Source organism: Rhinolophus ferrumequinum, chromosome 2, assembly GCF_004115265.2.
Source record: "Rhinolophus ferrumequinum isolate MPI-CBG mRhiFer1 chromosome 2, mRhiFer1_v1.p, whole genome shotgun sequence".
Classification (NCBI taxonomy): domain Eukaryota; kingdom Metazoa; phylum Chordata; class Mammalia; order Chiroptera; family Rhinolophidae; genus Rhinolophus; species Rhinolophus ferrumequinum.
Window position 1 is genome coordinate 3,224,829 of NC_046285.1, and position 72,089 is coordinate 3,296,917.

The 72,089-nt window shown below is 38.0% G+C and overlaps 1 protein-coding gene across 1 annotated transcript; it reads left to right on the forward strand.

The window, feature by feature from the left end:
- The first annotated feature begins 1,342 nt into the window (after nucleotides 1–1,342).
- DIPK2A (divergent protein kinase domain 2A) lies at nucleotides 1,343–23,299 on the forward strand. The gene is made up of 3 exons (XM_033130814.1): nucleotides 1,343–2,479; nucleotides 16,866–17,169; nucleotides 20,462–23,299. The coding sequence occupies exons 1-3, from the start codon at nucleotides 1,823–1,825 to the stop codon at nucleotides 20,791–20,793; spliced, it is 1,293 nt and encodes a 430-aa protein (XP_032986705.1). The 5' UTR covers nucleotides 1,343–1,822; the 3' UTR covers nucleotides 20,794–23,299.
- Nucleotides 23,300–72,089: the final 48,790 nt, after the last annotated feature.

Below are 72,089 nucleotides of genomic sequence, written 5' to 3' on the forward strand. Positions count from 1 at the left end.
AGAACAATACAGAAAAGTGAATTTGATAAGCCAGTATAGATGTTTCTCATGAAGCGCCCTGTAGAGCTGGTCTATACACGCCCATTAGTAGGGTCTTCTAGTAATCATTGTTCAGTCTTTAAAACGAACTCAGTTAAGACCCATGTACGTAATACCGTATCAGGAAGCACCTATCCCTCAGACTCATAAAATGATTCTAACTTATTTTATTCTAGCGCTAAAACTATTCTAGCGATAAAAAGCATTATAATGATATATTCACAGCTATTGCTCGAGTTTGGGTCCCCTGAAACTTACAGCAAAACAAGGTGCAGGAATTTAACGTTTCCGAGTTACTTCTGCAGTCGTGGCGTGAATCTGAGCCAACATGCCTGTGTGGAGCACCAGGCAGCCCTGAGGCCCCATGGCTACCGTCACAGCAACGCGTCGTGCCCAGCCCCGCAGGCCCGAACCCGCGGGGGTGGAGTGGGGGCGCCCGCCAGCTCCTCCGGGGCCCTCAGGGGCAGCCAAGTAGAAAGAAACGGCTTCGGGGCCAGTCTGGGAAAGCAGGCGGGGAGCAAAGCAAACCTGCCAGCTGCTCAGCCCGCTTCTTCGCAGCGATTAGGCGACACCAGGCCGCGTCGGTGCCGTTCCTCCTGCTTTCCCTAGAGCACGGTGTCTTGAGGACTTGGATTTTTCCGTGCTCACTCAGGAAAATTTAAGATGCCTGCACAGATATGACACGCTAAAGATGAAGTCCCCACCCAGTCCCTCACAACTCAGGCCTCTCCCACGTTTCCTCGGCAGCCCCGCCCTCCACCGAGAGGTGCGCGGGCCCCAGGGGACGCGATCTCTAGCCAGGCACCCCACGCCACGCCCCGCCTCGCCCCGCCTCCAGGCGCGCGCCCCCACCCGTATAAGGCGCGGAGGAGGGGGCACTATGCCCCGCCCACTCTGCCCCCGCCCCACGCGCGCCAACCGGGGAAAAGGGGTTGCAACAGCCTTCCGGAATTCATTTCTTCTCCGCCCCCCTCAGAGGGCCGTTTCCACAATGGTAAAAGACAGGCCCCAGTAATCCTCACTCATAAAAGATTAACTATACTAAAAGTCATTTCACCACAACTGGCGAGTCTATCCCTCCTCCAACAACTCAAGCTCCGCCCTCACGGAGACTGCACACCACCCCCTTCGCGAGCCCGCGCTTACGCTTTCCGGGCGGCGCGCGACGCGCTCTCTCCGCCCCGCTAGCCCCGCCCCCTGGCCCCCTGGCCCTCTCTCGGGAGAGCCAGCGCGTACGAATTCGGTCGTGCAGCGTCAGAGACGCGCGGGCACCTCATTCTTCCCACCTTCCTACACTGTTGCTACTTTTCGGTGTGAGACATTCCAGCTTTCTTCCCCTTCCGTGAGTCCCTCCTTCTCTCTCCTCAGAGACCCCGCTCGCCTTACGGGTTGCCACCGCCGCATCTCTCGCGCCCCGAGCGTGCAGGACGCGTGCGCGCGCGTGCGCGCGGCCGTCGGGTCCCCGCGCTCCCTCCCCCTCCCGCTCCTCTATAACTTGGCTGGCTCGGAGGAGGCGCCGCCGGAGTCGGAGGGCGGGGAGCTCGGTGGAGGGAGCTCGAGAGTTGTGGAGGCTAGTGACTGGGAGAAGTCGCTGTCGGCTCTGGTCGGCTCCTTCCCGCTCCCGGTCTCTCTCACACCCCTGCTCCGCCTCCCGCCCCGGCCCGCGCCCTCGCTCCTTCTCTCGTCCGGGGCCTCTGCGGGTCGCTCTCCGGGTTTCGGCGCGGCGGGGGCGCCCCGGGGGTGCCCTCGCCCTCCGGGTGCGGGCAGACGGGCGGCGGGCGGGATGTGGCGCCTGGTGCCCCCGAAGCTGGGCCGCCTGTCCCGCTCGCTGAAGCTGGCGGCTCTGGGCAGCCTGTTGGTGCTGATGGTGCTGCACTCGCCGTCGCTGCTCGCCTCCTGGCAGCGCAACGAGCTGACCGACCGGCGCTTCCTGCAGCTCAATAAGTGCCCGGCGTGCTTCGGCACGAGCTGGTGCCGCCGCTTCCTCAACGGGCAGGTGGTGTTCGAGGCGTGGGGCCGCTTGCGCCTGCTGGACTTCCTCAACGTGAAGAACGTCTACTTCGCGCAGTACGGCGAGCCCCGCGAGGGCGGCCGCCGCCGAGTGGTGCTCAAGCGCCTCGGCTCGCAGCGCGAGCTGGCGCAGCTCGACCAGAGCATCTGCAAGCGGGCCACCGGCCGGCCCCGCTGCGACCTGCTCCAGGCCATGCCCCGCACCGAGTTCGCGCGCCTCAACGGCGACGTGCGGCTGCTCACGCCCGAGGCGGTGGAGGGCTGGTCCGACCTGGTGCACTGCCCGTCGCAGCGCCTGCTGGACCGCCTAGTGCGCCGCTACGCCGAGACCAAGGACTCGGGTAGCTTCCTGCTCCGCAACCTCAAGGACTCGGAGCGCATGCAGCTGCTGCTGACCCTGGCCTTCAACCCGGAGCCGCTAGTGCTACAGGTAGGAGCCCGGGCGGGGGGCGTCCTGCCGGGAGGGGCCGCGCGGGGCACGCGAGTAGGGAGAAGCGGCTCCGCCGGTTCGTTTACCCACTTTGGACCCGGCGGGGCTGAGCCAGGCTGCGGGCGTGGGAAGCGGGCAGCGCTGGGCGACCCCTGGGCGCCGTGCCGGATTGCGGAGGACGACCTGGCTGGTGGAGCTTCTGCTCTTGTCACCTAGACGCGGGCGCATTCCGGACTTGACTGCGGATCCTTCAACGCCAGAGGGAGCGCGTCTCGTACGCTCCCCAAAATGTCTCTCCGGCGAGTTTTCTTCGGCTCTCCTCCCTGCCTTTCTGTGTGTGTCCTCCGGGTTGCACTTTCACGGCGCAGACTGTTTACGAGCCCTTGGACCTTTCTCAGTTGTTTTCAAGTGCTCCTTTACCGCGTTTGCTCTCCCCTTCAGTACCTTGCGTGGCTGGCCTAACGTCGGCCCCAAAGTCTGTTTTATTCCTTAGCTCATTACCTGGCAGATAATTGGGGCAGTTAATTTGGGGACACGCTGGGAAAGGTACGGGCAAATAATGGGAACAGTGGTCAAGGGTGGGGTTAATTCATGAGCCTTGCTTTCGGTGGGATTAGGAAAAGGAAAACTTCAGGCTTCGTTGGATTTGGGGCTGGGAGGGTTTAAGGCCAAGACAGACATTTTCATCCTGATTCTGTGACCTGCCCCATTCATCTGGTATTTGGCTGCAGGAAGAAGATGAAATGTTAGGCCAGGACTAGAAACTGAAAGGAGAGTCTCACCTTTCTTCTAGTTGAGTTATTGGCTCTCTCTTGACTTTATTTCGAAAACAAACGTGCCTTTTAGGGGAGTAGGTTGAAAGCTTTTTACTGGCGACGCAAAAACAAGACCTAAAAAACAAAAACAAAAACAAAAAAACCCAAAACTGTTTACCTTTGGAGTTAATTACTGAATTTCTACACATTTGCACCCGGCCTTAGTGCAAGTGTCCTTGGATACTGGTTACAACTGTGGGGTTGTGATCCCTCCTGATAATCAAAGAGAACGTTACCTTGCTCCTTTTCCATACTAGTTTTCTTGTAGTATTTCAAACACAAGGTTAAAAAAACACCGAAAAAACCCCGACTTAACAATTAATCACAAGTAATTCTGCGCTGCTAATGATTTCACTGATGGGTAGAGGGTTTGTACAGACAGGATTGTTATTTTTTAACTCTAAAGTGCATATGTTGGAATGCGCAATATTCATTTATGTTGCTTTCTTTTCTCAAGTTCCATTCACCAACTTAGGTAAGAGAAAAAACCTGCTTTGTTTGATTACTTCAGCCAAATATTTTTCCTCAAACAAAACTTTAGTGTGGGTCTTGGTAAATTTTAAGATGTCACAGGATATATATAATGGGTCAAATTTAAAGTATAGATTGAATATTTAATACTGCTCTCTTTAACAGTGCATAGTATATAAAACTAACTAAACGTTCGTTGATGCGATTACTTTATTTGCTAGTTTTAAAATTAGCCAGCTTCTGAAGCTTAAGGCCATATTTATGATATATCCATTTGATTTGACACTGTTTTTCATTTAAGCTGCCTTTTCTCTTTGAGAAATAGATGTTTATGTTAGCAAGGTTGGTCCCTGGAGAAAGCTTTAGCATTGTAGTTTGCTGAATAGTCTGTCAAATTCTCTGGGACCCAAAAATTTAGTAAGTAGCTATTGTAGTAGTAATACACGTTTCTGCACTTATAATATTGGCTGTCCAAAGGTTTTTATCAGGTAACCTGATAATAAAACTAACTAATAATAAAACTAACACTTTAAGAACATTGTGTGTTATGTATCCAGTTCTTTATAAACATACCATGGCATTTGAATATAAGAAACTTTGGCATTTGATTTACAGTAAGGTAAATCTGCTTTGTTTGTAAGCGTTTCTGTTTTTCGAAGTTTGAGGTTATCTTGGCATATTCAGATTACTTTATAGTTGAGATAGTCAGGTGTGCTTGTGTCTTGTTTTCTGATTAACTCTTCCCTGAAACTTTTTCTTTCTGTTTTCATCTTTAGTGATAAACAGCTTTTTTTTTTTTTTTAATAAAAAGTCAGTTATATTCTTGTAGTTTAAATTTAGTGACACAGTTGCTCTGAGTGGGTGGTTAGATGGGTTATAGGTAGGAAAAGAGTTTGTTTTTAGTATGTGAGGAAATATATATGTGAGAACATTGTTGACTGGCATATATAAATTACATTTTTTAATTTAGGCAACCCAGTTCTATAGCTAATTACTGTGTGAAATATAAATTTGGGGTCTTTAGTACCAGTCATTTATATTGGTATGTTTATTTTTTTATCTGATGAATAAGCAAATATAATAAGAAGACTTACTTATAAGTAAAGGATCTTCATAGAGCTGCTACTTTCTTTATAGAACCGCTTCATCTTTGGTAAAAACTAGTGAGTTAAGTATGAACAGTATAATTGAGGTTTGATGATGTATAGTATAAAACCACTAAAATGAGAGGAATCTTAAAATTCTGTGATCAAGTACAAAGATTGTTGCACATTAATTCAAATCATTATGTTCATCACTTTTTGTTAGCTTGATAAACGTATGCAATTTTAGTGTTTATACTGCTTTCTATAAAACTGTGAATAGCTGTTTATGTTAGTTTTGGGTTATTAATTGCTAATGATAGAAAAAACTCAAATTTGCTTATTTGTGTATATTTTTTGGTTCATGTATTTTTAAAAATATTTTTAAGGGTACAAGTGTGTGTGTTACGGTTTAAAGAAGAACTCACATTTTCCCCCCAGGAGAGGGAGCTACTTATTGAATTTTTGGACATTTGGTGACAAACTAGATTTTTTTTCCTATCTTATATTGTCCAGAAATTAACTACTTTTGGAAAAAAAGTCTTTTGAGCTGACATTATCAAACTGTTCTTAACAAAAGTTCTGGTGTAATAAACATGTTTCCAAAATAAACGTTTAAAACTCTCCTTTGGCAAGGTACTAATGAAAGAATGGAAAAATAATGTAGGAATTTAACCCATTAAACTTGCCTCATGTGATTTTAAGAAACAGTAACAAATTGAAGTTTCTATTATGCCTGAAAGGAGGCATGATAAGTATTAAATGTCTGTTTGTAAGGTATGTTATACACATGCCTTAGCTATGTAATGTAAGGCTATATAGGTTTGCAATATAGAATTCCCATTTGAAATGGTATAAAAGCACAGCTCTTTTCACATTCTTGAATAGTTTTACTGGCTTACAGAAACTTACCTATCTCTAAGGAAAGTTGTTCTGTAATAGAATTACCTTCTAAAAATTTTTATAAACATCAGTCAGTAAGATAATGCTAGTACCTTTATCATCTACTCTGATTCCTTCTTTTCATCCTCTCATTTTCACTTTACCAAGGAGTATATTTTAATTACAAGTATGCCATAGTTCTTTAAAAAAAACTGGGGAGAGGGACTTGATTTTATATTGTGTAATAGCATTCTTGGAATATTCAAAAGTTGACATATTGAAGTATTTGGCAGGATGATAAGATGTTTTCTGTTATTGTATTGGTAAATTTTCTACCAGTATTTGTACTTAGCTATTGAATTTATAGAAGCTGTGTGTGAGAGAGAAAAATACTGTCTGGATTCCCTGAAGTCCAAACTATTCTCTCTGACTTTATCACGTAGAAGTAGTGAAGAAAGCTCTTGGTTATTTCGAGGGGAGGAGGTGGGAATTTGTTTTTACTGTTATATTTGTAGAACTTTGTTTGCTTGTTTTCTGAATTATGGTTTTAGAGGATTTTTTAAAAAATTTACAGTGTGTAACATTATTTAAGCTATACATTTTAAGCTTTCATTTTAATTCATTTAATTTCATTTTAATGTAAATGACATAAATCATTCAAAACACTTTATAGTGCCTTATGCATAGTAAGCACTCAATAAATGTTAGACATTAATTAAAGTAAAAGCAACTTTAACCATATAGTGCATTTGATCAGCTGTGTTGAAGCTTATTTGGATATGGAGTCCCTTAAAGATACTTATGATTCCTGCGATCAACCATACCTTTACTTACATTGATTTATTACACTTCTACATTACAGGATGAATTTTGACACAAAAACTTTGAGTGATTGTTGTTGTTTTGTCCTTAAAAATCATTTCTGTAGAATGTATTTTTAAGGTGTACTGCCCAAGATACAGTTTTTGAAGTAAAAAACACACTATTGCTATTTGCTAATTGTCTTACTTTGGACAGCTGATGACCTTTTTTATGGGACTCACCTATAAAATGAGACTGTTGAATTAGATCTTTTACTTTTCAACCCCAACATCTTGTGACTCTCACATTCTTGACTTGAGAAATTATTATTTTTCTACTTCTCTTCTGAGCTTGATTTTAACTGGTGGGGTTAAACTCTCCTAAAAGGGGATTGGGGATTTGGAGACTTGGTCCCTCCTGCTAGGGGTATAGGGTGGGGGCCAGAATAGATAGATAGCTCTGTTTCACGCTTGTCTTTCTAGCTCCAAATTTTTATACATATGAAATCAGATTAAAACAAAACAAAAACCAAAGACTGCCTTTAAAGGAAAAAAAAAATATTTAGGTGAAGTTATCTTCTTGTGAGGCTATAGCATCTAGAAAGGATGTTCCAGACTTTCTCAGGAGATTCTTTTCAAATAGCAGCTTAGGGAGGCACGTACTTCTCTGACCCTGGCTGCTGCTGTAGTGATTGCATTCGCAGATTTAGCTTCAGAGATGATTCTGACTAGGTAGTTCTGAGTAGAGCACTTTTTATCTAATAAATTCGTAAGCTTAAGTCTAAAAGGTTTTCCCCCCCCTGTTTTTTTGGTTTTTCATCAGCGGTTTCATTAACACCTTGGACACTTGAACATCTCTTCTTGAAAAAGCAAACAAAAACAAAATAATTATGTGTACCTCAGATCCAAAAAAGGAGACTTATGTTTTGGAAAGACCATAGAAATAGACAGGAATCCTTAGGAAAGCACCACTTCCAAGTCAGTGGAGCACAATCATTTGATGCCCTAGCCTATTTTCTGTTTTAATCGTGTTTTTTGACCATTATTGATCCTGAGGCTTTTTCTGTACTTTTGTCTAATCTTTGAACTCTGTTTCTTCATATTTTCAGTGTATGGGTCTTAAGTATGTTAGTGAGGAATTAGAAAGTTTACTTTTTAAGGATCTGCTTTCTGGATATAGGTGTTTAGCTTTTCAGGAGATCTCCAGCCTGGTTTTCTATTTTTCTAGCTTATGGTCTCTGGCTTACTTCCTATATTGCTATCATTGCTGCTGATGCATCACAGAATGCTGACATTTTTTATTTCTTTACTTTTCAATTGTGTGTATTCAACTAATAGGACCTTCACATAGATGTTTTGCATTTTTCCTATAAGTACAGTGAACTTTAGTAAATGATTGTAACATATCTTAAGACTGTAAATTACTAGTGTAAGATGAAAATAGTTACTCATCCTGGCCATGGACCCTGAAAGGCTTTAAATTATGTAATCAGATCTTTTATCCAACTTGTATGTCTTTTTTAAAAATAGATTCTTGAAAGGAAGTTATCTGTGAAATAGCTGGAAGCTCTTTGGACTTACAGTTCTGGACTTAGAGTTAGAGAACTATTTGTTTGTTTGGTAAATAGTCTATGGTTTGGATGGAAAGGATCTTTCTAAGCAGCGAGTAGCTTACTGTGTAAGAGGAGGTGGGTATATAAATGACTAATCACAGTCAATATAGCATAATAAGCCCTACAAGAAAAGATATGTACACTCGATCAGATGACTTATTTAGGGAGAGATATCTATGTGTATCTTCATAGGTGTAGATACCAGGGCAGATTTCACAGAGGAATTGAGTTCTGAAGGATAAATGGAATTTTACCCATTGGTGGGGTGGAGGGTGGGAGTAGTGATGGGGGCAATATTAAGATAGCATTTTCTAGTACCCTAAAATTATTGGTGGCATTGAGCAAGTCACTTAATGTGTTTTAATCAGTAAAATGGGAATGTTAATATTTATCCAACAGGATTATTTTATAAAGAAGACAGGATTATTTAGATAACACACATGAAATATCTTTAATTGCAGAGTTTTTAACAATATATTACGTTGTAAATCATCTTATTCCATTTTTAGATATCTATAGTAGTTGGAAAGTTCTTTAGTATATTATGTTGACATCTGTCTTAGAAATACATAAATTTTACTCTTCCTATGGAAAATGTTCCCGTCACCCCCTTTTATATATGCATACATCATAAATACCTATGTGGCTGCTGCTTCAGGTTATAGTTTTTGTTTTGTTTTGTTTTGGAATAGTAATTAAAAGGGGGCTTAGGGATTTATCCAATATGAAGTACAATGAATAGAATGAATAGTGTAGAAAACAGGGTTTAGATAAGGATTCAGTAATACAAAGCAAATAGTTTAATTGTTCTCTGTAAATCACTACTACAGTTTAGTCTATTTCATGCATTGATGAATAATTTAAAAAATAGAGGTTAAGTCTGAATTATTTATAGGTATTCTTAAACTCTGAATCTTAAAAGATTTCTTATCTGAGGTAGGTATGATTCTTCAGGGTCTTCATAGTTTACCTTCCTAGTGCTCATTTGGAGTTTTAACTGTGGAGTAAAGAGACCTGATAAGACTTGTGTGGCCGTGCTCCACAGTGCTAGGAACTGATCTATATATCCTTGGGATACAGTAAAGATCATAGGACAAGGCACAGTTTGTGTAGGCTTTGCTTTCTGGGGCATTAGGTGTGGACAGCAAACAAATAAAGAAGGTAATTTCAGATTTTACATCTTATAAAAAAATCAAAGCAGATTCCTGTGATGGAGAATTGGGTTGGGGATAGAATACTTTAAATTGAGCGGTCAGGAAGAGTGACATTTTAGCTGAAGTGTGAATGATGAGAAAAAGTCAATGGTGCAGAGTGTCTTTAAGCAAGAGATAGGGAAAAAAAGAAAAAATTTAAAAAAAGCCCCACAGCAGGATCAAGCATGGGAGCAGAGAAGTGTGGTAAAATACAAGATTATAGGGGAGGTGTAAGCAAGGACCATGTCCTGCATAGCCATGCTGAATGCATTTAGGATTTTATTTTCACAGCAATGGGAAACAATAGAAGTATTTTTCACAGGGCCGGGTTTGTGGAGAAAGGGTTTTAAGTGGTGTGAGAGGACGCAGGAAGGCTTTTGCACTAGTTTGTGGGAGAGAGCTTGGCGGTTTGGATTAAGCTGGTTGCAAAGGAGGTTATGAAAAGTGGACAGACCCAGTATATTTTGGAGAAAGAGCTGACAAGACTTTCTTCAAGGGTTAAGGTATGAGGGAAAGAGAAAAAGAAAAGGATAATCTCCTGGGTTTTTGGTCTGAGCAACTACTGAGTGATTGATTATTCCTTATGATGAGGAAGCCCAGAGAAGGAATGCCTTCGGATAGGGGAACCAAGAGTTTTGTTTTGGCTATGTTAAATTTAAGGCAAAAATAGGAATACAACTCTAAAACCAGGCACCAGGTATTTAATGGAGAGAGATACTGTGATACTAGTGGATATTTTGCTGTTCTTCTGAAGGACTGTATTGATTCAATTTGTTTTAAAGGAACCAGGGAAGTTAGTACTGTTCTACTTGGCAGACTGTTTAAAGAATTCAGGTATCGACCAAAGAAAATAAAGTAGCATTCTTAGGTTATTGAGTCCAAAAGAAACTTGCATCTTTGTTTCTTTGAATTTTTGCTTTACTGGGAGTATGGTGTTTGTAGGTGTATATTTCAGTTAAGAAATATGGATCACAGTCGCTGGTAGTGAGAGTAGGTATGAAAGGGTCAGTTGAGACTAGCGAATTTATGCGTATTTGAAATTTGTGGCCAAGAGATTTTTTTCTTTTTGGTTGGGGAGAGCATTTCTTAAGCTATTTATTTTAACTGATTTATTTCTATTAAACTACTAGGTAGTGTTTTTTGTTGATGTGTTTTAACATTAGTTTCCAATTTTAGATACAGCTGTTGAACCTGATATTCAGTGAAGTGACATAGCCTTACTATTTTCAAAACGTTGCTTAATATTGTTGGAATCTAGGTGGGTGGAAAATGGCATTCAGAAAATCATTTAATGAAATAAATGGAACATATCCTATAACTTGAAAATTTTGAGATTATTAAGATTCTACAGTATTTGCAATGGATTTTGGCCAGTATTTTGTAGTGTAAGTTATAAGAAACTAAGGTCTTAGAGAAATTTTAGCAAAAATTAGGTAACCGTTAAATTCTCCCAGTAATTTTACTGTGTTCCCCCTTCCAGACAGTTCACAAAACTGTGAACACATTAGTCTGTCACCAGTACAGTTGACTAATCTCTATGAACAGCTGTTACAACATGCATTACCACAATGGGATTTTGTTCAAATTTGGGCTTTTAAAAAATAATTTTGAAACTTAAATTGAACGTTTAAGCATTTTCTAAGCTTTTGATAACATATACTTTCTAAAAGTGTTCTCAAGTTTAAATTTGTGTGTGTAAAAATGCCAGTTCTGTAGAAAACCTATAAGCAGATTTTAGTTTGTATATTTTCATTATAGATGCTTTTCAAGTCAGTTTCTTTTTACTAAGAATTTCCTCCTCTAAAGAAAAAAAGTCTTGTAACACATTTCTTTAGGCAAACTACAGAGTTACGTTCCTTTTAATGAAATGTCGTAAGGTAATAAATGACTGTAAAATATTTTATATTTCTTTTATGAAAGGAATTAGGTATGAAAGGATCTTTTAAATTTAGTATACAAACCCTACTTTTGGACATATAAAGAGGGAAAAAAGAGAATAGAAGCACTTTAGAATTGGCCTTATTTTAATCTATCAGTTATATGCTATTCAATGCTTGTAAGTAAGTGAGGAAATAAATGAATAAACCCAAAAGGTACTGTTTTATGTTGTATTACTCATAAATTCCACATCTCCTTTTTTCGTGACTGTTCTGACATAATAGAATAAAATGACCTTAGTAACCTGGGAGAGCAATGTATGTTGATGAAAGTGTATTGTGACATTGTAAAATATGTTTTCTAGAATACCATTATGTACCATAGGATGTTGGTTAATTCCAGGATGTAAGATATTTCTGAAAGGTAAGGCTTTGACACATAAATATATATATATATATATATATATACACATATACACACACACACACATACATACACACACACAAATACACACACACCGTGTTTTCCCGAAAATAAGACCTAGCTGGACAATCAGCCCTAATACGTCTTTTGGAGCAAAAATTAATATAAGACCGGGTCTTATATATATATATACACGTATATATATATATATTTTTTAACAGTATGTGGACCACGTCGAGGAGTTTTTGTGTTTCATTCATAAGTCCCAACATAATCTGAACCCTGCTTCCCTTTCCAGACTGTATTACCTCAAGCCAATTCCTCCTCATTCATTTCGCTGCAGCTGCTTTGGCCTTGTTTTTATTTTTTTTCCAGTTCTGAGAAGACAGTTTTCGACCCTGACATGCACCTGGAAAATACTTACTGCCCCATCCCCTGTCTAATATTATTCTCATCCTTTAGGTCTCAGCATAAATAACATCTCCTTAGAGAGGCTGCCCTCTGTCACACAATCAAAAATAGGTCTCTACTCTTTCTCCATATACTTTTCTGTAATTTCTGACAAATTCCGTAATTTATGATTTATGTGTTTAATGATCATCCTCCCAATTCAGGCTAAAAAAGCTTCCAGAGAATAGGGGCTATGTTTTCTTTACAACTGTTGACTTAGCATTTCATGGTGGAGATAGGCTAGATCTAGGATTTTTTAATTCAAAATATTAATTTATTCCACAGCAGCTCTCACTGCTTTTTACTCCAGCTGCTTATAATAGTCAGTGAAATGTGGGTTAATTTACAATCCCTTATCTGCAATTCCAAATTTAAAAACCTTTAGAGAATAGGTTTTGTCAAATTAAAAAAAAAAGTGAAAACACATGAAGTAATTTATGTGCTTTATCCCACTTAGGATGAATAAGCTTACATTATTTTTGCAGCATAATATGTTTTTTGATGAAGTGTTTCCCCAGGCTACTGGAGGTGTTACGTAGTATGAGTTTGAAATATATGCTTTGTTACCTTTCCAAAATCTGAATAACTGAAACAGACAGATATGGGGTTGAGGGGCCTTACTTCCCTTCTTCTACTTGTGTGAGTTTAGTTAGACAAATCATGCAGAGTGTGCTGATAAGATTGAACTGCGTTTACAACTCAGGTACCCTCCAACTCTAGAGTTCTTAGGTTCCACATCCCCTTCATTGACCACATAAGCTATCGTGATACTTTATCGCGATTTTTGATCAATAGATAGGTGATAGATTACTTCAGCATTTAGAATTTATTTTGTGTTGCTTATATATTATCAATGAAAAGCAAATTATAGTGTTCTGTGCATATACATGTTACCAAGTTTTTAATTTTTTTGTATTTTTAGTACTTGTGAATGCCCTATACATTTCTCGTGGCACTGAGTGTTTTTAAAGTCTGGTAACTAATTTGTATATTCCATGGTAAATTACAAACTACTAGAGAACAGTGAAGATGTATTTCTAATTTTGTGGTTCTTGGCTGTATTTGGAAGGAGTTTATTATTTGTAGATGCTTTTCATATCAGTAGGTGATATGAAAATAAGCACATCTCTTGATGAATATGTAGACTTTTTATTCAGCAGATTTAAGTAGGAAGTATGAGAATGTTTTGGTAAGCAATTCTTTATAAAGTAGTATTAAATCTACAAAGCACATTTCATACTTTTTTTTCCTTTTGATTCTTGGATTGCCCCGATGAATATGTTGGTATAAATGTTTTCCAGTTTTACAGAGGAAGAGGCTAAAGTTCGAAGTAAGAAGTTTTGATTTTGCCAGGGTCACACAGCTGGTGAGATACAGAGGTGAAGGTGGACCTTTAAAGCTAGCCTTGGGATTTTTATTTAAGTCCATTATTCTACTTATATACGATATTGCCCTTTAAATATAGAATTTTAATATACACCATAAAGAATATAAAATATCTAAATTTTCTAATCTTGATTATGTACATTTTATGTCACCTTCTTTTTATTTTCTCTCAAAATAGAAGATGACCATAGTGATTTTGTTCATTTGTTTCTGAAACCTTGGCTTTAAGCTACTATTAATGCGTGTAATATTGTTATTACTTGAGTTTTATGATATCCAAGAAATAGCTTGTGTTTTTCTGTTAAAAAGGAAAAGATACATAGACATGATTTCATATTCAGAATACTTTTTATAAATTAACAGGGAAGGCATTTAATATGTCTTTAAATCATAGCAGTTAACCATGTTTGACTTAATGCTTAAATTTCCATTTTTAATTTTTACATTGGTAGTAATATTTAGTGGAGGTTTTCTTTAAAAAATACAGTAATTTTATAATTATTTTGTGGTGTTGTACAGTCTTAAACTGATGTTTAGTTTTAAAAACTTAACATATTATAGTTTATGACATACATTCAAGCCTGATGAAAAGCCCTGAACAATTAACTGCAGTGGCTTAATCCAATTAGAATTGAAACCATTCAGTTTAAAGACTGAAAAGTATTTATATATACTGAAAAGTATTTGTATATATTTTTTAATTGTAAATAATTCATTAAAATACGCACATTTTACTGTAGATTATTTTAAACTATGTTCCCCGTTGTCTTAGGCAATTTGAAAATCTGATTTTAAGATTTGGGTTAAAATTTAAAAAGTCAACCTCAGCAGTAAACTTTTTATACTAGCTACTGTGTTTTATGCACTGTGGGAGTTTGGTAATCGGTAAGTATGAAGTTGTATTTTTTATTGTTTGATACACTTAAGAAATCCAAGCTAAAACACCTTAAAGTTTTGTCTCTCAAACTCTGCTTGACCATGATCATTTTGGTTCTGAGCCAGAATTGTTTTAAATACAAGTTATAAATGTTGGCTTCCTTTGAGCATTTTCTTTGTACTGCAATGTATTCAATAGAATTCTGTTCTCTTTAATGAAATCTGACTATGTTGATGATACAATGAAAAATTCTTGTCATGTGAGCAAGTGGTGTGAATTCATTTATTAAAGTTCTTCCAAAGATTAGTAGCAAACTATATGAAAGAATTGTAGTGTTCTTCTTAAAATGAGGCATAGCAGGATTTCAGTTAATATTGTCAGAAATCACTATATGAATATAAAGTTGCTCAATGTGACATTTGTTCACATATTTTATCTTCTATGAGGGACTTGGGTAATGAAGTGTATATTTGACTGTCGTTTGCCAGTTGGAAAGGCTCCAAAAACAAGGAGGCAGTTGTACATGTGCAGACATTGGCAGGGTTCCCTTTTCTCCTGTTGTCAAAGACCATTTTATTTTCACAAAGATTTGTTTGTATCTGTTCTACAATATGGCATGTGAATAATATACCAAAAGTGTATGGAGGACTGTTTTGTTTTAATTTTTGCATGATAAAACTATATAATCACACATTTACTTAGTTTTAGTGATTTCACTTTTTATGTCAGGGACATTATACATGAGTATTTCTGGGAAACAGTTAAATCTTTTGTAATCATTTTGTCTAACTAAATTTTCAAGGTCGTAGAGGTATTTTAAGTAGGGAGGAAAAGTTGAAAATGACATGTGGTTAGTAGACAGTTTTTACACTTCTCATTGGACATGAGCAGTCTGTCACTTTTCCCAAGGCCCAAAAGAAAGAAAAAAATTTCAGGTATAAGATTAAAAAGATGCTTTCTCCTAATTCCTAAAGAATCAGTAAATATTGTCTCTGAACTAAAATTGAATCAATTCACTTACTATATTTAAAGATTCATACTATCGTATTTAAATTCCTAGTATATATAATTAGTGTTACCACAAAACTGCAGGTATTAAAATTTAAATGAAAAGGTTATATAATATAAACAAGTACAGTTATTGTGCATTAGAGTTGAAAGGAAGAACAGATGAAAATAGGTAATTATTTGGATGAAATTTAGTTCTAAAAATATTTTTTGTTTTAAAGTTGATAAAATTTTAATATAAGACTTTTGAGTTTTGTCAATTTTATAAAAGCTCGGTAAAATTAATATTATTTAATTTCTTAAGGGGTCCCAGAAGAAGAGCTTTATCTCCAACCCTTTTAATGTATGTGAATTGTTCAATTTTTAGCAATAGAAATAGGCTACATTTAAATTCTATAATGTTTAGCTTTGTTTCCCCTGCACTGTTTGTGTAAACATCATCTCATAATTTTTTTTCCAATTTAAGGAAGGTGCTAGGCTAAAGGAATGGCTCTTAAAACACACCTCTTCTGGCCAGTGATCTTCAAGAAGTTGTTTAAAATATCACTTCCCATCCTTTTGCACCCCAATGGTTGTGTTGTAGGTTGGCATATTAGCACTGGAAAGTACTTTAGATAAAGCTTATCGTTGTACTTTAGTTGAAAATGATTTTTTTTTCTGGTCATGGAAGACTTGTTTTAGGATGTTAATCCTCCCAATGGTTGTAAAATCTTTTAGAAAACTTTGCTAAGATTAGAATACATTTAAAGTTGGGCTAAAGGTGAACAGAAAATGTGGTGGTGGAAGAGAAACAAGACTAACTTGGAACCAAAGGGACTTGGAGAGGAAGTTGCATTGATAGAAGGTCAGATTGCTCTTTCCCAACTTTGGGGTGTAGATAAAAGACGCTTCCCAGGAATCTTTCCAAATCCCACGCCTGACTGCTTCTGGACTAGGTAAGGCATCTATTAAATGCTCTCTTGGGACCTCTACCATTTTTAGTAATTAACACTTACTGTATTTATAATTATTTGTTTGGTATCTGTCTTCTCATCTAAAGATTTTATTTTAGAGACTCTGTTTAGCTCACTTTTATTGCCAGCATAGTGCAATCAGTGCCTGGTGCCTGGTAAATATGTGCTGACTTACTGGCCTGCAGTGCTGTCTGTTCAAAAAGAATTGGTTGATTGTACTTAAGATGCAAATCAAGATAAAGGAAAGCGTAAATACTTTTAGATTTGATAATAAAGAAAATTTGTTGCATTTTGTTGATCAGTTTCGTTCTGAGATTTTGATAAGCAAGGCTTATTCTATTTTAGCTTTCTAATGTAATCTATTAAAATTTATTTTTCAGATCCATAGTAATGGTATGGGTTAGAAAAGAAATCAGTTTTTCTTTATTAAACTACTGAACATAACAAGACAATCCAAGCTCATGCCCAGTAGCAATCTCTACAGAAAGGATCTGGGGATAGACCTAGGCTGTCTTCACCAGAATCTCTTATAATACTAAGATAATTCTTTTGTAGAGTTTTCCATCTGATGAAGGTTGGCCATTTGCAAAATACCTTGGAGCTTGTGGAAGAATGGTGGCTGTAAATTATGTTGGAGAAGAACTGTGGAGTTACTTTAATGCACCATGGGAAAAACGAGTTGACCTCGCTTGGCAGTTAATGGAAATAGCAGAGCAGCTTACAAACAATGACTTTGAATTTGCACTCTACCTCCTGGATGTCAGCTTTGACAATTTTGCAGTTGGTCCTAGAGATGGGAAGGTAATCATTGTGGATGCTGAAAATGTTTTGGTTGCTGACAAAAGGTTAATTAGACAAAGTAAGTATGTAGCTTTCAGATTTGTTTTTGTACACATTCTTTTCTATGTCAAAATAATGTTTTTATATGAAGCAAACATTCAGTTTTCTCCTTAGATGGCAGCCTTGCATCTTTCTTTGTTTTATTTGACCAGTATCAGTAAACAAATATTGATTGATTATACTTGCAGTTTTAGTCATAATTTCTCCATGTTTAGTAAAATAGCCTTTGAGTTCAGTCTGATACAGATATACTTTGAGTGTGTATGCATGCATGTCTTTTTCATACCGTCTGTTGTATTCTGTAGTTTAGGAGTCTAACGTAGAATTAAGTTTTTATATTCTAGTTACAGGCTGCCAGAGAGACGATGCTGCTGTCATGAAGGAAGGCCTTATTTTCCTGGGGGGTCTCTTACAGTGATGTTCTATGGGGTCCCTACAGTGAATTATTTTTTCTTTTAACCATTTAGGGGATTCCTAGCACTGCTCTCTCTAACTTTTGTCTTGACATTATTACATCTCACCCAAAACCTTGCTCTCCACTTATTTGTGAGTCGTTCACAGTGCAGGTAGGCAGAGTATCTGAAGTGTTTTGAAAATTAAATGCCACAGGAACTTCAAAGCTTCAGGGACAAAGCCTGTAGTTCTCCAACTATCTACTTAGTTAAAAGAAACTGAGGGGTTGGCGCTCCATGGTGAGGGTCTTATGTTTTTACTTCTCTCTCTCCCTGCATGAGAGGATCCTCCGATGAACAGAGACCGCAGTTTGTGGCCCCTGGGAATGCAGTGAGTGTTAACAACAGCATCCCAGGTTGACACTCTGCATGATCTTAGCTGATCCTGTTACATTCTTGATTTTCCCAGGGCCTGTTCTGATTCCGTACTCACCAAACTGCTTGTGATTAATTCTCGCCCTCCATGTAGATCCTCTAGGGGTGGACACCCTGCTGGAGGCGTTCTTCCCCACTTCCCTCTTCCTGCATTTGTGAATGTTGCAGCAGCTTACTTGAGGCTTTCCTTTTTTAAAGTGTACAGTTCAGTGGCTTTTAGTATTTTGACTGAGTTGTGCAACTTGCCTAAAATTTTAAACTATTCTAGTGTTTGTAAAAATATTTTTTTTGATGCGGACATTTCCTGGGATAGACATTACAATTTTATACCTACCATTTATGGACTCTGAACACAACCTTATAGTTTCGGTGTTCTTGCATCTCATACAGTGAGTGTTGGTCCCGGTGCTTTAGCCCTGCCCAGTTCTTCCCAGGTGTCTGTAGGAGGGCTGTCAAGTAGCCACTATGCAAAAAGCCCTCTCTATTCATTCACCCTCTTTTCTGAACTCTTTCTAGTAAATGACCTTTTTTGTTTTTCTTCACAGAGAAATCGAGGTCTCCATGTGGTGTCTCTCTTAGTGTCCTTCCCATTATCTTCTAAATTAGTAAAAACAATACACATTCATCCTCTTTTCAGAGTAGATCCTTTTTTGAGAATTTGTTTAATCAGTTACCTTCTTTAAAATCCAGTTTTTCTTTCCCTTCCCATAAACCAGTTTGTATGCAACTTTCCTGCTTTCCCTTGCTTCTCAGCTGTTTTTAAAAGTATTGCTTACTCTGCCTATCTCTACCTGCTTGGCCTCAGTTCTTTCCTCAGCCTTTGAAACCTGACTTAGAGTCTGCATTTCCATTAGCAACCACCTAACTGGCCAATTCCTGAAGTGGTTAGTAACAAGTTCCTGAAATTCTTTACTCCTTTGATTTCCTTCTACTCCTATAGTTCCTTTTTTAAAACGTAAATCTGATCTTATCACCCCCTTGCTTAATGCTTTTGGTAACTTCTCATTGTTCTTCAATTAAAATTCAAACTGCTTGACCAGGGCTTAATGTCTGTGACTTGACCCTCTTCTGATTCATTTGTAACATCCCTCTGTCCATTGTCACTCTCAATACCTCAGCTGCTTCAGCTACAGTGGCGTTTTGGTTTCTTGAAGGAAACTTTCCGTTTCTGGGCTTCCCATGTGCTGTTTGCGCTGCCTAAAATGCATCCTCTCTCTTCCACATACCACTAGCGATTAGTACTTGGCTGTCAAGCCTTAGCTTAAATGTTACCTGTGAGAGAGACTTGACCACTAGATCTAATGGTAGAGAGGGTAGTTTCTTTCATAAACCTTTCTACTGTTGGAAACTGCTATTTCCTTCATAGCATTTCCCACAATTTGTGATAGATAATGTTTGTTTATTTACTTGCTTAATGCCTATTTCACGTAGTTGATTATAAGCCAGTGAGGGTAGGAACCATGTATTTTTTACCTGTTTACCATTATACACCCTTGCATGCCCTAGGGTAGGCATTCAAATAATTATTTGCCGAATGAGTTTCTTTCTCTAACCTCTCCTCTGCCAACGCCTTAAGTTTTAAGGTTCTGCCCACAGTCTTTTTCCCCCCTTTGCTTTCAACATCATTTCCAGTAGAGTTAAGCTGTTGTGTGGCTCCATCAAGCCTTGTGTGCTGGTGCGTTCTAAGTGTGTGTGCTGTATCTATTTCTAGTTGTGCATAGTGCACGCCCACCTGAATACCTCAGAGCCACTTTATATTTGCTCTCTATATAAAGCATTAATACTGTTGTGTTAATGTGTCTGCTTTGTCATTCAGTTCTAACCTTAAACGTAGACGCTTACGTGTTGATTTTTGTCTCAGATGTTTCTACAATCTGTCTTGTTTTCCTGGACCTCTTTTAGCTTCTGTGCTTGTGTTGGTCTCTCCAGTCTTCAGCCTTGAGTTATCTTTCTATAAAACAAATCGTGGCCATGACCACACAGGGTACAGCCTGTTTCTCTAGCCTCACCTACAGCTCCTGTCTCACACTCTAGCCACAGTGCATCTGTGTTTCCTGAGCCAAGCTGGAGCAGCCCCTAAGTCCATGCCTCTGCACGGACTGTCCCCCGGCCTACAAAGCTGTTTGCTCTCTCTCCTTTTTCCCAGGCTTGCTTATCTTGTGAGGCCTAAAGCAGATGTTTCACTTGTAGCCTTCTACAGCGCCAGGCAGAAGTGCTGCTTCCTCTGCTCCTGTAGCTCAGCGTCATGCTACTGTATGACACTTTCTGTGGTGGAAGGTTTCCCTCTAGACTGAGCCCTTCCATGGTAGAGATCTTGTCTGCTCTTTCCGCCGGGCAGTGTACTGCCAGTACATGTCTGCATATAAATTAATGTGTTTAAAATGATAATACAATTTTAAGAAGAAATACTACTATGTTAATTAGTGGGAAGCAATGAAGACTCTTAAAATGTATTTTTCTCTTTCTGCTTTCCCTCTTTTACAGATAAACCTGAAAATTGGGATGTGTGGTATGAAAGCAAATTTGATGACTGTGATAAGGAGGCTTGCTTATCATTTTCAAAAGAAATTCTTTGTGCTCGTGCCACTGTGGACCACAATTATTATGCTGTTTGTCAGAACCTCTTATCCAGACATGCCACCTGGCGTGGCACTTCCGGAGGCCTGCTCCACGACCCACCGAGTGACATCGTCCGAGATGGCCGACTAGAGGCCTTGCTGGATGAGTGCGCCAACCCAAAGAAGCGCTATGGCAGATTCCAGGCTGCAAAAGAACTGCGTGAATATTTAGCACAATTAAGTAACAATGTGAGGTAGTCTATGGTGAACTTTTCTTTTCTCCATTTAAGTAGCACTGGCGAAAATGAAACCACCAAAAAGTATCTAGAAAAAGGAAATTAGTAAGTAATACATTCAGAGGATAAACTTGCACTGATAGATCTTATGTTAACATCCGTCAAAATGAGACATTACTTCAAAATCACATGATCCTTCTGCAGATGAGTTTGTTCTTACACTGTGGAGGCTTGAGCTCTCAGTGACTGCTTTGTCCGCCTGAACGCCTGAGTGCGTTAATGAATATTGTTAAGCTATTGGAGATGAATCTGATAGTTACATTGGCTTGTGTATCAAAGGGTACTTGGTACTTAGTTTGCATTACTATCACGATTTTGTGAATCTCTTGCATTTACTTTGAATGTCAAGTTAGATTGGTCTGTTTTATAGGCCACTTGTTCCTTCTGATGTGTAGGGGGTTTTTGGTTTTTTTTCCCATTTTTATGTTTTATTATTCAATTTTACACATTCAGGTTACTGTAGCTATTCATTTTAAATTTGGACTAGTTTCCATTCAGTGCTATACGGTACACATTAACTGTTAGGGCAGGATTCCCAGGTTTACTGTGTTTTCTTCAGAAAGCTGAGTATTTTATTATGTAAATACTTTTATCCCCACTTTCTGTGGTTTCACCATTGCATGAGATCATTTAAGGTTATTTAATGGTTACATCACTCTATGCCAATAATTATAAGTGTACACTAAACATGAAATTTGGCATATGTAGCAAAATGTTATTTAAAAGGCTTTAAGAAGAGTACTAGTAATCTTCACCTCGATGTTAATTTTGATTGAGGAAAAAAGTAACCCAGTATTTTTAAAATGCTAACTAGTCCAAGATAGTAATGCATATGCCAAAGAAATATTAGACCTAGTTCCATGGGTAGGTTTTAAAATTGGTCACCTAATCCTTCTTATTGTTCCATTCTTCCAGTACTTTAACTCGGTCATTATTCAGTTCAGGTCTCCCTGGTTATTTTTTTATGTTGAGAAGTTAAGCTACTGCTTCCTCACATACGTAACTTGAAAGATATCTTACCTTTTATTCATCGGTACTTCTGCAAAAATTAGAACGGTCGTCTTGTCTGAGTTTAATCAGGTATCATAACGTTTTAATTGATGGACTAGTAATTTTTCCTGTAACCAGATGGTTTAGCCCATCTGCCCAGCTTGGTCTTCATTACCCAGTTTTTAAGCATCAAAATTTAAGTATGTGGATAGAAAGGAACCAGCGTGTGAAATTTGTGGACTATTTTAAAAGTTGCAATATATATTGACTATCACAAACAGTGATATTTTTCTGTTTGAAATCATTGCTTTTGTTTATGGCAAAGTTTGATGTAGTATACAGTATTTAGTTATAGATTCACTTTATTCTTAACCATAAAGTGATTAAAATATACACAACCAAAGCCAGGTTTGTTTTTGTTTCTCCTCCATTCCTTCAGCAACTATTTATTGAACATCCACGCTGTGCCAGGCACAGTGCTAGCTGCTACACACTGAACATGACGTGGTTGTCACACACCTTCATGTTGGTATTTCCTAAGTTGGAATAGCATTCGTTAAGTTAGGATGATGCTTTTGTGTTAGTTTACTGTTGTAATGGAAATTCTACTTGTACCATCTGTAACTGGGTTACTATAAAAAGAGCAGGATGAAATTAATAAAGGTGATCCCAGTTTAAAACTGGAAGAAGGGTAAGATCTCTCCATTATAAAATAGGTTGCAATAGGTTAACTTTTATACATCAGTACGTTACCTATATCAACTAACCCTCAAAGAAACATTTAAGTGCTAGAAATTTTTACTAAGCTGACTTTTTACAACTTTGGAAAACTTGAGGGGAGTAAGTAAAATTACTTGTCCGACATTCGTCTCTTACTCAAAACTCCAAGTAAAATACACGTTTTCAAAATGGACACCTTTTATATTGATAAATATTCATTGCAAACTTTAGAATGCCAATCACAGAGGGGTTGTCTTCCTGTGGTTTAGCAAACATTTATCTTACTTTTGGGAAGAGTGATTTGTGATTGCAGAACAGGAAGTGAGAAAACAGCTGCCAGCAGTGATTGCTACTGGAGGTAGTTTTTTTATAACTACCATTTTCCCCATGAGATTATGTGGAATTTCTCTTATCTTTGGAAAAGGTTGAGGAGAAGATAGTAAAAGAATTAGGAATTTAAAATTACAGGGAAAAATATGTATGTGAAAAGCAATAAATATTTTGTTCACTTTGCTATCAAGATATTCACTATCAGATATTTATTATACAGCAGCAATTTATATTTTTAATCATTGCCCATTAATAGACACAGTAAAATATTTTTGAATCAGACATTTGGGGTTTGTATGTGCATTAAAATTGTCTTTTGTACTGTAAGTTACTGTTTAATTTGAATATTTTATCAGAACTGTCTCCCTGTGCCTTTACAATATAAAGTTGTTTCTACAACTTTAATGATCTTAATAAAGAATACTTTAAGAATCACACTTGTCAGACTCTTAACTTCAAAGATCTAATTTTTCCTTGAGTGGAAAGTTGTGTAGATAAGTTATTTCTTTCCTCTTGCATGTATTTTGGTACAATTTTTAGAAACTATGTGGTTGGGTGTGAGCTGGACTTAAGGTATTTGTGTTTTCTGTTTTTCAGTGATCATGACATTTTAAGCTTTTACTACTAAAATGGTATTAACACTTCATTATAGAATTTTTCAAATGTATCCAAGAGAATAATTAATGAACAATAGTGTAACTGTGGTTAATACTAACTTCGAAAGTTACCAACATGCTCAAACTTGTTTCATCTATACCTCAACCTACTTGTCTCCAGCTTATTTTGAGAAAATCGGAGAGAGATCATTTGATTAAAATGTACACATTAGGGGTTTTCCCCTCCAGCAAAATCACAGTACTATTTCATATCTAAAAAATTAGTGATACCTCAATGTCACTAATACAGAAAAGCTCTCAAATACCACTGGTGTTTTCTCAAAAGCTCAAAATCCAACTATATAAGCCACTGGCTATATACAGGTGTAATTTGATGATCAATAAGCATAATAACTAAAATGGATCGAAACACATTAAATGTGAATTAGACATTCAAAATGATAACAGCAACCAAAACCAAAACAAGTCAACTTAGTCATCTTTGGATATTGAGGAATTGTTCTGAAAAAATGGTAACTTGGAGAGAAAGAAGCATTTATCGTGCCTGACCCCAAGGTAGTCAAATAATTGAAAGCGAAGAATCGGTAGAATTATTCCAGTTAATAAATGCAGAAGATGTGTTAGAATATCACTATTTCGCGGTTCCTAGTTAATTGACAAGCTAGGCAATGATCATCAATGGCTGCTAAAGCTATTAATTGAAAAGCTGATGAGGAACTTGGGCAAAGGCCAATCTTTACCTTAAGTGAGCCTGTCTATTGTCTTTTTTTGCATCTAAGATACTCTTGGAATGTCAGCAACCTCCTTTTCCAGACCCCTCAGGGCACAGCCCACCGCACCAGAGCAGGAGACCACAGAACCCCATATTGTTATCTTGTTCCACGAATACCACCTCTATGTGCTGTAAATGTTAATTGTTAATTATCTTGTACCCACCAATGTAAAAGTATGTGTACCCAGAGATTTCCCCACTTTGCTTTCTCCCATCCCCCTAATCTACCACCAGTGGACTCCATGTAACCCTCCTTATGTCTATTCCTTTGGTTCTAAAAAGTAAGCTGCAAAACTGCCATTCTTCAGAGAGTTTTTTCAGTTCATTAAGATTTTGCTTCCTGGCAATTGTCAGTTTGTCTCAAAATTCTCTACAGGATGGACGTTTCTTACCAAGACGCTAGGGATCAACCTCAACCTTTTAAATTTTTTTCCTTTCACTTTTCTTTATTCTACAAATAGTGGTGAAACTGTAGGTCATGCCTTGTACCCTAAGTTTTAAGAATACAGACTTGTAAAGAAGTCTACCTTGTAAGGTGAAAGACCATTAAAAATAAGTTCAACAGTTACTCAGACAGGTTTAGGATTTTGTTAACTTTAGCTTTCCTTTTCTATGTATATCTCAGATGTATATTTCTGTGTATATCTCATGTTCTGTGTAACTCAAAATATTGAAAACGGTCATCTATAGGATGTTACATGAAGATACGAGTAGCAGAAGCAATGCTCTTTCAATATTTCATTTTAATCCTGGAACAAAGTCAAAGACTAAGGTCATTAAGTGGTCTCATTAATTTTTAATGTTTCTTTTCGTATTTAAAGACGTTAATTATTGGTTTTAGTTTTTGTAATGCCTTCATCCTTTTTTTTCCTTTTTTTGGGGGGAGGGGGACTTAGTTACCCCAAATTACCAAATTATACTTGCAGTATCCTAAGTTATCTTTCCATTTTTTATATACTTTTGAAGTTTTGGTTGCTGGGGAGGGAGTGGTGAGGAAAACACACTCACCCCAAATTATTTTCTGAGACTTGCATTAAAAGATGTGTTTTCAGTTGTCTCATCAATTCTGAAACTCAACCTTTTAGAGTATTTTTCTTAATGCCTATATTTTTATAATAATACCATGAGTTGAGTTTCTTTGATTTTTCTCACTTATTGGGACACTGTATATGTTTTTTGTCATCCTTTTATGTAATGATTTTAAGACATAACTTATTTTCAAATGGGAAAGTAGAATAAGGTAAGAATTAGGAGAAGTTACAGACAGAAGATTTTGGTCTTATGAAACTAGTTAATGATGCTGATGTACTCATAGTGAGATACAATTTTTTTTTTTTTTTTAGTATCAGATGTACAAAGCAATGTAATAGTTAGACATTTACACCCCTCACAAAGTGATGTCAGACTGAGAAAGACAGATACCATATGATCTCACTTAGATACGATGAAGTTTTGAGGATAGTTCTCTTATCTTCCTCTAGCACTAACATTCTTCGAAAAGTAGTTTGCTGTTCTTAAAGCCATAAATAGAAATCTCAAACACTTGTTCATTCCACATGGAAATAAGTTTCTCTGATGTCATTTGAGACAAGGCAATTAAAAAAAGGAAAGACATCTTTGAACTGTTAAAAATATATACTTCGATGTTTCTGAGAAGGAAAGTTTGAATTTCTTCTTTTCACACTTGCCAGTTCTCATCTATGAGACAGTATACATATTACACAGAATTTCCTGACTCTTACTGGACAGATGGAGTAGTGTTTGGGCAAACACTTCGTAAGTTGTGACGTGCTATACAAATGTATTGTAATAGCAAATAAACAGTGATGCTCTGCCCAGAGAGAGAAGATTTATTCAAGGATTAAATAATACGCTTCTTGCTTCCTGGCAGTGCATAGCCACCAATGTCTTTTACCTCTTTTTAAGTCAGAACTGGAAACTAGTTTTAGTAGGGGGAGAGGCAGCATATATTTTTAGAAAACTTCCTATGGTTTAGGTGAAACTGCCAAAGATTATTCAGCATGAGAATTTAGTTTCTAGTTTCTTGTGCTTTATAGGATAATTGATATCAGCAAGGGAAAAAAAAGTCAAACTTTTTTGGGGAAGAAGGACTGATCCAAGACTATTTACTATTGTCAGATTCTCATTCTTGAAGCTTAATTTTTCCATCTTTTTGAACTATCCAAAATAAGAAAAAATGTCAGTTACCACGATCCTTAAGGTACGGCTACTTGTTTTCAGCTCATTTATTATAAGTTGTCTTTAGTTTATCTGATCAAAATTAAATAAAACCAGGATCTATAAATTAAGTCTTACTGACAGTTCTCAAGAGAGGAAAAACAATGGGAGCTAACATAGCAAAATTTACAAAGCTCATTAATAATCAATAAACAATATCATCTCTGCCCTCCTCATGGGAAGGACACAGTACCAGTAAAAATGGTGGAAAATCAAATGAAGTTCTTTTCTTGGCAGAATGTGAATCTTAGGCAAAGATTTAGTAGAGGGGCAGGAGTTGCTAGGAGGCAACGAGAATACCCTCTGGATGGATTCAGACATTTTCTTTGCCCTTCTTGATGTCTACAATACACAATACTTTTCAGAAGGAATACATGAATATATGCCCATTAATACGCCCAGAAATGCAATCCAAAACAAACAATTAACAGCAGTTAAATTCTGTTTGTTTTGGATTGCATTTATGTAAACGTACAAACAGATTTTTTATATGATGGAGTTCACACTAATAGGAATGAATCATGAGTCTTCAATTGGAATTTTTTTTTTTTTTTTTTTAAGATAGGCCTCAGAGCCTATCAGTCTAAACTGATCCACTTCATTCTTCTAAATCAGAGGCTGGCAAGCATCTTTAAAGGCAAGATAATAAATATTTTAGACTTCGCAGGCCATGTGGCCTTGGTTGCAATCACTGAACTCTATCATCATATGGCACAAAATCAGCCTTAGAAAATACATCAACTTAGGAACAAGGTTGTGTTCCAATAAGGCTTTATTTGTAAAAACAGGCCAGGTTTAGCCCATGGCCCAGTTGGCCCACCCCCTGTTCTGAATTATTCTGTAGTATTTCTGCATAAAAAGTAGCCATGATCGTGTCTGATTAACTAGAGAAATAAAAGTATGGCTATGGTTACTTTTTCACTATTACACACCCATGTTATGAATATCTGTATACAAATAACCCTGTTCACGTCTGAGTACTTGAGGAAGTAGAATTGCCAGGTCACATGTGTGCATATTTAAATATGTAAATATCAATTCCAAATTCTCCCAAAACCTTTATCAACTTGTATTCTCCAAAACAGTGTATGGAAATTGATTTCTTAACACCGGCCAACACTATTATTTATGTATTTATTTTTTTACCAATATGTGCAAAATACCGTTTCCCTCATTTTTATTTGCAGCTGCTTAATAATGCATTGATGAAACTTGAGAGGATTAATAACACCACCTTACCTTCTTGCCTAACTTAGAATTAATTAAGAGGCAGATGCAAGAATCAAGAAGGGGAGAATATGACCAACACTATTGATAAAGCTAGTGGACAGCATGGCCTACATTCAGGATGACAAGTTTTTCAAATACCCTACCATTAATCTTCCCCACTTTTATCACAGGCAGAAAGACCTTCTGCCACTGGCCATCTCTCCCTGGAAAACACATGGAGAAGTAGAGAATTTGTGATTCGGAGGACAGTTACATCCTAAAGAGAAAAAGAAAGTGGTTGAACTGCCCACCTCTAGTTCCCTTTCCCAAACTCACCAATTAGATGAGCCCCTGGGGAGGGGAGAAGACCCGGAGTGCGACTCTTAGGCAGTCCTTCCCCCTGGAAATGTGAGTCGGAAGTCAGTTTCTTCCATCAACACTGCAGCTCCAGCCTTATGAGGCTAACCATCTTTCCACGAAGTTGGATGGTCATTAAATTTTTTTGTGAACTGCTCGTTCTTTTTTTTTTGCCCACTTTTAAAAGTTGGTTTGTTTATATTTTTCTATTGCATTGTAGGGGTGTTTCATATATTAAGGGTATTAATTTTTGGTTGGTTGTTGCAATTACTGCATTACCGCAATTACTGTAATTAAATCTAACATGCCATTCATTTGTAAGATATTATTTTATATACTCCTAAGTAGAGGGAGGTTAAAAGAAAAACAAGCGATGTCACAGTAAGTCTTATCACTTAAAATTTTTATTTTGTATGTATTGATAGAGGTTGCTTAGACTTTTTGGTATGTATACTTAAAACGGAAATCATAAACAAAATAGATGGGCTAAGGTATTTGCAAAACAGTTTATATTCGGGCACCCACTATCTTGACCGACATTTTTTGTGTGCAGAGCGAGCCCTCACTGTGCATATTTTCCACACTGTTTGTCATCCTGTGTGTCATCAAAGATATGGGTGCAGCCACATTTCTCCAAAGAGCCCATCAGTGCTGCCTCCAGAATTTTTTTCCAACCCGTAGCCTGACCAATTCTGTGTTTCCATGCTGGCACTTTCTTGAACTTAGCAGTAGATGTAACAAGTTTTCAGACACAAAAAAATAGGACCTGTATTTCCCTCCTTCAGTGGTTGTTGAACACTGTGTTGACTGAAGTGTTTAGGAGCAGCACCCTTCCAATAATAAAGGGAATAACAGCTAAATTTGAACGTGTGCAGGCTATGGTTCCATTTCACAACTACTGCCTGGCAGACAGCAAGTGTAAGACACCACTGATTGCAAAACAAATTCGATTTCAGGTATGTTAAAATTTGAAGAAATGTTTATGTTATAACAGATGAATTAGAGTGCTTTTTTAAAGGTTTGTCATGCATCTTTCCCCCCTCTTTTTGTGGTAAAATATATAAAACAAAATTAGTCATTTAACTATTTTAAGTGGTATTAGTTACATCACAATGTCATGCAACCATCACCACCATCTATTTCCAAATTGTTTCATCATCCCTCAAAATTCTGTATCCATTAAGCAGTAGCTCCCCATTTTCCTTATTCCCAGCCCCTAGTTATTTCTCATCTGTCTGTCTCTATGAATTTGCCTAAGAATTATATATATTTGTCCTTTTGTGCCTGGCTTCTTTCACTTAGCATAATTTTTTCAAGGTTCATCCATGTTGTAGCATGTGTCAGAATTTTATTCCTTACTGTGGCTGAGTAACATTTCACTGTATGTAGATGCTACATTTGTTCATCCAGCCATCAGTTGATGGATACTTGAATTGTTTCCATCTCTTGGTTATTGTGAAAAATGCTGAAATGGACACTGGTATACAGATGTCTGTCTGAGTCCCTGTGTTCAGTTCTTTGGGATATATGCTGAGGAGTGGATTGCTGGGTTACACGGGAATTCTATGTTTAACTTCTTTAGAAACCTCTGAATTGTCACATATCTTTTAACTCTAACATCTGATTGATACTGTAGAGATGAGTAGAAGACTGTCCATTATTGTTCCAGAACTGGCGGGGGCGGGGGCGGGGGGCAGTAATGACTATGAGTGAACTGGGAGCAGTGCCTCTTCAACAGTGTCCATGCAAGTTTATGTTTTATAAATGCAAGAGCTACCAGACCTTTTTCAATTATATCTTTGCAAAGAAATAGTAGCTATTGTGAATAAATCTAATGAGTAAGGATATGCCCAGAATTACTGAAAAATTGATCTTTTTTGAGAAACCACAGGGATGACTTGAGGCCTGGGGAAATAAAGAAGCCAGTATCAGATGGAAACAGGAGAAGGAACAATTCATTTAGATCTATTAATATTAACATCATTTAAAATAATACCACCCTCATGTACACACACTAAGTGACAGGCATTGTACTTAACACTCTACAGTCATGCTTTGCTTAGTGATGGGGATACAGTCTGAGAAAGGCGTTGTTAGGCAGTTGCGTCATTGTGTGGCCATCGCAGAGTGCACTTACACACGCCTGCATGGTGCAGCCCACTGCACACCCAGGCCTATGGGATAGCTTATTGCCCCTAGGTTACAAGCCTGTACAGCACGGTAATGTACAAAACAATATGAAGTTAAATCAAACACAAGTTAAAATGATGCAATCAAGAGACGCAGTAAACACCAGATGTTTGTAGCTCTGCCACAATGACATTGCATACCATTTGAAAGCAAACTTTTTTTTTATAAGTAGAGTACACTCTAAAATAACAAAAAGTATAGTGTAGTAAATACATAAACCAGTAACATAGTCATTTATTATCATCAATATTATGTTATATAGTCATTTATTATCATTACCAATAGTATGTACTATACATAATTATATGCGCTATATTTTTATCCACTGGCAGCGCAGTAGGTTTGTTTACACCAGCATCACCATGAACACATGAGTAATGCTTTGCGCTACAATGTAACCTTGGCTATGATGACATTATGGCACCACATAGGAATTTTTCATCGCCATTATAATCTTATGAGAACACCGTGGTATGTGTGGTCCGTTGTTGACCAAAATGTTGTAAGATGGCACATAAGCTATTATCCCAGAGGTTAAGTGCCTTATCCAAGGGCACAGAGCAAGTAAACCGCAGAGATGGGAGTTGAATTCAGGGCTCTGCTTCCAGTTGCCGCTCTCCCCCAGCCCTTCTCACCGTGCCACACTGGCCATTCAAGTCCCATGTGTGCAACTCTTTTTCTGATCACCACTCTTTCTGTCTGCAGTCCTCAGGAAGAGGGAGTCCCCTCTTATCCTTGCAGGTTTGCCTTGCCCTTCCTGGGACTGGCTGTCCTTCAGTTGTGATCCTGCCCAGAGCTGCACAACCCCTGCATGTTGTCTGGTGTGCAATGAGTGAGGTACGCAGCTTCATCCCCAAACGCTGAAACCGTCCGTCAAGCTGCTGCATGAATTTGCTTTCTTCTAAACTCTTTGTCTACTTTCTGCGTGCTTCAATGTCAAATTCCTATCCAGGTACATAAGGCGGCCTCTTGTTATCACTGGAGGAATAAAGCAATGGGGAAGCTTACGAGGGTGCCTTTCTAAAGTATGCCCACCAACATACCTCACCCCTGCCCTCTCTGTAGACCATGTCTCTATTCCTCATTATTTGTTTGTTTATATTTTCTATTTCAAAGATTGTTTCTCTTATAAAGGAATCTTTTCCCCTTGGGATTGCGGCTCCCATTACAGGGTGTCTCAGATCTGTTATAGTTTCCCTATTTCTAGTTATTCTGAGAGTTACATTTGCACAGAGCACTTACACCATACTAATGTTTTGATAAAATGATTGTCATAATAATATTCAACAAAATACAGCTTCACTGATTTCCTTCTCAAGAACCCATACTTATTTTGTATTGTCTCAAACTTACGCCCAGTTCTCTCCTCAAGACCATTAGAGGGCCAAGCCGCAGAGGAGGAGCACTACCCAGGAGCCTGGAGTGAGGGTCGGGCTTCAGGGCACAGAGAAAGCATCGTCAAGTGATGCTGGCTGACAGCCAAGCTGAGGTACGGGATGATATTTCAAAGAATTAGAAACACTAGACATCTCTTTAAGGGATCGATTTTAAAAAGAATGGTCCATACATGGAGTAAAATACTATGATACTTTCTGGCATTAAAAATGATAACACAGGTATCTATTAATGCACGTGGGAGCAGGTGAATCCAGGTTTTGTGGAGCCTGAAGTTTACACAATTTAGGGACTGTCTTTAGTAGAAAAAAAAGATTCAGATACTTGGAAGGGGGTCTACGCCTATGTGGGGCTTTGAAGCTTCATAAATATATTTCATGAAGAAAATAGGTTTCTGAGCAGCATGTAAAACTATTCTTATTAAAGAAAAGCCTAATAGGCTATGCAGAGGACTTTTAATCTTTGGTGTATTTATTTTTATACACACATATGTGTGTATATGCATATATATGTGTGTTTGTGCGTTTCAAGTGTATATGCGTATGTGCGAATATATGTATTTAAATATATATACATACACACACACATAGATATATAAGTATGTGTGTGTGTGTATGTATATACACACATATATATGTGTGACATATATATATATATATATATATGTATGTATATTTGAAGGTCAATGTGTCATCCAGACTTTTTCAATCCCAAAGGGCAGATTAAGAGACTCCAAGTTTGCAGGATGGAAAGATGGGAAAGCAGGTGGAAATAAAGTTTAAACGACAGAACAGGAAACTACAAGAATTCCCCAAGAGTTTGTTTGTTTATTGGTTTGTTTGTTTGTTTTATAAGCTTTTAGAGTTATGGAAAGGTTGCAAAGACAGCATAGCGAGTTCCTGATAAACCCTCATCCAGTTTCCCCTGTTATCAACATGTTTCATTACAATGTAAGTTTGTGACAACTAAGGACCCAACATTGGTACATGAACTAGACTCCATACTTTATTTATATTTCGCTAGTTTGGGCCTAATGTCGTTTTTCTGTTCCAGGATATCGCATTACACTCAGTCCTCATGTCTCCCCAGCCACCTCTAGTCTATGACTGTTTCTCCTTGATTTGAACGACTTGGACGTTTGGAGGGGTACTGTCTGATGGTCTTCTTATGCTTAGACGAGGGTTATGGGATTTTGAAAGGATGACCATACAGGTGAAATGCCCCTGTCGTTAATCACACCAAGGCTCACGTTACCAGCACGACTTCTCAGATGATGTTAGCCTTGATCGTCTGCCTGAGGCAGTGCTTGCCAGGCTTTTCCACTGGGAAGTCACTTTTTCTCCTTTCCTGTTTATTCTTTGGAAGCAGGTCACTATGCACAGTGCACTCTCAAGGGTTGGGGAGTTAAGCTGCGTCCTTCAGAGGAAGAGTAGCTATGTAAAGTTTTTGGAATTCTTTTGTACGGTAGATTTGTCTCTTCTCCCCCACTTATGTATTTAATCATTTCTTTATATAAGTACAAACTCATGGATATTGATTTTATGTTTTGGATTATAACCCAATAACCGTATTTATGTTTTTTTGCTTGAATTGTTCCAGCTTTGGCCACTGGGAGCTCTTTAGGTTGGCTCCTGCGTCCTTTTGACGTGCTCGCATTGTTTTTTCAACATTTCCTTCCTTTCTGGCACTACAAAATGCTCCAGGCTCGTCCTGTATATTCCCTGCCCCAGCCATTTCTCCAAAGAGCACTGGTTCCTTAATTGAAGAATGACATAGAAAGAAAGATGTAGGCCCTTGGTGTGCTTCTTGCTATAGGACTGTCATTGCTAGTAAGTCCCCTCAAGGGCCACAGCTAGAAACATATGTATGTGTATTGACATACATGCACACATATGTATATGCAGATATCTATAGCTGTGTATCTATCCATCTGTATCTATGTTAAGCTAAATATGATTTCTTCCCTATGTCTCCAAATCTAACCCAGGGCCACAAGGTTTGTTAGCCTGCCCGCCCCCCCTCGGTAGCCTCCTTCTCCAGCAGTGACACACCTGGCTGCCCCCCCCCATCTGCCATGCCTTTATTTATTCGCTCAGTCTCAGTAGACCTACCAGTACAGTATTACTAACCCCCACCCCCACAGGAAGCACAGTGTTTATGCACCTTTCCTGTTATCTTTTGTCCTACACTTTCTAAGCAAAATACCATTTCCAAAGTTAGTAAGGTTCAGCACCTTTTCTTTAAATGCCAGTTGTTTTTTTATTGGGAGCTAGCCCCCTCAGGTGTGAGGAAAAATGCATTAAGGATATCATAGATGATTGTTTGTAAAGATGGCTCATAAATTCCTCCCACTTTGTATACACGCCCCTTCGCAATGTGACTTTTCTCCTCCTCCCATGAGAAGTAGGTTCTGTTTCCCCACTCCTTAATCCTGGGACTGGCTTTGTTATTTGCTTTGGCTGGTAGAATGTGGCAGAATGGTGTGACTTTGAACCTAGACTTTGAGAGGCCTCACAGTGCCTGCTCTTGGCATCCTGGCACTGCTGCTGCTGCCCTGGGAAGGAGCCAGAGCACACGGCCTGGAGACATGGAGCCCAGCTGACAGGCGGCACCCACTGCCAGATACGTCCGTGAAGCCACACAGCGTGCCGCCTCAGCCGAGCCGACCAGTTCCTGCTGCCATGTGACTGACCTGGCAAAAGCAACACGAGAACTGCCCGGATGAGCCAGCCTAAACTGCTGACTCACTGACTCATCGGCAAACAAAATGGCTTATATTTTTAAGTCATTAAGTTTTGGAGCATTTTGTTCCACAGTAATAGATAGATGATTCAAACACTGTTGCAGCCTGAGCATTTTTTAACATTCAAGGAGGTTCTGTATCTTACCCAAATAAGTTTTTAGAATGTTCCCAGTAGGCTTTATGAGACCAGCCAACTTAAAGCATTGCAGGTCACATGATAAACAGCACTGCTATTTCTATAAACAAATATTGAAGTCAAGCCATTTACTTTGTTTCTCCAACATGTATGATTTTCATAAAGACTCCTGATGCTAGCTGGAGCTTCTGAGCTTCAGAACATCAAAGGATAGCTAGAGGTCCCATTCATGTAAATAAATGGCTGGTTAGACATTCCAACTCGTAGCATTTCCTCGGCCATCATGCTGTCTTTGCTGCCTCTTGGTAAACTTATTTTAAATTTCTACATCCAGTTTTAAAACTGAAAGGTTTCCACATTTCTTGTTTATTCTCAGCTTTTCTGTCCTTTCTCTTGCTTCCATTTGTATATAGGTTATTATGTTGGTTGTTTTGTGTGTGTTTGGTTTTTGGTAGCTTTGCATAATGCTTTGGCTATTTTTCTCCAATATCTGCCTGGTCAGCTGGGACCTGCTACAGATCAGCGAGGACCATGCTGACACAGAGCTTCTCAGGAAGGTCACCTCTCCAGTCCTGCAGATCACCCCATGGTACTCAAAACACATTCCCTAACGCATGGACTGCCACGTCTGTGAAGGAACATCAAAATGCAGGCAATACCTGGATTGTAGACAACACTTAAACACATGATAAGACAGCCATAGAAAGAAATGGGTGTGTTACTCTTTAGTAGAGATAATTGAATATAACCACAAGGGATTACATCAGAGAACTTTAAAAACCCATAACATTCCTTTTAGAGTTAGCACCAAAAGGAATGTTAGAGGTTTATTCTGGTAGTTTTTGAAATTATTACAGAGGGAAATTATTTGTAAACAAAATCTATTCCTGATTTTGTTTTATTATATATTTGTACATGAGATTAAAGTTGATGTAGTCTATAATTGTAGTCTATCAAATACACTGAACTAAATTAACCAGTGGAAAGGAAAATGTGACGTTTCTTTTACACATTATTACTGATCAATGAATAGATCATTGGTATTTGCTCCAGTAGCACCCTATTAGAAATAATCAATGATATCAAGGCAAATATTGACAGAACCAGGAAAATGAACACATTATTATCAAAAGGATGGCCATCAGATGAAAGCTATGATATAAATAACAGCTGGGCAATTTGAGAGCTAGATGCTTCCAGTATTATATTTGGAAAACAGTATAAGACACTAAGAATGACAGACTGTCTAGTGAAACTTCTCTACCATCAGGAAGAAAATGCATGGGAACGCTGACCATGTGTGGCCACTCATCATTATACTGAATCACTGGGTGCATAGTTCAGAACTGCCATTAAATAGAAACACTTGTATGGTACAGTGAAAAGTGGAGAAAGTGTTATAGTTAATTTTTGTTTAGATTGGTATTAAAAAATATAGCTAACATACAATATCATATCGGTTTCAGGTGTACACCATAGTTGTTTAACATTTGTATACCTAAAGGAGTGATCACCATGATAAGTCCAGCAACCACCAGACACTGTACCACGCTATCACAATGTTATTGACTATATTCCCCATGCTGTACATTACATCCCCATGACTTATTTGTTTTATACCTGGAAATTTGAACCTTCTATTTCCCTTTACCTTTTGTCCCCCTTCACTTAATTTTTCAATTACAGTTGACATTCAATATTATTATATATTAATTTCAGGTGTACAGAGTATAGTGGTTAGACATTTATATAATTTAAGAAGTGAACCTCCTGACTAGTCTAGTATCCACCTGGCACTATACATAGTTATTACCACATTATTGTCTATATTCTGTATGCTTTACTTTACACCCCCATTACTGCTTTGTAACTACCAATTTGTACTTTTTAATCCCTTCTCCCTTTTCAACCACCCCCAACCCCCTTCCCATCTGGCAACCATCAAAATGTTTCTCTGTATCTATGAGTTTGTTTCTGTTTTCTGCATTTATTTTGTTATTTAGATTCCACATATAAGCTAATCACATTGCATCTGTCTTTCTTTGTTTTACACTCCACTCAGCACAGCACTCCAGGTCCATCCATGCTGCTGCGATGGTAAGAACCCATTCCCTTCCCTGGCCAAGCAAATATTCCATTGTATATATGTACCACTTGCTCTTTATCCATTCTTCCATCGATGGACACCCAGGCTGCCTCCATATCTTGGCCATTGTAAACAGTGCTGCAATGAACATACCGATGCACATGTCTCCTGAAGTAGTGTTTTTAGTTTCTTCAGATAAATACCCAGAAATGGGATTACTGGGTCATTCTTTGTCTCTTGTTATAGCCTTTGTTTTACATTTTATTTTGTCTGGTATAAGTATTGTTACTCCAACTTTGTTTGTTTCTTTATTTCCTTTTTAATGAAATATCTTTTTCCCATCCCTTTACTTTCAGTCAGTGTGTGTCTTTCAATCTGAAGTTGTTTGCAGAGACCATATGTAAGGGTTTGTTTTTTAATCCTTTCTGTCACCTTATGTTTTTAATTGTAGCATATAATCCATTTATACTTAAAGTGATTGTTGATAGATATGTTAGTTATTGCCATTTTATATCTTTTTATTTTTCCAGCATTAAAGAAGTCCCTCTAACATTCTTTGTAATACTGGTTTGGTGGTGATGAACTCCATTAGCTTTTTCTTGTCTGGAAAGCTCTTTATCTGTTTTTTGATTCTAAATGATAGCTTTGCTGGGTAGAGTAATTTTTGTTGTAGGTCCTTGTTTTTCATCACTTTCAATATTTCATGCCAATTCCTTCTGGCCTACAAAGTTTCTTTTGACAAGTCAGCTGACAATCATATGGGAGCTCCCTTATAAGTCACCACTTGTCTTTCTCTTGCTGCTTTTGGGATTCTCTCTTTGTCTTTAACCTTTGCCATTTTAATTATAATTATATGTCTTGGTGTGGGCCTGTTTCCTGTTTGGGTTCATGTTGTTTGGGGCTCTCTGCACTTCCTGGGCTTGTACGTCTTATTTCCTTCACCAGGTTAGGAAAGTTTTCAGTCATTATTTCTTCAAATACATTCTCAATCCCTTGCTTTCTCTCTTCTCCTTCTGGTACCCCTATGAAGTGAATATTGTTATGCTTGATGTTGTCCCAGAGGTCTCTTAAACCATCCTCATTTTTTTGGATTCTTTTTTCTTTTTGCTGTTCCAATTGGGTGCTTTATGCTGCTTTGTCTTCAGATCTCTGATTCGATTCTCATCTAGTCTGCTGGTGATTCCTTTTAGTGCATTCTTCATTTCAGTTATTGTATTCTTCATTTCTGACTGGTTCCTTTTTTATGGTTTCTCTGTCCTTTTTTAAGCTTGTAATCTCTTTGTTGAAGTGCTCACTAAGTTCCTTGAACATTCTTATAACCATTGTTTTGAATTCTGTATCTGGTAGGTTGCTGGCTTCCATTTTGTTTTGTTCTTTTTCTGGATTTTTCTCCCATTCCTTCATTTGGTACATATTTCTTTGTTTCCTCATATTGGCTGCCTCTCTGTGTTTGCTTATATGTATTATATAGGGTTGCTATGTCTCTCAGTCTTGCCTGGTGGCCTTATGTAGTAGGTGTCCTGTGAGGACCAGTGGCACAGTCTCCCTGGTCACACGAGCCAGGTGCTCCAGTAGTGTCCCTTGTGTAGGTTGTGTGTGCCTTCCTGTTGTAGTTGAGCCTTGCTTGATATTGGCATGCCAGTGGGTCGGATTGACCCTTTGGCTGACTGGCTGTGTGGGGTTTGTCCATCTCCATAGCTTATGGACTGCTGTGCAGTGGTCTTACTCCATGAAGTGGGAATCACCCCTGTGGGCTCTGGTGCCTGTTGAAACCACCCTTTTTGTGTGATGCTTGTAGGGCTAATTGGGTGATGCTCTGCTGTGGTCTGAAGCCAACCTCCAAGTATGTCGGTTCTGGGGCCTCTTGGAAGGGGCTCTAGTGCAGGCCCAGGTTAGCCACTGTAGCTCCTACCAGGTACTTCCAGGCCAGTCACTGGAAGTACCTGGTAGGAGCTACAAAGAGATTCACAGTTGGTTGCTGCCTGTGTTGTACCTTGAGGTGCATGGGAGAGGCCAAAGTTCAAACACATAGTGGCTGCCACCATTACCCGGTCTGGGGTAGCTCCGCAAAAAGCCAGGACACTCTGAGGCCTGCTGCCACCTGCCAGCTGCCATAAGGTTTAGCCGCTAATAAGCCTTTGGAATGCAAGTTGGGTGAAGCAGGGTCTCCGTCGGTCAGCTTGGTGGATCAGCAGAGTTCACCAGGCCAATCAGGTTCAGATTTGGCCTGTGGGGGCAGACTCACTACAGGAAAGATGGTGCCTGCCTGCTGGCTACATGGGAGGAAGGCCTCACCCAGGGCAAATGGGGACTCTCCCTCCAGTCCCTACCTTGAAGTTACGCAACTCAGTCTCCCTATATGTCTCCGATGTCCCCAGACTCAGCAGCCGTCCACTGGCACCCAGGGTGGGCCCTTTAGAGGACATCTGGGTTTCCTGCAGCCTTCTGTCCCACCTGGATGGTCAGAATCCCACTGGTTTTCACCGCGAGAAGCTGTGGAGACTCCTCTTCCTGGCACTGGTACTCCAGGCTGGGGAGCCTGCTGTGGGGGGCTGGAGTCCCTTGCTCCATTGTGGGGATCTCTGTGGCTGAGATAGCTCTCCAGATCCTCAACTCCCAAAGGTGCATGTGGGACCAGCCTGTTTCACGTGTCCTCCCCTCCTACCAGTCTCGACATGGCTTCTTCATATCCTTAGTTACAAAACTTCTGTTCAGCTAATTTCAGATGGTTCTCCAGTTTGCTGTGCCGTAATTTAGTTGTAACTTTGATGTGTTCATGGGATGAAGCAAGCACAGCGTTTATCTACTCCACCATCTTGGATCTCCTCCTATTGTTAATATTTTTTATTGTAAGTAACAGAGAGTAACTCAAGCTAGCTGATTAAAAATAGAAAGTATTTATTTTAAGTGTCTCATACTCCAACAGCATGAATGTGGCCTGGCTTCTAGAAGAGAGTGAATTCAGGTCCTAGACAACATCAATTTCTCCCCATTTCTTGTGTCAGCATCTTCCTGTAATTGTGATTTGAGCACAGCTCTAACTCCTGGCTGGGGAGACACCCAAAGACCATTTCTACATAGACTTGTACAATAAAGCTGATGTCGTTCTTGGAGTGTTGATAATTAGCATTAGTGTTGGACCTGGAATGGTGACTGTTCTGACAGAGCTGTGAATTCTTAGGGCTTGCACTCAACATTGGAGGAGTTTGGAGGTATAACAGGTGTGGCACAGTGGAGTAGATCAGTAGGTCAATGTTCATGAGATCTGATGTTTGGGAGGCAGAGGCTGCAGAAAAGTACTGGGGTCTTATAGAACCTTACTTTGCCCTTCCTGCCCTGATAATTGGGAGATGGCTCTTACCTGGACTCCTGGTGTGGCTTGCATTCCATCTCAGCCCAAATGTCACCTACTCAGAGAGGACTTTTAAAGGAAACCCCACATACCAAAGTACTCTTTACTAACTACCCTGTTTTCTCTCCTTTAAAGCACTTATTTTCCTGACATTATCTTATTTGTTTATCTATTACTTATTCTCACTTTCTTCTGTTCTTTGTGACTTCAGAGGCCTTTTCTGACTTGTTCTCATTCGTGTCTCTATCATCTAGCACAATACCTAACACATAACAGATGCACAATAAATATTTGTTGGATAAATGGCTAGGAGAATTGATTGCTACTGTACAATTGGAGCTAAAAGCTGTATGTAGCACTGGGAACTAAGAGATTCTATGGTGCCTTGACTTTCTGGAGCAGAGTAAAGATTTTTCTGGTCTTATCAGAGGCAGGATCTGCCCTTCCATATTATTAGAGGCCTTAAAATACTTATTTATTGTGCCCATGCTTCAATGAGATTGGGAAATCAAGACCTATCAGCTGGTTTGGGTCTAATCTTAGGACAGGACAGGAGATTACGTGCTCAGAGTATAAAGGGGCCTTGGGTACATCAGACACCTCTATGCTGTATGAGGAAGGGCTCAGTCATCTCCTGCAGATTATCATTTCACAGCTATTGACTATCTGCCAGGTTCAAGGGAAGACAAATGGAGTTTTTGAGAAAGGAAGAAGTGCCTGCAGCTGTAACATTGGGTTTCTAATACATACATACACACACACACACACACACACACACACACACACACACACACGTTAATGAAGTAAGAATTCATTTTTAAATCATCCTTATACATTTGAAAGACTTGACTTAGATACTTTGAAAAGGTATTGCAGTTAACAATTAAATCTGTGTAAGGACATCATGTTTTTCTTATAAAGTTTATCAATGTCTTTGATATCATGGGAGTCAAACAAGGTAATATAAGCATATAGTTTTCTTTTCTTTTCCTTTTGGGCTGTCTTTCTGAGGAATGAACTTCATGAAAACATAAGATATATGTCTATTTAAACAGAGAGTTTCTCTTAGAAGGAATCTGGAAGAAAGTTTGGAAGAAGGCAGAGAAGTCGGTTAGTTTTGAGCATTAACTTTTTCACTAGAATTTCAACTCAAATGGCAGATTTTGGTAACACTACATTAAAAATGTGTTGCAAGGCTATATCATATCCTGAAAAATTATTTTTTTCTGGAACGGCCACTTCTTTAATGGTTTTTCTCTAAGAATAAACTTGTTTTTGCACAGGTAGGGAATACTATTACTCTCTAAATGTCAAGTTTCAGCAATCTCAGACTAAGCAAATGAGTCTAACTCTAGAAACTTGTAGCTTTCACCAGTTTCTTCTTCCTATATTTATGAATCTATTATTTATACTCTATTCTGGGAGAAATTAAGTACTGAAGTTTACGGTTGCTTATTCTAGAACATGTTAGGATGGGGCAAAGTTTAGCTTATGTTTTTCCTGAGTTCTTCCCTTAGAAGAATGCACCTCTGGGTTATGTGCACTTCTCAGGACTGGTGTAAAGACACATTCAAAAAGTTTAGGTCTTCCCAGAGAAATGTCTCATCTTAATCTCAAATCTGCATTGTTAGTTACAAGCTTCTATTGAAACTGTGCTGGGTGAATCACCACTGACTTTTCAGAAAAACTCAACTTCTATACAGAGGAGTAGGATCTAGGTCCAGTATCTATCCCCATTTTCCTAACAGTACATTTCCCTAAGTCTGAGGTATTATGGAAGTTGGTGAAGGTGGGTGGACTAGGGAGACAAAAAAAAATGTAGTTATTGGTGACGACTGGAATGCCAAATTCCACTGAAAAGTAGAAGGGAGTAGGAAGATATAACTTCCTTTCTCTTCTGACTGTACAATTTTAAAATCTGGTTTTCTTCAAGAGCTTCTCACCAGACTTCTTCTAGCCAACATAGAATAACAGGTTGAATTACCCTCTTGTTGGCAACAAACAAATAAGACAAAAATGTATGAAAAATGTTTTCAAGGCACTAAGCATCAGATAACGGAAGTTAGTGATCCTTGAAATATGGGAAACACATGAAGTTAGCCTTAGTATTGCATCTCTTATTGCCTGCAACAGTTTCCAGGCCACAATGCAGGGAAGAGAAACTGAAGCAGAAGATAGCGGTTTCCCTGAGTTAAAGAGATGCTGCTGGGAGTCCACAGAGATTATGGTAGACAGAGTTCACAGGGCCAAGGGTTGAAAGGGGAGAGGTACACAGAGAGAATTTTGGAAATCTGTAAAGGGTCACGCTCTAGTGTTCAATAGAACACTAACCAACACACGCATGTGAGGAAACTACCTGAAGTTAAGGAAAGAACCATCCCCCAAAAAGATTAGACATAATAAGATATGGAAATAGGCCTAATTCTACTGACCACACTGGAAACCCTCACAATTCACAGGGCATTGAGTAGAGTGCGCAGAAGGGTCTCAGTAGTGGAGAACAATTAATTAGCCATAAACTAAATGTCACTCTAGTCGTACCTAGTCTTAATAAATATTAAAAAATCTAGTCATAAAAGATCTTAAAAGTAAGATCCAAAAAGATCAAGGTTTCCCAAGTAACTTAACTGTTTTCAAAAAGAAAGTTCAAGAATATTTATACAAAAATATGCAGACTTCAATAACATAAAATTGGCAATGTCTGGCATCTAGTCAAATATTACCAGGCATTCAAAGAAGCAGGAATCTATGGACTATAATGATGAGAAAAATCAATTTATTAAAGCTGACCCAGAACTAGGTTAAGATAAGGACATAAAACCAGTTATTAAACTATATTCCATATATTAATAAAGCTAAATAATATATTTAAAAGACCCAAATCAAACTTCAGGAAATGAGAACCACAATAACTGAGATTTAAAAATATAGTATAAATAGCAGATAAGACATTGCAGAAAAGATTAGTACACTTGAAGACATAACAATAAAATTTATCCAAAATGAAACATCGAGAAAGAAGAGAACAGAAAAGAAAAGAGCATTAGTGAGTTTGGGGACAGCTGCAAGCAGCCTAATATGCATGCAATTGGAATCTTTGAAGCAGAAGGGTGTAGAAAAATATTTGAATAAATAATGGCTAAGGAACTGTCAGATTTGTTGAAATATTAAACCCACAGATCCAAGAAACTCAATGAACTCCATGCATAAGAAACGTGAAGAAAACTACAACAAGGCACATTATAATTAAGTTACTTAGAAGGCGTGATAAAAGGAAAATCGTAAAGGCAGCTAAAGAAGAAAAGAAACACATTCTCTAGATGAATAAATGTAAGATTGCCAGCAGATTGGTCAGAAAGAATGCAGCACGGATGTCCACACTAGTGTGGAGGTTTTTGCTTCCTACTTTGCTGCCTTTGACATTAGGCAGACAGCACTGGAGCACCTCATTACAGCCTCCCAAGGCTGGAAGTCTAGGCTCCCCACTCAGCCTTTCCTGGCATGGGTGTGGGTGCCCCCCCCACCCTTTTTGTGGTGTTTGACTGGAGTACAGTAATAAATGTCTAAAGAGCTCTGTCTTGTTAGGTTGTCCTTTTTCTGATTCTTCGGCTCGAGGGAGCAGGCTTGTGTTGGGGCTTTTTACTGTCTGCACCCAATGGCATTTCTGGATTACTGGCTTCTTTAGGTCCAAGTCTGGAATGTCTGAGGCAAAAAGAAAACCCATGGAACTCACCACTTTGTCATTTCTCGGGTCCCCTGCCAGTCTGCCTTCTTCTCTCCATCTTTCAGAGTCTTCTTATGTTTGTTTTATGTACAGAGATACCAAAAAAAAAAAAAATGTATACACATTTTAAGAAAGGAAAATTGTACTAAAATTGTAATACTCAATATATACTGATAACAAAAGATGAATATGAGTCATGTGTATACTTTTTTTTGGCACCCCCTATATAATATTCAGAGTCTTTAGTTGTACTTCATGGGAGAAATAGGGAAAAGCACATTTACTCTGTCTTCTCAGAAGCAAAAGTATGGACACCTGATTGTTGACAAATTGCAAAGGTCATTCAGTCTTTTCAAGAAATGTTGCTAGAACAGTTGGAAATCCACGTGCAAAAGAAAAAAGAATAAAGGACTTGATCCATAACCCTCACCACAGAATAACATTATCTTGAAGGGGTTCATTGATCTAAATGTAAATCCTAAAACTATAAGCCTTCTAGAAGAATGCATACAAGAAAGTCTTCATGGTCTTAGGCTACAAAAAGAGTTCATAGATACAACACCAAAAGTACAATGCATAAAAGAACCGACTGATAACTAGCACTTCATCAAATGTAAAAACTTGTACTCTTCAAAATATTATTCTTGACTGTCAAGAAAATGAAAAGACAAGCCACAGGCTTGGAGAAAGTATCTGTACAGCACATATCTGATAAAGGACTTATATCCAGATTATATTAGCTTGGTGCTAATTGGAAGTAATTGCAGTTTAAAAGGTTAAAAACAAATGCAAAAACCGCAATGACTTTTGCACCAACCTGATATAAAACGTGCTCAATATTCTATATAAAAACAAGCAACTCAATTTAAAAACAGGCAAAGGATTTGACAAGATAATTCACCATGTAGTAAAATCTAACCGCACTGGGTCCTCATTTTTGCTTAGCAACACTTGGCTGACACTGAGTAGCATTGCCACTCTACATTAGGCATGGATTTCCCAGTTTTCTTCAGTCCCAACCAGTCACTTGCCTGGTTCTTGTAAGCATTTGAGTTACCTGACTGGTCTCTACTCAAAGTCCATAAGGAGAAAGAAAATGATTTTCATTTCCCAGGCTGCTCCTGTCATTGTCAAGTTTATATTTTACATTGTTATTTAGGTAGAGTTGGTTTCCTTCCCTCCTTTCTTGCCCTTCTCCAGACTCGGCTTTCACAGTGAGATTGCCCTTGGTCGGCTTGCATGGCTACACATTGTCCATAGTGACTTTGAAATTGTCAGCTGTAAGGGCTTGATGAACTACCTCTTTTCCTAGAGGCCATTCTTATCTTTATCTCTACCAGTTATAAAAAGAATAACATAAAATAACACAAACTCTCCAATAAAAAATTTATATGTTAAATATAACTCATCAGATTCAAATTAAACTCCTAAAACTGTACGGAAAATGGAATTTATTTTATGTGTCCTTGTTTTAAAATGATTGTTTCAGCGCATATTGGACATTAAGCCCTCAGTGGAATTTATGATTTGGAATTAATTACATTGCTCTTTAATGCTGCAGGCGTCACATCATTTGTCTTCCCTCTGTGAGCACAAAATCTAAGACCTCCGAGGGTAAGGTTCTTGTGTTTGCTTGCACAGAATTTTTGTTTGTTTGTTTGTTTTTTAAATATGTTCACTCTAAAGTATGTGCCAAGAATTGATGGTATATGAATATGTAATTCCTGGAAAATAATTCCACTTTGTCATTTTCATTTGGCACTGGGACTTTTGTTTCTATCAATTGAACAGTGAAAACTAATCTTTAGTATTATAATAATATTCTTCAAATTTTATTTTTTTAATATATCAGGAGTTTCATTGTGTTAAGAAGTCCATATTATACTTATGTATAAATTTTATCTAAAATATTAACTGCTAACCTATATTTCTAAAACATGTTTCTTTTTATTTAGAGAATTCTTTATATCCCTGGGAAATTCCTTTAAAAGACAAGCCTGGCATAAATCTTTGTGACAATTTTTGTAGTTCTAAGGGATTTTTAGGGTTGGAAGTAACTGAGAATTTTGGGTGGGATTGAAAATTTATGTCTTATAAAAACCTGCACAGAGATGTTTACAGCAGCTTTATTCATAATTACCAAAACTTGGAAGCAATCAAGATGTCTTTCAAGAGTGATGGATAAACAAAGTGTGGTACATCCAGACAACGGGGTCTTATTCAGCACTAAAAAGAAATGAGTTATCAAGCCATGAAAAGACATAGAGAACGCTGAAATGTATATTACTAAGTGAAAGAAGCCAATCTGAAAAGGCTATATACAGTATGATTCCAACCATACGGCATTTAGGAAAAGGTAAAACCATGAAGACAGTAAAAAGATCAGTGATTGCCAAGGATATGAGGGCAGCAGGAATAAATAGGCAAAGCACAGAAGGTTTTTAGGGAAATGAAACTATTCTGTATGAATGAGTACTTGTCTTACACATATGTCTAACCCGTAGAATATATAACACCAAGAGTGAATTGAGTGTAGCAAATATACTACTCTGGTGGGGATATTAATGGGGGAGTCTATGCACATGTAGGGGGAGAGGTATATGGGAACTCTGTACTTTCCATCCAAGTTCTGCTCAGTTTTGCTATGCATCTAGAATTGCTCCCCCAAAAAGTTTATTAATTACCAAAAAATGTTGGTGGGCATTTGGAATTGAGAAGCCATTTGACACACTGGAAATGACATGGCCCTTGAATCAGCAGACATCATTTCGAATCTTGACTCTACCAATCATTAATCAGATAACTGTGAAATTTAACTTCTCTAGGCTTCAGTTTTCTAGGAACAAATTAAGAAAGTAATAAGTAATGTTTACCGTGAAGGATCAAAATGAGAAGTAACTGAGATAACCTTCTCCATGCTCAATAAATAGTAACTGTTATTTGTGATACATTTTGAGTTTGGGGCCAAAGGATTGAGTCTCCATAGTAGTGGGAGAACAAGAAGGCACTTTCATTGCTGGTGGGCTCCCAGGATCCAGAGGCCCTCTGGAGGGAACAGATAAACCTACACCATTTTCACAAGCAGTATGTGTGAGATGGAGAAAATATTAAATCGGACACATCTCAAGTATATTGTATTTTAAATTTTACGTTTTACTTTAGCAGTGATAATGTGAGATCTCCTTAGGTAAAGTGATACTATTTCTAAAATACCATGGATACTTGAAAAAGTATTGGAAATGATCTAGTATTAGAAATGATACACAAAACGTCTTTATTTCTTGACAAGTTTCCCTCCAAATATTAGGAACTTGACTAATATTTCCAAAAATAGAAGAAAAATACATACATGAAAAAAAATTACTAGAAAGATGGCGTACCAGTATATTCGATCCTGGTCACTGATCTTATTGAGGCATTTACCTTGTGATTAGGTGCAAAAATGGAGAGCAACAGCAGGGCAAATATGTTGAGAAATATAAAAGGAAAAAAGTTAAGGCATTCGGGAGGAGCAGGTACCCATAAAAACTGTCAAATGGCTTATTCTCCATTTTCTCTTTTATCTCACACCAGAAATCCCCACTTAAAAAAAAAAAAATTATGTCCAGTGGCAGAGCTTTTTGGTCTGCTGCAATGTCCATTCCTTCCTTTTTTTCTTCCTGACAGTTTCACCCCTTTCTGATGATATATGCCTTTACCATTCCAGCCCATGGGCTTCAATTCTAGGGATTGGTGTCACCAACCTAAAATAATCCCTCTTTGCCAGTGAGTGCTTCAGAAATGGGCATGTGATGTGACTCAGTTTGTGCCAATGAGACAGGAGGAAGGTTAGCTAAGGGCTTCAGGAAAAGAAATTCCCTTGCTCCTAAGAAAGAGCCACTTGAAAGGGATACATATTCTCTCTTTCTCTGGTCATTATGGAGGTGCAGCTAAAACGTTCTGAACTGCCACAGCTCTTTTTCCACCATGCAGAAGCTAATCTAAGGATGGAATTACATAATTCCCAATGGTGGGCATTACAGAGAAATAAGACTGGAATTATTGGCTTGTTCCAAACCTATACTATGCCTTTCTCTGGAATTGTAAGCATATGAGCCAATGCATAGCTTTATCTGAGCCACTTAAGTCAGGAGTTTATTTGCAGCTGAAACCATTTTAGCTAATATCACCCAAATAATGAACTATTAAAAATGTTTATTTCTGATATGTTGGCTTTTACTAACATTGTGCATGAAAATTTTAATAAAGATATGGTTAAGACGTTTATGATCCCATGATAAAGAAAAACAGGAATTTGATACCCTGGGAAAAGATTTCTAAAAATGCAAATGATTTGCCTGTCTGAAACTACCAGCACTCATTTTTGAATGATTAAACTTATACTTTTTTTAAAAGATTATTATTAAAATATAGCTAACATACAATGTTATATTAGTTTCAGGTGTACACCATAGTCATTCAACATTTATATACCTAAAGAAGTGATCACCATGATAAGTCCAGCAACCATCTGACACTGTACCATGCTATCACAATATTACTGACTATATTCCCCATGCTGTACATTACATCCCCATGACTTATTTGTTTTATACCTGGAAATTTGGACCTCTTATTGGCCTTCATCTTCCCCCTCTTTAAAATTTTTCAATTATAGTTGACATTCAATATTATTTTATATTAATTTCAGATGTACAGCATAGTGGTTGGATATTTATATAATTTAAGAAGTGATTCCCCTGACTAGTCTAGTACCCACTTGGTACTATACATAGTTATTATCATATCATTGACTATATTCCCTCTGATTTACTTTACATCCCCATGAGTACTTTGTGACAACCAATTTGTACTTCTTAATCCCTTTCCCACCCACTCCCTCCAACCCTCCTCTCATCTGGCAACCATCAAAATATCCTCTGTATCTATGAGTTTGTTTCTGTTTTGTTTATTTATTTATTTTGTTCTTTAGATTCCACATATCAGTAAAATCACATTGCATCGGTCTTTCTCGGTCTGACACTCCACTCAGCACAATACCCTCCAGGTCCATCCATGCTGCCACAAATGGCAAGAACCCATTCTCATTTATGGCCAAGCAATATACCACTGTATATATGTAGCACCTCCTCTTTATCCATTCATCCATCGACAGACACCCAGTCTGCCTCAACATCTTGGCCATTGTAAACAGTGCTGCTGTGAACATATAGATGCACATGTCCCCTCGAAGTAGCATTTTGGGTTTCTTCAGATAAATGCCAGAAATGGGATTACTGGGTCCTTCTTTATCTCTTTTTATAGCCTTTGCTTTAAAGTCTATTTTGTTGGTGTAAGCCCTGCTGCACCAGCTTTTTTTTTTTTTTTTTTCATTTTTATGAAATACCTTTTCCCATTGTTTACTTTCAGTTTGTGTGTGTCTTTCAATCTGAAGTGAGTCCCTTGTAGGCAGCATATATAAGGGTTTTGTTTTCTTATCCATTCAGCCATGCTATCTTATGATTGGAGCATTTAATTCATTTATATTTAAAGTAATTGTTGATAAATATGTAGTGACTGCCATTTATTCTTCATATTTAAATTTTTTTTTCTTCTTCTTAAAGAAGTCCATTTAACAATTCTTGTAATACTGGTTTGGTGATGATAACTCCTTCAGTGTTTTTTTTTTTTTTTTTTTTTGGTCTGGGAAGCTCTTTATCTGTCCTTCAAATATAAATGATAGCTTTGCTGGGTAGAGTAATCCTGGTTGTAGGTTTTACTCTATCACTTTAAATATTTCCTGCCAGGAAATATTTATTTATTTAAATATTTAAATATTTATTTAAATATTTCCTGCCAGGAAATATTTCCAATATTTCCTTACTTTTTATCACTTTAAATATTTCCTGCCAGTCCCTTTTGGCCTGCCAAGTTTCTGTCGACAAATCGGCTGACGTCTTATGGGAGCTCCTTGCAAGTATTACTAACTGATGTTCTCCTGCTGCTCGTAAGATTCTTTGTCTTTAACCTTTGGCATTTTAATTATGGTGTGTCCCGTTGTGGGCCTGTTTGGGTTTATATTGTTTGGGACTCTGCACTCCCTGGGCTTGTATGTCTATTTCCTTTACCAGGTTAAGGAAGTTTTCCATCATTATTTCTTCAAATAGGTTTTTAATTCCTTGCTCTCTCTCTTCTTTTTGTGGTACCCTTTGGTATGCTTAATGTTATCCCAGAGACCCCCCCTTTATCTATCTATCTATCTATCTATCTATCTATCTATCTATCTATCTATCTATCTATCATCTATCTATGGATGCTTTTTTTTCTTTTGGCTGTTCTGTTTGGGTGTTTTTTGCTACTTAGCTTCTAAATCACTGATTTGATCCTCTGCTTCATCTAATCTACTGTTGATTCCCTCTAATGTGTTATTCATTTCAATTGTTGTATTCTTTATTTCTGAGTTGTTCTTTTTCATGTTTTCTATCTCCATTTTTATGTTTTCTATCCCTTTGTTGAAGTTCTCTCTGAAATGATTGAGCAACCTTATAACCAATGTTTTGAACTCTGCATCTGGTAGATCACGTGCCTCTATTTTCTTTAGTTTTTTTTTCTGGAGCTTTGTTCTGTTCTATTATTTGGGACATGTTTCTTTCTTTCTCCATTTTGGCTGCTTCCCTATGTTTGCTTCTATGTATTAGGTAGATCTGCTATGCTTCCCAGTCTTAGTAGAGTGCCCTTATGTAGTAGATGTTCTGTGGGGCCTAGTGGCACAGTCTCCCTTGTCACCAGAGCTGCATGCTCCAGATGTGTCCCTTGTGTGGATTGTATGTGCCCTCCTATTGTAATTGAGCCTTGTTTGCTATTTTACCTCAATGAGAGGGATTGATTCTTGAGCTGATTGGATTTGAGGACTGGTTGTGACTACAGTAGAGGAGTTGCTGTGCAAGGGCTGACCCTACAGAGCAGAATTATCTTTAGCAGGGTCTGGTGCCTGTCCAGTCTGAACTTTGGGTGTATAAGCTTTGGAGGGGGCCAGGTAATTCTTTGACTCAATCTGAAGCTGGCCTCCATACATGCCAGTTCCCAGCACCTCCTCGGAGGGGCCCCCACTGCAGACCAAGTTCATCCTTTGTCTTGCCTGAGCCTCCTGGCATGAGCCATATTGCAATCCACAGATGGCCACTATCTGTGCTGGGTTTGGAGGTGCCTCAAGAGGCCCAGCTGTGAACTGAGACTAGCTGTGACTAGTGCCAGGCTTAGGGCTGCTCAGCAAGAGGTACAGGGCATGTCAAAGCCAAATGCTGATTGTTTGAGTTTTGTGAACCTTTAAGAGATTTTAGGAATATCTGCAGCATGAGCCAAGACAGACTGTTTGTACAGAAAGGTGACTGGAAGCAGCTTGTGTGTACCTGAAAGTTGAGTGGGGTAGGGTATCAGATTCACCAGGGAAAGGCAAGTGAATGGTGTTAATCAGGTTGATGAAAACTCAGATATAGCAGCCACCTGTGTCTGCATGCCAGGAAGTGGACGGGCTCAACAAAGAAACAATAGTTTCCACCAATTCGTCCATTTGGGAGAAAGCTGCACCTCCAGCCCTTGCCCTGAATCCAGACATCTCAGTTCCTCCCCATAAGTCCCTGGCACCTTTTGAGCTGTTGCTTCAGCGCTGGAGCTCAGACTGAGTGAGTCCGTCAGCACAAGTAAGTCTGTGCATGGGCCCTTTAAGAGGAGTGCCTGGGACTCCAGCCACCCTCGTCTCCCTCAGCCAAATCTCTGCTGGTTTTCACAACCAGAAGTTATGGTGACTTCCCTTCCTGGCATTGGAACCCTGGGCTGGACAGGGGCTCGGATCTCTTACTCTTCTGCAGTGGTGGGGACCTCCACTGTTGAGATATCCCTCCTGATTTTTAATAGTCACATGTGGGTGTCGGCCCAGCCCGTTCCCCATCTCTGCCCCTCCTACCAATCTGGAGGGGGATTCTTCTGTATGTCCTTGGTTGTAGGGCTTCAGTTTGTCTAGACTTCAGGTGATTCTCAATGATGATTATTCTGTAGTTTAGTCGTAATTTTGATGTGGTTGTGAGTGGAGGTAAGCACAGCATTTACCTAGTCCACCATCTTGACTGGAAATCTAAACTGTTACATTTTGGATTCACTATATTTTGGACAGGTTTTTGAATTGTTATGTGACCTCATACCCAACTGGGTTAGAGACATAACAGAAATAACTATGCAATAGAGCTGGAATAGATTCAATGTGACTTCATTATATCATGGAAAATGGGAGCTAAGTAATATTGGTAGTTATAGCAAAGATGACGGCAGGGTATTTTTTATAAGTGGGTTTAATGAAACATTGAATCTAGGTGCAATAGCATTTTAAGACTAGGTTTGTGAACCAGTGTTTTAAAGGATGGAGTATGCTATCAAATTGTGCAGACAAAGAATATGTTATCCACTTGTGAAGATAGAGTCACACTGATATTGTCCATGATATGAAAATAATTGTCTTGATTTTTCAATATCCAAGTTGTTTCTAACAGAAAGGAAGACAGCATGCATTCCCTAGATACCCTGAATTGACTTTCACGTACTTTAAATTTTACTTGTAAACCTTCTTAATGGAAATGGGCTTAGGCTATAATTGATATAGAATAAATGTGATATGTCATTCATGATGAAAATAAATGTCTATTTTTTAAATGAATGAAGATTATTTTCAACTTCCTTTCAGTGACCACTTTAGCTATTGGCCTACATAAGAAGTTCTGTACAGGTAAGATGCTAAACTCTACAAACCAACCATTCATGAAAGTCTTCATATTACTCGATTGTCATATTTCACTGTACAATCTAGTTCCAGGTTCATCTTTCCAGATACCTACAGAACATTTTCTTATGCACATCCCAGTATTAGCTCAAACTGAGATATCCTAAATCAAGCCTCTCATCTGGATCTTCTTCCTGTCCCTGCCCCCCCCCCCCCTTTCAGTTGGTGGCATAGCTTTCTCCCAGGCACGAAGGGTTACATTATGAGTCAGCATCGACTTATTCCTCTCCATTCTCTCTTATTTAATTAGCCACAGAGTCCTGTTTACTCTTCCTTTACAATGTCCCTTTCTTCCCAGACCCATGGCTATGACCCTCAACTGACTCATTGTTGTTACAGACATTTCACTCTTTTCCCAGATTTTATTTACCCCCAATTCAAAGCATACTACAGACTTTTACCAGATTATCTATGTGAAACATTATTTTCATTGGGCCTGTCTTTGGCTTGAGAACTCACAGTAACTCATTACTTGAAGTTGGAATCCAATTGAACATAGCTTTCATTCAAGGTCTTTTATCATTGTTTAATATTAGTTATAAAAATTGTCTCCTAAATATCTTCAGAATACACTGTCTGCTTTACCTAGATTGGTCGCTGGTAGGCACAGGGAACGTTCCCAGCGTCACGCCTTTGCGTCATACGTTAGAACCACTGGGTAGTTGAATTTTAAGACTGATTGCTTTTTTGAAAATAGAGTCTCCATATAAGTTCACATTTAAAAACATGTAATTTTAGAAACCCCTTTGAGTATGTGAAAAAGATCCTCAACTTTGAAATATGGCCACCCAAATCAACTTCCTATAACGAGTAACAGAAACACTGTATTAGACAAAATGATTTAGAGAATTAATTTTCCCTCAAATAGAAGCTCAGTTCCTTTAAAATTTTGTTGCTCTGCTAAATAAAAATACTGCCATGTGTCATTAACGCCGCGGAACTCTGATGGTTTTGCTGTGTAAGCAGCCAGGGGCCTGTGCACAGCCTCTTCTCTGGGGCTCTTGTGTGCTTTACTGTGCCCCTCAAGGCACGCCTTCTGCCAATCAAAACTGACTGTTCCTGCCGGGCCAGTCCCTTGCATTGGTTGCTGGGTGTCTTCCAGTTCCTAAACTTGGCAATAGACGTTGTGCTGCAAAAGTTTGTGTTGTTACATTTCCCACTACTTTAAATTCTGAGCAAAAGTCTAACTCTTTAGTGTTTCTTAAATATTCTTTCTGAACTTTGAACTCTGGGCACATGCACTTTATGAAAGCTCCTAAAATTTATATAATAATCGACTGTGTGCATTTGTTGTGGTTGTCGTTTGCCTAATTAATGGAATCTGCAGCTAGATTCATTGGTATTTTAGCCCCATTTCAGAATGGAATCTAGGATGTGGCCACTGACTTGCTCTTGAATTATTATGACATTTTTAGTGACATTATCCTTGGAAATGATGTGCTTTGGGCAAGTGGGGGGAGTGGTTTGCTTACTTACTTAGGATCTAATTTGGTAGATTGAAATCTCAGGATGTTTTATTCTTGAGTGATTTATGCATTATAGAAAATATACTCTTTTAAATATGGGTTATTGAAAACAATGCAAAAGTTAGAAATATTAGAAAGGTAGACAAAGAAGTAAGTAGAAATAGAAACATTTATTTTTTATAGTTGTAAGAGATCTGCTTTTTTTTCTCAGAAACGCTTTTGACTGGGAAGGATCACAAAGTGTATTTTCTCCGAACTGTTATGTAAAATTTTATTTGTCCATGAGTTCTTAAGCTAGAAGCCAAAACAATGTTTTTTGGGGGACCTAAGTGCATTGCTTGATCTTGCAAGGCCTATTTCATGGTCTGCTAGACTCTAATGGAGATGGTTGGTAATGAGATAATATTTATTTATGTAGAAAATAAATTTACAACAGAGGGCAAAAAGCAGGTAAGCAAGCAGTAGCAGCTTTAAAGAATTCCTAGTGAAACCACATGAATGTTTCTGGTTTTTCCAAGAGCACATTTTCTCCATACACACACTGTAGTTACCTCACACGCATACCTATAAACGTATATGTGTTCCTTTTACTCATAGGTATGTGAATACTTTAGGGTATCATTGTGGGTGGTTCTTGCTATCCAATTTAAGCTTTAGGATTCTTCCTAACCCAAGAACTATTCATTAGCTTGCTGCTTTCTTTGATATCAGTTGATAGCAAATGTTGAATTTACTTGCCTAAAGCAATTTCTGTGCAGCAGTTAAGTGATTTATATATTTCGGCATCTAAGAATAGCATAAAAAACGGCTATAGTGTCTTTGGTGACTCCAATAGCTGTGTTAATAACATTTCAGACTGACTATTTGCAGCAGGCTTCTTGCCCAAAAGCTCTGTAGTAAATTATTGCTGCATTGCAGATTACAGTTTAATTCCTTAAAAGTGCCAGTATTCTCAGATCCTTGTTTATGTTTGGGCTAAAGAATCCAAAACTGCACTAGGTCTGCTGCATCTTGAGAAATTATCCTTATAGTTGAAAATTCATGTGATTCATAAATAGGCTTTGCTCCAAAAAAGCATAGAGTATGGTGATACCTGAGTTAGTGAAAACTTGCAACTAAACTCTTTTATGATGAAATTGGCAGTATTAAAACTGAGGGAAGTAAAGCTTTGTATGTGGTTAGGCTTAACAAATGGCACCACGCATTTGCCACTAGTCCCATCTACCGTTTCCTCGAAAATAAGACCGGGTCTTATGTTAATTTTGCTCCGAAAGACTCATTAGGGCTTATCTTCAGCGGATGTCATCCTGAAAAATCATGCTAGGGCTTATTTTCGGGGAAACATGGTAAATATATGCAGACAGTGCTGCAATAAGCAAAACTGTGAGGTCTTCAAAATATTTCTCACCTCCATTTTGCCTTAACCCCCACAAACCAGTGCCTTCCTGTTCTGTTTATTCTTGACTTTGCCAAAACAAAGGAGACTCTGGTAACTCTCACTCTCAGATTGCCTAGTTGACTGAATACTTCTTGATGACCAAGTTACAAAATGGCAATCCATGTCCTGAGTTTAGCCTGCAAACTGTTTTGTTTAGCCTTGCAGTGTTTTGTTTGCTTTAATGAATTAGTTACCGATGTTTAAAAATACAAAAATTTTGCATATAAAGAGAGACGAGCATCCCTCTTGAAATATAAGAAGACTTGCAATATTTATAACCATCCGGACTTCCCCTTGTATGCCCTCAGTTGAAGCTGTGTGACGTCTGTCCCCTGGAGACAGGGCATGTCCTAGGCAGGAAGCCCCCACTGACCCCCTCCTCAATTCCTTCATTCATTTATGTCACCTGCTGGTCCTGGTGGGCATTTGTTTTGACTCTTGTATTTAATGAATATCTTACCCTAAATAGCACTTATGGACTTACGTTTTCTATCCATTTATTCAAATTATGGAGGGAAAGATTTGGTTTCCTCTTAAAAGGATATCAGAACTTGGGATGCAAGTGTGTAAGAGACTCAACTCATGAGGACTCTGGGACTGTAAGTGGAAATAAGTTGAGTCACTCCTCTAGAAACTGGACGGGAGGAATGACACTTCAGTTCTTCCCTAGACTACTCCTCCCGGTCTCTACCCCACATCAGCTCTGCTGAGTCGCCAATGGCAGCTGCAGAGGTGGCTGGAACAGGGAGCAACTGGGTTCCGCATCACTGCAACCTAAGCTGTGCTGCCCTGCAACAGCTCAGCTGGTGAGCCTTCTCCAGCCGACCCTTTAAAAAACCTTCTATCTGTCTTGACTGCAAGTTAATATTGAGTTTCTTCTCTAGTATCCTTTAGTGTGATTTCTCCTTATTTACTTCTGTACTAAATCTTAGGAGGCCTATTTTATGTTCTCCAGCAGATTTGCTGCTATTTTCTTTAGTATTTTGTCATATTTTATATTACATCATATTTTTTACCTTCCTGCAGGAAGTTCTGAAGCTGACACCTCGATCTTTTGTATTTTTTTCAGTCTTGCTGAAGAAATATCTGATGAATAAGTGTGTCATTGGAACATATTCTCCTCATTAATAGAGGTTTTACTGCAAGCCTCTGCTAATGTCCCACTGGAAATAAGCCTGCAGGAATGCTCATATTTTCAACAGGTTCTATTTGTTGAATTTCTCCCTAGTGCATTCTTTCAGAGTAAAGCAAGAAAAATGCATTTTTATGCCTGACATTGGGATTTTATTTTAAAACTGGCCATTGTTTTTATACACAGTTGTATATACTACTGCCTAAGGCTGCTTTGTAAAATTGCTTATTCTAGAAACCTGTTGATCATAAAGTTCTCACTTTGGGCTTTTCTATTCTGCCCCAGGTTGGGTCTGCAGGCTGAGCTATGAATGTACACAGACCAGCCTGAGTGTATTCCTTTAACTCAACTCAAGATGGGATCATGTATGATGCTTTCCATTCTGTCCCTTCAGATATGTGGTAATGGGATTTTACTAACCTAATACTTGTTGGGGCATCAGTGTATGAAAGTAATGTCTTGAGAGAAGAATATTTCTTTTTCATATGAGCTTAGAGACAAAGGCGTAGTTAGTGAAGCATGTCAGAATAGAGCTTGCTCAGAGTCAAGCCAGGCAGGCCCTCTGTGCTTGGATGACTATAACGACCCCTGTGCAGGTAAGGGGATGTGAACTGGACGGTCAGAGAAGAACATGCAGAGGATACGAAGAGACACGTGTGATGGGGAGAGAGAAATAGCATGAGCTTTAAGCAAAAACCTTGAAGGAAGTTTGAGGTATATTCTTTTAATTAATCTACTTTTTTCATCCTTTTTTTACCTACTTCCTAAATACATAGATATTTCCAAGAGTTTTATTCATCGTCACACTCTCAGTGGAAAACTGAGATGATTTAGGCAGGCCATTGGGTCTCAAGAGTTCTGAGATGCCTACTTGAATAAAATTTTCATTAGTAATGATTATAATCATTAACTAGACAATTACATTTAGTGAACATTATGACACCAATAAAATTGTATCACAGTAAAATTTAATTTTTGGCTACATTTTCTTAAATAGCGTAGAGTCTCAATATGGCATCCACGGCCACCTATGATTTGATCCTAATTCATTTCTGCCGGCTTATCTCTCACTTAAGATTCTTGTATGCTGTGCTACTGGACTGCTTCTTCTTGTCCTTTCCATTGATATTTCTCCTCTCTTCTCTCTTTCTCTTTCTCTCTCTCTCATCTATCTATCTATCTATCCTTGGTTCCTGGCATAAAACTCCTAAAATCTTTCTAATTTTCTAAGTGATAAGAGCACTAGGAGCATCTTTTGTTCTAATAGTTGATCTTTGACCTTGGTTCCCAACACAGAGCTCCCAATCTTATGGAATTTTCTCAGTGACAGGAGTGACCTTTGTCCTAATGAGGTAACTCTGGGTGGGCTCCTGGGAATCCTCAGATAGGCACTGGTCACCAGAAAGATCAAGCCATGATTAGGAGCTTGGGACTTTGTGGCCCTACCCCCTATCCTGTGCGAAGGGGAGAGGGGCTGGAGACTGAGTTAATGATCCATCATGCCTATTTGATGAAGCCTCCACAAAAACCCCAATAGTACAGGGTTCAAAGAGATTTGGAGTTGGTGAACAGATCTGCATCCCAGGAGGACAGTACATCCCAGGGACAGAAGCTCCTGCAATAAGACCCTTCTAGAACTTGCCTTATAGTATATCTCTTCATCTAGCTACTCATTTGTATCCTTTATTGCACCCTTTATAATAAACTAGTAAATGTAAATAAGTGTTTTCCTGAGTTCTGTGAGCTATTTTAACAAATTATCTAACCCAAGGAAGAGTCATGGGAACCCTGATCTATAGACAGTGGGTAGAAGCATAGGTGAGAACCCGGGATTTGTGATTGGTGTCTGATGTGGGAGCAGTCTTGTGGGACTGAGCCCTTAACTTGTGGGATCTGATGCTAACTCCAGGTACAGAGCGTCAGAATTGAAATGAATTTTAAAGCACCCAGCTAGTGTTCCAGAGAATTGCTTGATATGTGGAAGCACACAGATCTGGTGTGAGAAGTATTGTAAGTGTGTCAGTAAAGAAAAACAAGGAGTGTTTTTCACAGAAAAGGGGAAAAACACCCTTTTGTGCATTTTTGCTTGTTATATGCCATCTACTTTTGAAGACCCAGCTTAAATGTCATCATCTCCTTGAAGATTTCAAGCACAACTCATCAGAACTAATCTGTCACTCTTTTATTTTCCCCACTGTATTTTAACATCTCATTGTGTCACATATTATTTGTCTTACACACATATGTATATTTATTAAAATTATAATACTCAATATATGCCAATAACAAAAAATGAATACAAGTCACATTTTACTTCTGCAATTACAAGAGGTGCAATTACAAGAGGCACATATATATACATATGCCAAAAATGTATACACATGACTTATATTCATCTTTTATTACTAGTATATATTGAGTATTACCGTTTTCCTTTCTTAAAATGTGTATACATTTTTTGGCACCCTCTGTATGTGTGTATGTATGGAGAGAGAGAGAGAGAGAGAGAGAGAGAGAGAGAGAGAGAGAGAGAGAGAGAGAGAGAGAGAATTGACGTAAGTTGGTCATTTATTTTCTGTAATACTCAACACAGTATCTTAAGCATAGTAGATGGTCAATAAATGTTTGTAAGATTATAGACCCCTGGAATCAACTTGCTAAAAGAATTAACTTGATACCTGAAATATGAAGTAGAAAAAAATGTTTCATTTGGGCAGAAAACTTAGAATTGGACTTTTGTGTTACTTTAGATTAAATCATGACAAAAGTATATATTTAAATGCAGTTGGAACAACATCATGTCAATGTGAGATTCAGGATATATGAAAAAACTAATGCCGAAAATATTAGTAACTAACAGGGTTCTCATTGCCTCAGTAATTCTCAAAATGTATGTGTTTCAGTTCAGGAAATCCACCAATTTGTGCAATGTAATTTAAGCACCATAAATTCAGCTACTATCTCTGGCATAATGGATATTTGTGCAAAATGAAAGGAAAAAATCTTATAACATCATATGAGGTGTAATAGAAAAGTATAGTAAATAAATTAAAAAATTTATTACAGTAAAATATACATTGCCATTAATCCCCCTCAAGTACTCACTCTCACTTCAAACACGCTGATCTCATTGCTCTTGCCACTTTCTGAACAGTTCTGGAAGTCCTCTTTCATGAGTGTCTTTACTACATCCTCCCTCATGACAATGCTCCGTGTCACATATCACTTCTGGTATGGCAATTTCTGTCAAATGAAAACATTATGGTGTGTCCTCATCTACCTTATTCACAAGATCTGGCACTGTGCGACTTCTGGCTCTTCCCCAAAGTCAAAATGACCATGAAAGGAAAATGTTTTGAATCGATTCAGGGCATCGAGGCAGCCACGACAGCACAACTAAAGATACTCATGAAAGAGGACTTCCAGAACTGCTTCAGAAAGTGGCAAGAACAATGGGATAAGTGTGTTTGAAACGAGGGGGATAAATGGCAACGTGTCTTTTACTGTAAAAAATGTTTTTTTTGTTTTTTAAATTTAAACATTCACCATAATTTTTGGTCATACCTCATATATATCCACTCTGACGGAAAAATATATATAACACAGATAAGTAGAAAAGTTCAAAAAACTTATCACAGAATCACACAGTCCATTTTGACTGCTGTAGCAGAAATACCACAGACTAGATTGTTTATGAACCACAGTAAGTTATTTCTCACAATTCCAGAGTCTGCCGGTGATTAAGGTGCCGGCAGATTCAATGTCTGGTGAGGGCCTGTTTCCTGGTTCATAGATAGTCATCTTCTTGTGTCATCACATGGTGAAAGGAGAAAGGGAGCTCTCTGGGGTCTCTTCTTATAAGGGCACTGATCCCATTCATGGGTTTCCACCTTCATGACCTAATCACCTCCCAAAAGCCCTACCTCCAAACCTGATCACACTGGACATTAGGCTGTAATGTGAATTTTGGGAGAACACAAACATTGAGTCTAAAACACATACTATTCACATTGAGTCACTATTAATATTTTGGCATTTTTATTTTCAGTCATATTTTCATATACACACATGCATAAACACACATTTGGAAGAAGACAAAATGCTCTCATTTATGTTATATAATATCAAGGTTCAGAAAGGGTAGATGCTCAAGGTCTTTATTGATGTTTAAAAAGTTTTTATTATAAAAATTTCAAAATATGTGTAAAAGGAGTCATAATAGTATTATGAGTCTCCATCTCAGCTTCAACAATTATCTTATGACCAATATTGTTTCATCTATGCCCTCACCCATTTCTCCCCTCCTGTTATTATTTTGAAAAAAACTCTTAATAACTAGTATGTGTTTTTAAAAGATAAGAATTCCCTTTTTAAAGCATAAACAGAAAGCATTATCAAAAATAAATATAATTAACAATATTCCTCTTGTCATCAAAATCCAGCCAGTGTTCAAATTTCCAAGTGTCTCATAAATGTCATACTTTTTTTGTATATATTTGTATTTTTACTTGACTTTATTTGAACTATTTAAATCAGGCACACACAGTTTGATTAATACGCTTTTAATCTCTTAATCTATGGGTTTTATATAGATTTCTTTTTTCGCTTGTGATTTATTGGTTGAAGAAACCACATCATCTGTCCTGTAGTTTCCTACAGCATGTGCTTTATTAATTTTGATTCAAATAAAGCCTCAGAGCTTACAGTTTCTTCTGATCTAATGTGAGAAGGAAAAAAACTGGAATTTATGGGTAGATATAATTAGCAAGGCATGTACAGTGTCTAAAGCATAACTTTTGTGTATTGAAGTTTCATTGACATTAAAACCATACCCAGATGATCATAAGATTCAAAACACAAATGCATCGGCTTTTTCAGAAATTAATTTCTAAGAAGGGCCTAGTACTTGAAAGGCATAATATATACTATTGTATCATATCTCTAAAGGGGCTTGCTAGGAAAATCCAACGCCATACGTTTAAAGTCAATAATAAGCATAGTGTATTGTTGCGTGTGTTGTAAGCTTACATAAAGAAAGACAAAGGGGCATAAAAACAAATAAAAAACACCAAAAAGAAAATAAATAAGTTACTGTTTGGAAAGTATTATCGTCCTGAAACTCTCAGAGGTTTTGCACATTATGTTCTTGGTATTCATTCGTTTTTTTTTCATGGAAACAGGCTGTGCTCATGCTGTCTGGGGTGGAAGGGCTTTGTGGTCAGGGTCCATGGGAGGCTGTGGGAGTGGAAGGCTGTGCACTCCTGGAAGATTTGGAAGGGCACGTGGTCAGGACTCACTGGGCACAGCAGTGGTCGTGCAGCTGACCTCCAGTCTCCCTGGAGGCCAAGTGGCAACTCTAGTAGCTATACCCTTCTGAGCCCGCATCTTTACTCTGGAGGGGCTGCAAGTGACCCTGAACTACCCAGTACCATTCCTGCTTCTATCGCTCTTGCCTCTATTAGTTGACGTCTGTCCATTCTCCTCTCCGCAGCGTGGTTTTTGATGCCATGTGGCTCCTCCCACCTCATGACTTCTACAAATGTCTCCAGTCTCTGTGCTTTGTGCTCAAACACTCCAATTCGGTTATTCCCCGTTGTCCTTTCCTTTCACCAGTACCAGGCATGTTTTCAGTTTTTCTCTTTCTGGGTAAATCTATCTCTTTCTATACTTCGGAACTCAGCTAGTGGTGTCAGTGATCCAAATCATAAACCTGTGCATCATCCTTTCTCTCATCTCAACTCACCAGTCAGTCACCAACCCCCACGGATGCTGCATCAGGAAGCTCTGCCGCACCGTCTCCTTGACCTCTTTGGCTCCCCTGTTACCCTCCATTAGAATTATTACAGCTCTCCCCTAGCAGGTCTTCCCATTTCTAATTTCTTCTTCACTCTAACCTCCACATTTTGCAACCAGAGTGATCTTTCAAAATAACAATTTTTAAAAAGTGCTATTTGGCTTGCTTTTAAACGTAAAAAACAAAAACAAAAACAAAAACTCTTATTCGTCTGTGGGATAAAATATAAACTCCTTAAAATGACCTACAGGGGTCTGTCTTCTCCAGTCATCCCCACACTCCTCTCCAGACTCATTTCTCACCAGCTTTCTCCCAGGGGCACTGTTCTCCAGCCACTAAGAATTATCATCAGTCCCACAAACAAATTATTGCCTCTCATTCTTCTATGCCCTTTCTCCTGCTGCCCTTCCTCCTTGAAATATCGGCATCTTCTGCCTCTCTTCTCCACCTATTAAAATTCCACTGCCCTTCAAGGCAAAACTAAAGGTCATCTCATCACTGATTCCCCAAGATGATGGAGCTATTCCCTTGCAGTGTTTCCACAATATTTTATGTGCCTGTGTCAGACCACGGATCACTTTGTTCCATGCTTATTTACTCTTCTGACTTTCCTACCACTGCTGTGGGACCTGTTTTGGGATGTGTTCTGTGATTTCTCTTGGTCTCCCCTGATGGTGGCAGGACCTGACAAATAGTAGGCAAACTAGCAGGAGTGTTTTTTGTAGAATACTAACGGGGAAATCACTCTTCTTGCTGCAGTGTTTAAAGCTCTTTGTTTCTGTTCAGGATACAAGATTGTTGAGGCATCATTTCTGAATCATTACTGTGCTGAAATATGCATAAAATGGAATTGTTGCCAGTGGCAACTCTAGCTAAAGAGGAAATCCATTGTTATTAAACTTCACTAAATCACTTAACCAGCAGCTATCACTAGAACTTCTGCTTGGGAAGAAGGATCTCATTTAATTTTTTTACGAGTAAAAAGTTACTGCTATTGGATTAGAAAGGAAAAATGAAGCCACAGGAATTTTATGTTCATCTGAGAAGCATCACTCAGTTTCAGCCCATTTATTCTTTTTCTCTTGTGGAAACTGATAAAAGAGAGACTGTGGGGGTCCTGAATCTGTGGGAAATGATTCAGCAGCAGGTCTTGAATAAGGAAAACCACAAAAATTATTATTTGATCCTAAATACTCAGGACTAACAATTATGCTTCTTTAAGAATTTCAGTGTTAAGTTGTTCTGAAGTTTACATCAAAACCTTTCCTCTTTACCCCCATGCCACATACCTCCCAAATGGCTGTCTTATTATTATTATTACTAAGAGGTGGGGAGAGGGGACATGGTTTAAAAAGTTGACATTCAAAAACAGGTTTAATTAAAAAAAAATAGCTCTTTTATTTTTCCCTGTAAAATTACAATTTGGGGTCTTCAAATAGCTGATTTCATTTTTCTTGTGACTTGGCTTGTACAATCACTAAAAACTCAAAAGCTAATAACAAACAGAAACTGCAGCATGATTCACTTTATTTTCATTAGACACGGCTTCCTGTGGTAGTTATAGAGCTAGGCTTATATTTTAATTCTGTGACTCTACTACCTGTGTGACCCTGTGTAAGTTTCATGACCTCTCTGTACCTCAGTTTCGTCATCTGTAAAATAGAAATTATAAGGATACTTACTTCATACCAACTGCATTAAATGAGTTACTACTTACAAGTTGCTTAGAATGGGGCCTGGAATATAGAAAGTGCTATGTGAGTATTTGTAAAATACGTAAGTATTCCCACAGGAGTGGACAGTGTATGTGAAGTCATCTGTCATGTGCACTCAAGTAGAACAAAAAAGGTTTAGAACTGTAGCCTTATTTATTTGTTTCCAACTTTTTGAAGCACTGTCACATACATTTTTTAATCTTTACCACAATACTTGCCCAAGGTAATAGAGATAATTAACAGAAGAAGAGTGCTGAAAGTAGAATCCCGTGGTTTTTCAGGGACATCTACATTTTCAAAAATCTGGACTACATGATTAGAAATCACTGTGATATGTTAAAAAATATTTATTGAAAAAATGACAAACTTTATTTTATCCTGTTTCCTTTTTAAATGTATATAAAGGTAGTTAAAAATCACTTTGTCCAACTTTATCATACAAAATGCAGTCTGAATTCTGGTTATTGATGCATTTTGATCTAGTTACTAAGAATATTAGTGGTTAATATAGTGAAATAGCCTTCCTTGTGCTATGACCAGAACCGTTCATCGACTATTAGCTTCTCTCATAAAATATCAGGAGCTTCTAGTGATTTAAGATTGTTTAGGCCATGCCTGCCTCCCACCACCCTGTCCCAGGAGTAGGTTACGATGAAAATAAGCCGTAGGCCAAATTCTACCAAGGGAACCATCATTTATTAGCGAAGAGATGCTATAGAGCCTATTCTTGAATCTTAAGCACCCTACTCCCTGTCATCAGACACTTGATCAGTGAGATACCGACCAGGTTTTATTCCCAGGCTCTGCTACGGATACAGGAAAAGATTATAGACTTGGGGTTTGGAAGCATGGTTTTTGTTTTTTGCACAAAATGTGCATTCAGGAGGAAACAAGGGAGCATCTAACAGTCAGAAGTCAGACACCTCAATTCTTAGGACATTAACAGTGACTCAAGTACTCAGGCACATATTTTGAAAAGAAACATACACTGGAAAGAACAGGAGCCATGGCATTATTTTGGAAGAACAAAGAACAATGTGACACTGAAGGCTCATGAAGCTGGTTCCAGAGAGTAAATTAAGGATTTTTAAAAATGAATTGAGATTTTAAATTTTACAGCATCTACTATATGTTTCTGTTGATTGTAGAGGGACTGATTTAGTCATGATAGTCTCTCCTATTTGGATATAAAAACCCACGTATTCATACCTATATATTTTTTAGTCTTAACTCTGCCTTTCCAAACACTATTGTTCTTCACTGTAAGAGACACTGGGGAAGATGAACGTGGTGAGAAGTGGGTTAGAAGGAACCTCTGGGTAGGCAGTAGCGAACTACAACTGTGAGGGAGGTAAAGATAAGGAATCTTACATCCAGTATTAGAGTAATGGCTTTTCAAATTCATAACACAGTCCTGAGGTTGTCTCGTGACTCCAGGCATCTCTTCAAGACGTCCTTCTAGCAGTGTTTTGTTAGGGTACCCCAAGAAACACAGTGATTTTGATTGGCTTGGATACGACTTTGTTATGTCCCCATTAACTTAGCTTTCTTGCTTTTTGGCCAATAAGGTGATCTTCATTTGCCTTGATCTTCCTGCCCCAAACATGGCAGCAGCCACTTTTCTAAGAAGCCTAGGAAAAGTGCTGTTGGAGGCCATTGAACTTGGTGCTAGGGTACATTTTCAGAATGACATTCAGAGCTAGAAAATAAGTCCTTTTCTTGTCTTTTTTTTCAAAAAAATTTTTTTTGTTTTTAATTTTTGTAAAGCTATGTTATCTTGCCCCTTGGGTATATTTTCCATGGGAAATTTCTAATCCCATTCTATCAGTAGAGTGTTCCTAGTTTATGGTTGATTGTAAAATATTGCCTCGTTTATTTTACACTACACACACGCACACATGTGTGTGCGTGTGTGTATTACATATCTTACAGGATTCTAGATTTCTAACCAAATTAACATAATTATTTACTAACAATACTATAGTTCCTGGATAAAATTCATTATCACAAACAATAACCTTGCTAGCAAAAAGTCCAAACATTTCTATGTATTTTCTTCTGTTTTTAAACTGTATCACTCTAAGGATTTGCAGTCAAATTGCTTTGTTCTAGGAATTATGTAGCCTTTGTTTGGCTATATAATTACTATGTGATAGATAGTTTGGTTCAATTTTTTCCATTAGCTTTCCTTTTGAGGATCTTGGCATGTTATCAGCTGATAATTTAAGTTCTGAAGACAGTGGAGGCTTTTTACTGCTAGTCTTTTCTTGGTGTCTATTGTCAGCAAGGGAAGAGAAAGGTCTGCTGTAGCTGAGATAAAATAAAATGCAATTAGCTCAGTCTTCAAAATTCTGTAAGTCATCTATAACATCATCATTCCCAATAAAAACACATAATTAAACTACATATATTAACGTATAGTTAAGTATTCTTGAATTTCTAGAATATCAGACTCTATATATTTATATACCTAGTTATATACCTATTTTAAACTCTGCTAAATCATCTCCTGACCTTTCAAGCTTTTAAATTTATGGTGCTTCCTTTCCTGAGCTACAAATTCTTTTTTATTTTACAGTATATAACATCCCCTTAAGAACTCAATATCTCATGCCTTACATTGTTACACCAAATTTGCAGTATACAAATCCAAATCTCCCAATTAGGATCATGTTGAGCTACTACCGTCCAAGTTTTAAATTTTGCTCCAGAGATATCAAGGCAATGCCTCATGTGTTATAACTCATGTGGTTATCAAAGAACAAAACATGCATATACTTTTCAGGTTTTGTCTGGAATAATGGGTCAAAAACACTTCACATATATCATTGGTATTCTTAGTTTAATAACTGGTATAATAAACAGCTATTTTTTTAGGAACCTTTGGATAAATACAGATAGATATTATCTGAGGGCTTATGAATTTAGACTTCTAAAATCTAACTAAGAATTTTTAAATACATGTTAAGAATATATCAAAATAAAATGCAATTGATTTAAAAATAACTAAAATTGGAAGATTTTATACTTGAGAAATTCAAGTGGATACTTGCTGTGATTCACATAATTATGATTCACATAATTTTCAAATTATCTGGGTCCTGTTACAATGGTATTTGTAAAGAACACCCCAGTTTGCAATTATAACATATTTCAATTCATTTAAAATGAAAAAAAAATGTTGTGTTTTGCATAAAGTGTTAGCTCTTTAGTTTTAGTGCAGAAATTCAAATTCTTGTATGGAAAAAAATATCCTGTGCCCCAAATTTCCAATGTCATATATCTCATAGTAATAGCACTTGTAACTATAGAGTACAATATAAAATTATGTTCTTTAAAATTCATGTAAGTTTTATTTTTATTATAGTCCCTTCCTATTCAAGGGGGATATGTTTCAAGACCCCCAGTGGATGCCTGAAACTTTGGACAGTACCAAATAATATATACATTTTATATATATATACACACATACACATACATACATATATATGTGTATATATATATGTATATATATATATATATATATGGTTTCTATAAATACATACCTATGGTGAAGTGTAATTAATACATTTGGCTCAGTAAGAATTAACAACAATAACTGATCATAAAATAGAACAATTATAACAATATCCTGTAATAAAAATTATGTGAATGGAATGTGTTTTCTCTCTCTCTCACTCTCACTCTCTCTCTGTCTCTCTGATAACGGACCTGACAACATGATAACGAAGAGGCCACTTAGTGACTAAGGGGTAGGTCGTGTACACAGCCTGGATAAACTGAACAAAGGGATGACTCACATTTTTGGGCGGGACATAGATAGACAGCTCGAGATTTCATCATGCTGTTCAGAACGTCATGCAATTTAAAACTTATGAAATTTTTATTTCTGGAATTTTTCATCTAATGTTTTCAGACCACAGTTATCCACTGGTAACTTGGAAAGCGAAACTGCAGATGAGCAGGACTACTGAAGAATATTTTTTTTCAGTTGCAGGTTTTTGAAATTTAAAGATGATAAAATATAATACTTAAATAGTTAAAACATAATTTTCATATAAACATAGTGAGTAAAGGGTATATTTAACTCATTAATGAGGGAAGCAGCAGAATGGCAAAGCTGGATCAAAGGAGGACTCCAACAAGAATACAGAAATAAGAGCACTAAATTAGGTGCAAAATAGAACAATGAAGCTTTAATCTTTGGAGTTATATTTTCAACAGGGCAGACATTATTTTCATCTTTACCAGATCAAAATCATTTGCAACTTATCAATTTTCTACAAGTTAATAAGTCACTTTACAGAGTCTGAACTTTAATCAAAGGTAAATAGTAAGTCAAACAAAGGTATAATTCCCCAGTCAGCTGACTTTCATTAGACAGTGTTCCAGGGTGACAGTGAAAGGACACACACTCATCATTTTGCCTGATTTTCACATACTGGATAAATTTTTCCTAATGGTCATTAAAAAAAAAAATCCTCAAACTTGCAATGAATGTTTTGGAAATAAAAATGAGATAAAATATGAATATTTTATTAAAGCAGATGGAGCTATTTAGGTCACCCCAATTTTCTAGAAACAAAGTCTTTGCTATTTGCAGAGTTTAAACTGACATATTTTCTCCCTTCCTCCCCTCTTTTTATTCACTTTTTGGAGGCTGGCCTCAGGCCCAACTCTATTATAAATTACACGGTTTGTTGTTGGTCTTATCAGACCAAAGATCACTTTTCCTTTTTAAGATTTTGCTAATAAGCAAATAGTAATTATTTTACACTTTTTAGTTTCATACACAGACTTTCAGTGTTATCCTATGTCTTTGGTTAAAAAAAAGTCAACTTATATTCAATTAAAATATTCTAGTATGGATTGAACACATTTTATATGGTTCAACCATATACATTTAAATATAGAAATTTTGTACGGTAAATGTTTTTGGAGTCCTCCTTTCCCAAATGGACAGCTCTTAAGATTTTTAAGAAGTTCTCAGTATCATGTGTAATTCAACAACTTTATAATATATTTGTAGTTATCCAGGCAGGTTTTTATTTATTTATTTTTTCAGAATAACACATTCTTTCATCTATGAGATGAGATTACATTACAACCTAAAACAGTTGCTTACAATTATACTTGTTTCAAGTTCAACATCTATTCACTGCTTACTGCTAGACTAATAATGTTTCTATTTCGCTGTCCTTTGTATTGAGGAGAGAGATGATTTTGAGATACTATTATTCCAAAGCGACAAAATGGACAGTGCAGGAATTAATTTCTGAAAAATAGACTTGTCCTGGGGATCAGTTTTTGCTCCATTTACTATAAGTGGAGTGGCCACCACTGCCCATCATTTCTAATGTATGATTTCCTCAGGTTTAGGAACTTCAATAATAATGTTTTGAATATTTAATTTTATGTTGAAATAATTGGACAGAAACTTTCCTGGCATCCCTGAGGAGGAAAATCTGGCAGCTTGTATGGGTTTACTGCAAGGGTGGGTATCATTCTAGGAACAAAGCAGAAAGGTTATTGAAGTTACTGGCACCCCTTTACCAATGCCTGGCATTTCACAAGGCTCCGTGTTCCCTAACATAGTCTAGTGGAGGGACCTGGACCTGTACCCCCTCTAAATATGAGGATTAGGACTTTTGCTCCTGGGGCCTTTTAATAGATACTTTTGCAAGGCTTGTTCCCACGTTTTCTCCTTGTCTCTCTGAATTTCTCTTTTTACTTAGTAAGGTTTGCAACCTTTCCTGAATATCTGAGAGGGAGTCAATTAAAGTACGTCTTTCTTTTCTACACTTCCTCTTCCTATAGATAGATACCAGATGCCATCTGGCCAGAATGGGATTATTGTATTAGAAAAAACGATTTCCATTTTCTCATAGCTGATTTGGGACATGATAGTACAAGAAGTCATCAAGTGAACACCTTGGGTCATCCCTGGATCACCAAATTATGCAGAATGGAGTCCATTTGGTGGAAGACAACTAAGCAGGGGTATCCTTCACCTTCCTGATTCTTGGACAGAGGAGCACCCATAAAACATGTATCTTACCTACCAGTGAAAATAGGCTGCTTAGAAAAAATTATTTATGGAATCTTTTAAGTGGTGGAAATGGATAACAGAGATAGACGGAACAAGCAAACACAGAAGACAGGCTCAGTATGATTTCTACCTAAATTGATGAAAGACTTTCAAACTGAAAACTGCTCAGGGAAGGTTTTCTGAAAGTAATACATCATGAGATTTTTTTCTGTAGCCCATCTCTTTGTCAGGATCTGTTCTGTTCCAGGTCAAGCCGAGACTATACCAAAGTCTGGTGGGGAAAGGCCAAGCATGGCATTTGTCACTGTGGAGGAGGACATGTTGGAAATGAACCACCAGCCCAAGTCCAGAGTCTATCACACAATAATTTTTCACACACTAATTTCAACGCAATTAAATTCATTTTGCAAATTTAAGAGACAGCAGTAAGAAACGTCAAATATACATTTGAAAAGAGATTCAAATAAACATTCTAAAAACAAACATTTGAAATAAAAGGGAGTCAAATGTTGCTTCAGCAGTACAAAGGAGAGTATGACCTTGAATGGGTCATGTCATGCAATATATTCAAGACAGTTAACACCTTAAGGATATTTTTGTTATTGAAGTTTCTAAATTTTAGAATATAGGACATAATGAAGTTCTATAGCGAAGGAGGGCTTCTGTCATTATCATCACTAATTGGCACTAAGATCTTCAGCAAGTTATGTACCTCTCTGTGCCTCTGTTTCTTTATCTGTTATATGTAGCTCTTGGAGAGTTCAGAGAGACTGCATAAGTTTCTACATGTATGGAGCTTAGAACAGTGCCTGACACAGTAAGTGATCAATAAATACTGGCTCTTACTACTTTGGACACAAATCATGGTCCACCATTCTAGTGGACCAAGCACTGACGCTCTGGTGCGGTCAGGTCACAAGTTCATCTGGAAAGTGGGGGGACCCAGGACACATTGGAGCAGCAGGCTTTGAGGGGTGGGCTTGCTGGCTTTTTATACTTACTTCATTCAAGAGTGGCAGACATGGTATGGTCACCCTAATCCAAGTAAAACCATTAAAACCCCATCTATTTCACCCGTGAAAATTATTTTCTAAACACCCTCTATGTTAATTAATAAATATTCTGGTGCAGATTTTAATAAAGGTATTTGAAGTACTTACTAGACACCTCTGTCATGCAGATTTCTGACTGGGCATCTTCCCGCCACTAACAAGCCCTGGGGATATAAAGTTAATTTGTACACATTTATCATACTACTTATACTTAAAATTACCACACAGATTATATGACTTGTGAAGTTTCAGACACAATCAGCTCTGACCCCTGGATGACTTGTTAGGTTCCTCTGTCACACTACACTAACTGGAGTGTTTATCGAGCAGAACCCGCATTTAATATTTTTACCGTTTTTCTCCTTACCAATATGGCTGCACTGATTTAACTTAGGCATCAGAGTGGTATTCATAAAGTAAAATATTATTACAAAACACAGTTTATGTGATAGGAAATCGATCATGGAAGCCCTATAAGAATTTCAAATCTCCTTATATCAAAATTACCATTTTTCGTATATGTGCAGAGAATTCTCTTAAAGGGAACAATTAAGAAAAGATTGGAGAAAATTGTAATGTGATGCCTATAGAAGTATTTTTTTTTTCTGAGAAAGGAGACTTTGAGACTTGAGATGGCAGATTTGAAAATATAGAAGCATAAATTCACAGAATATGCCTTCCTTGTTTAAAACACTTTGTGAAGGTGAAACATGAATGAAAAAAATTTAAAGAGATTGTCAACTTAAGAAACGTCCAAGCCTGTAGGGAATTCTTATGAGTTTATCTGAGTCAAACTGATGACAATTGCCAGGAAGTAAAATCTCAACAAATTGAGAAAATGCTCTGGAGAACAGCAGTTTTGCAGCTTATTTTATACATTAGAATCAAAGGCAGAGACATAAAAGGGTTACATGAAATTCGTTGGTGGTAGATTAAGGGGGTGG

Bases quoted from the DNA above. Each gene is read 5' to 3' on its own strand.
- DIPK2A (XM_033130814.1), top strand. From the start codon at position 1,823: ATGTGGCGCCTGGTGCCCCCGAAGCTGGGCCGCCTGTCCCGCTCGCTG. The intron at 2,480-16,865 runs GTAGGAGCCCGG...ATTCTTTTGTAG, and splicing joins CGGAGCCGCTAGTGCTACAG to AGTTTTCCATCTGATGAAGG. The intron at 17,170-20,461 runs GTAAGTATGTAG...CCTCTTTTACAG, and splicing joins CAAAAGGTTAATTAGACAAA to ATAAACCTGAAAATTGGGAT.